Source organism: Solanum verrucosum, unplaced genomic scaffold (assembly GCF_900185275.1).
Source record: "Solanum verrucosum unplaced genomic scaffold, falcon-dt-bn FXZP01000102.1, whole genome shotgun sequence".
NCBI classification, from domain to species: Eukaryota; Viridiplantae; Streptophyta; class Magnoliopsida; order Solanales; family Solanaceae; genus Solanum; species Solanum verrucosum.
The window spans coordinates 5158094-5230182 of record NW_026019930.1 but is presented as its reverse complement, the minus strand read 5'-3'; the positions used below and the strand labels follow the sequence as shown (position 1 = coordinate 5230182).

The 72089-nt window shown below is 33.1% G+C and overlaps 5 protein-coding genes across 5 annotated transcripts; 3 read left to right on the top strand and 2 right to left on the bottom strand.

The window, feature by feature from the left end:
* The first annotated feature begins 14908 nt into the window (after positions 1 to 14908).
* On the top strand, positions 14909 to 21480 carry LOC125829765 (uncharacterized). The gene is made up of 7 exons (XM_049508968.1): positions 14909 to 15185; positions 16240 to 16387; positions 16495 to 16548; positions 17359 to 17450; positions 18776 to 19002; positions 20581 to 20757; positions 20887 to 21480. The coding sequence occupies exons 1-7, from the start codon at positions 15013 to 15015 to the stop codon at positions 20994 to 20996; spliced, it is 981 nt and encodes a 326-aa protein (XP_049364925.1). The 5' UTR covers positions 14909 to 15012; the 3' UTR covers positions 20997 to 21480.
* A 1867-nt stretch (positions 21481 to 23347) lies between these two features.
* Positions 23348 to 25690, top strand: LOC125831079 (probable pectinesterase/pectinesterase inhibitor 51). Its single transcript, XM_049510274.1, has 3 exons — positions 23348 to 23974; positions 24057 to 24358; positions 25005 to 25690. The coding sequence occupies exons 1-3, from the start codon at positions 23355 to 23357 to the stop codon at positions 25688 to 25690; spliced, it is 1608 nt and encodes a 535-aa protein (XP_049366231.1). The 5' UTR covers positions 23348 to 23354.
* A 7308-nt stretch (positions 25691 to 32998) lies between these two features.
* Positions 32999 to 34929, bottom strand: LOC125831036 (probable pectinesterase/pectinesterase inhibitor 51). Its single transcript, XM_049510229.1, has 2 exons — positions 33942 to 34929; positions 32999 to 33833 (listed from the first exon to the last, which is right to left on the bottom strand). Exons 1-2 carry the CDS (start codon positions 34927 to 34929, stop codon positions 33148 to 33150), a joined length of 1674 nt encoding a protein of 557 aa, XP_049366186.1. The 3' UTR covers positions 32999 to 33147.
* Positions 34930 to 37986: 3057 nt separating this feature from the next.
* On the top strand, positions 37987 to 38913 carry LOC125829023 (uncharacterized). Its single transcript, XM_049508306.1, has one exon. It carries the CDS (start codon positions 37987 to 37989, stop codon positions 38911 to 38913), a length of 927 nt encoding a protein of 308 aa, XP_049364263.1.
* An 11486-nt stretch (positions 38914 to 50399) lies between these two features.
* Positions 50400 to 66495, bottom strand: LOC125831027 (NAC domain-containing protein 82-like). Its single transcript, XM_049510219.1, has 5 exons — positions 66257 to 66495; positions 65393 to 65670; positions 55743 to 56192; positions 50910 to 51308; positions 50400 to 50569 (listed from the first exon to the last, which is right to left on the bottom strand). The coding sequence occupies exons 1-5, from the start codon at positions 66405 to 66407 to the stop codon at positions 50435 to 50437; spliced, it is 1413 nt and encodes a 470-aa protein (XP_049366176.1). The 5' UTR covers positions 66408 to 66495; the 3' UTR covers positions 50400 to 50434.
* Positions 66496 to 72089: the final 5594 nt, after the last annotated feature.

Here is a 72089-nt window from a genome sequence, read left to right as displayed (position 1 = left end):
ATGCATGTAAATTCGATTCAAAGATTAAGCATATAATTTTGAGAAATAATGCTTAGCACCGAGTGGATATGAAATAAGAGGTAGAGGCCCTTTCGTCAATTCAAAAGGTCGGGTTCTCTAAAGATAATCTCATGAGATGGAAGCTCCCCCGTCAATACAATAGGTTTGGGGTTTCTAGAAGCAATCTCCGTATCTCATAACTATGTGCCCACATAGGTCTTTAGCTAGTGAATCCACCTAAAAGCTAATACATTTAGTTCTACCTTAGGCAAGTAGGACATCTCTTTTCGGTGTGGGACATGACACCGGATTCCATGTAGCTCACATGGTCTATGTCGGTTAAGGCTATTTTCCCTACATGACAAGAATATGGATATGACAGGAACATGAACATGAACTATACTTAAGACTTCTCAAAGAGTTCTACTTAGTGTGAGCGGGGTTATGGGACTTCACTTATGAATTGCACAAGTAGGCTTTGGAAAGTGGTTATGTTGTGGTTTTCTTATGCTATGAAGGTATATGAATTTATGCATGTAGGATATGGATTGTTACTATGAGTGGCTTTCCTTGTTATAAGTTAATGAACAAGAATATTTCCTTGTTTATGAGCATTGGCTATGAATGAGGATAAGGTATGATATGTATGATTATGGTGGCCTAAAAGTGATACTTAGTATTAGATAGGATTATGAGATCTTGTCTATGCTTTGCACAAGTAAAGCTTAGGGTTGCTTATGAATTGGTTTGACTTATGTATTTACACTATTGTGCATAATGACTCTTAAACTTGATAAAATACGTAGTTTTAACTAAATGTCCTTTTTGGCATGTTTTCAAGGATTTTATGCATGTCTATCATACTTAGTGCAATTTTGTACTAACCTATATTTTCTACATTTTTCTATAAGTGTAGGTCCCGGTTATTGAGGTGTGCTCTCTTCTTGATCAAAGCTTGGATTGACTATTCTCCACGCTTTTGGTAAGTCATCATGGTTCGAGGACGAAAGTTGTTCATTTCTAGTTTCTTCTACTTTTCCTTTGAAACTATGTTGTAAAAGGATTAGACCCTTATTGATATTCGATTGTAATAAATGGCTTTTTGAGATAATGTCTAGACTTCCATATGGTTTTATTAAAAGACTTTGATTGTAAAAAGTTTTAATTCTGCATCATTTCTATGACTTTATGTTTATGATATGCTAATGGCTTGTATGAAATCTCTTCGGGGTTGAGTACGCCGTGTTATATCTAGGGGGTACCCCTAGATCGTGACAAACTTGGTAATCAAAGCACAAGGTTTAGAATGATTTTAGGATGATGTCTCATGTGCCACGTCTAGTAGAGTCTTATTTATGAGTGTGAAATGCGCCACATTTATAAATGAGAGGCTATAATATGTTTAGGAAATCTCACTTCTTTCATTACTCTTTAGTCGTGCCTTAGAGTTTTAACTCTATGAAGTCCTTTTCCTAACCCTTCTCTTGTGTCTTTAGGATATGAATACAAGAAGGGTGAACGCAAAAAGGATAGAATAGAAGAATGTGAATGAGAGTGTTCCTCCCCAAGATCCTCAAGATCATATTGATGTGGAGGCTATGACAAATGTCGAAATAAGGTCAGCTCTCCAAATATTGACTCAAGCCGTGACAACTCAAGCCCAAGCCATGAAGGCCCAAGCTAATAGAGAAGTGGTTGCTCCGTCTAATCTAAATGTGAATACAGTCGCTTCAAGGATTAGGGACTTCGCTAGGATGAATCCCCCTGAGTTTCATGGTTCCAAAGGGGGAAATGATCCTCATGAGTTTGTGGAAGAAGTTTTCAAGATACTTGACTTCATGGGAGTGACTTCGGTAGAAAAAGCAGAATTGGCCGCTTATCAATTGAAGGGGATTGCTCAAACATGGTATAAGCAATGGAAAGACAATAGGCCGGTAGGAATGGGTCCCATAGAATGGTAAGTGTTGAAATCCACATTTCTTGCTAGATACTTTCCCCGAGAGTTGAGGGAAGCTAAGGTTGAAGAGTTCATCAACGTCCGTCAAGGGAACATGAGTGTGAAAGACTACTTCCTAAAATTCACTCAATTGTCCAAGTATTCTCCATCTTTGGTGTCAAATCCGAGGGATGAGATGAGTAGGTTTTTGACGGGTGTGTCTGACTTGATTGAAGAAGAATGTCGTGCGGCAATGCTCCATGATAATATGGATATCTCACGTTCAATGGTGTATGCTCAACAAGTTGAAGAGTCAAGGCTTAAGAAGAAGAATAGAGAAGAGAAGAGAGCAAGGTCCGATGATGGAAATTTTTCCAAGGGTAAATTCGAGGGTCAAGGTAGACCAAGGTTTCAAGAAAAGGTTCTCTAACCAAGGCTCCTCTAGTGCTCCAAGGGTCAACAAAGATTGGGTGCCTAACCCTAAGCCTCAATGAGGCAATAGTGGTGGATCTTCCATGGTGAGACCTACTTGTGCTAAATGCGATAAGAAACATGATGGTAAATGTCTTGTCGGCATGGGTGTTTGCTATGCTTGTGGTAAGAGTGGTCATCAATTGAAGAATTACCCAACACTTGCGGCCAAGGGGAGAGAAGATAACCAAACTCCTCCTAGCGGTTCAAATTCCGATGCTCCCAAGAAAAACCACTTTTATGCTCTTCAATCCCGAGGTGACCAAGAGAGCTCCCTGGATGTGGTGATCGGTATGTTACAAGTCTTTTCTATTGATGTGTATGCATTATTAGATCTTGTTGCCACTTTGTCCTTTGTGACACCTTTTGTGGCTATGAAATTTGAAATACTCCCTGAAATGTTAGTCGAGCCTTTTTCGGTTTCTACCCCAGTTGGTGACTCGGTAGTAGCAAAAAAATCCTATAGGAGTTGTCCTATTTCCTTGTCCCATGAAGTTACCTTGGTGGATTTGGTGGAGTTAGACATGTTAGATTTTGATGTGATTTTGTGTATGGATTGGTTGCAAGCATGTTATGCCTCTATTGATTGTAGGACTCGGGTAGTACAATTTCAATTTCCAAATAAGTCTATTTTAGAATGGAAGGGGGGAAATTCTATCCCTAGAGGTCAATTTGTCTCATACCTAAAAGCTAGGAAAATGATCTCCAAATGGTGTATTTACCATTTTGTTAAGGTTATGGATGTTGAGTCTGAAACCCCTTCTCTAGAGTCGTTTCCAGTAGTGAATGAGTTTCTGGATGTTTTTCCCGATATTCCTCCCGAGTGGGAAATATACTTTGGCATTGATCTTTTACCGGATACGCAACCTGTCCCTATTCCTCCTTATAGAATGGCTCCGGCTGAGTTGAAAGAGCAACTAAAGGATTTGCTAGACAAGGGTTTTATTCAACCGAGTATCTCTCCATGGGGTGCTCCGGTGTTGTTTGTTAGAAAGAAGGATGGGTCTCTTAGAATGTGTAGCGACTATCTTCAATTGAACAAAGTGACCATAAAGAATAAATATCCCCTTTCGAGAATAAATGACTTGTTTGATCAACTCCAATGGGCTAGTTACTTTTCAAAAATTGACCTTCGTTCGGGATATCACCAACTAAGGGTGAGAGGGGTTGACATACCCAAGACGGCTTTTCGAACTAGGTATGAGCACTATGAATTCTTTGTGATGTCATTTGGCCTAACTAATTCTCCGACAATATTCATGGATCTAATAAATAGAGTGTTTAGACACTACCTTGATATGTTTGTGATCATGTTTATTGATGATATTTTGATCTATTCAAGGAGTGAAAATGAACATATGGACCATTTGAAGATTGTATTGCAAGTCCTAAAAGACCACCAATTATATGCAAAGTTTAGTAAACGTGAGTTTTGGCTAACGTGCATAGCCTCCATTGGTCATATTGTGTCGAGTAAGGGTATTGAGGTAGATCCTAAGAAGACGGATGCAGTCAAGAGTTGGCCTAGACCTCTAACTCTTTCCGATATTAGAAGCTTTTTGGGTTTGGCTGGTTACTATAGGAAGTTTGTTGAGGGTTTTTCATCCATTGCTTCTCCGTTGACGGCTTTGACTTAAAAGAAAGCTAAGTTTGTGTGGTCAGAGGCTTGTGAGAAAAGCTTCTAAGAGTTAAAAGATAGGCTTACTTCCGCTCTGGTGTTGACCTTACCGAAGGGTACCGATGACTTTGTTGTACATTATGACACTTCTAGAGTGGGGTTGAGATGTGTGCTTATGCAATATGGTAATGTGATTGTATGCTTCAAGGCAACTCAAGGTCCGTGAAAAGAATTATCCAACCCATGATCTCGAATTAGTGGCGGTAGTATTTGCTTTGAAAATATAGAGGCATTATCTATATGGGGTTCATGTTGATGTGTTCACCGATCATAAGAGTCTTCAATACGTTTTTAGTCAAAAAGATTTGAATCTCCGCCAAAGAAGGTGGTTAGAACTTTTAAAGGACTATGACATGAGCGTCCTCTATCACCCCGAAAAATCTAATGTGGTAGCGGATGCCCTTAGTCGACTATCATTGGGGAGTCTGACTCACATTGAAAATGGGAAAAAAGATTTAGTTCGTGATGTACATAGGTTGGCTCGGTTAGGTGTCCAACTAGTGGATTCCCCTAAGGGTGGTGTCACGGTCCACAATGGTTCTGAATCATTCTTTGTGATGGATGTTAAGGCAAAGCAAGACCTTGATCCCATAATTGTTGAATTGAAAGAATCGGTGCTCAAAAAGTCCGTTGAGGCTTTCTCCCAAGAGGGAGATGGGGTGCTTAGGTACCAAGGTCGGTTATGTGTTCCGGATGTTGATGGTTTGAAAGAGCAAATTCTAGAAGAGGCTCATGGTTCTAGGTATTCTATTCATCTGGGAGCCACCAAGATGTATCGTGATCTCTGGGAAGTCTACTAGTGGAATGGTATGAAGAAGGATATAACGGGTTTTATGACCAAGTATCCGAATTGTCAACAAGTTAAAGCCGAGCACCAAAGACCCAGAGGCTTATCCCAAGATATAGATATCCCCACTTGGAAGTGAGAGGATGTGAATATGGATTTTGTTGTGGGTTTGCCTCGTACTCGAAGGCAACATAATTCTATTTGGGTCATTGTGGATAGAATGACAAAACCAACCCACTGTATTCCCTTCAAGGTTTCCTTTTCGGTGGAAGACTATGTCAAATTGTACATCAAGGAGATAGTTAAGTTGCATGGGGTTTCTTTGTCTATTATTTCGGATCGGGGTACCCAATTTACTTCACACTTTTGGAAGTCATTCCAAAAATGGATTGGTACTAAGGTTAAGCTTAGCATCGCTATTAATCCCCAAATCGATGGTCAAGCGGAACGTACCATCCAAACCTTAGAGGATATGTTGAGAGCATGTGTTATTGACTTCAAGGGTAATTCGGATGATCATCTACCATTATTAGAGTTTGCCTACAACAATAGTTACCACTCAAGCATTATCATGGCTCCTTTTGAAGCTTTGTATGGTAGGAGATGTAGATCTCCAATTAGTTGGTTTGAAGTAGGTGAAATTGCTTTAATTGGTCCCTAGCTAGTTTATAAGGCTATTGAAAAAGTTTGACTCATTAGAGAGAAGTTAAAGATGGCCCAAAGTCAGCAAAAGTCTTATGCCAATGTTAGAAGAAGAGATCTAGAATTTGAAGTTAATGATTGGGTCTACTTGAAAATCTCACCTATGAAATATGTGATGAGGTTTGGCAAAAAGGGGAAGCTTAGTCCTCGGTATGTGGGCCCATATCAAATCTTGAAATGTGTTGGGAAAGTTGCCTATGAGTTAGACTTGCCTAATGAATTGGCTCCGGTTCACCTGGTATTTCATGTTTCTATGCTTAAGAAATGCATTGGTGATCTGGCATCCATCATTCCTTTAGAGGGTTTAGGAGTTGATGAGAGTCTTTCTTATGAAGAGATTCCGGTAGAGATCTTAGACGGACAAGTAAAAATGTTGAGAAATGAGGAAATAGCTTTCGTAAAAGTTTTATGGAGGAATCATCTAGTTGAGGGTGCTACATGAGAGGCCGAGGCCGATATGAAGTCCCGTTATCCTTACCTTATTCCTTCTACTCCTATTCAAGCTTGACGTAAGTAATTCCTCTTGAGTTCCTAGTGTTGGGAGTCATGTGTGATGTATGTGTTTTCCATGATTTCCTTATGATTATGCATGTTCTTGAGAAAATTCATGTTTAGTAATAAAATGAGTTTTCATGAATTGTGTTCTTCATGTTGTTGTGCATTTTAGTATGATGTTGCATATTTGACTTCATGAGGTAAATTGATGAACATGCTTTATATGTTTTATGGCATATTGTCTCCATATTGTTGTGTTGAGTGTGCTTTTGTTGGAGAAGGTAGTTCCTCCTATGAACATGAAGAATTTTTCAATTTCATGCATATTGGGTTGATAGATGTAGTTCCTACTTCCTTTTGTTGCATTGATCATGTTAAGATGGAATTAAAGTTTCCTTCTTTAAGGGTTGCATTATTTTGATATTTCATGCATGATGGGCTACTAGTCTTGAGTCTTTAAATTCTGTAAGGTGTCTAGATCGTCATTAGAGGAGGAATGTTTCCAAAGGGGAGATAATGTAACACCTGGAAAATTAATAGGTGAAACTAGAGCCTTACGTAAGAGTTTTAGAATTTTATGTGTGGTTTAGAGTTGTAAAATAACTCCCCATACTTAGAATAAATGGTTTTAGGGGATAAACGTCAAGGTACGACCCCCTCAAAGACCAACCAAGGGTCCTTAAGGAGGACCCTAAATTAGCCCCCAAAATTTGACTAAGTATAAGTTCAAGGAAAGTGAAAGGCATCATTGCCCGTACAAGCACTTTTGAACTTTGCGTTAGCCGTGTGCGCAAAAGGCATTGTTCACGTGAGGCTTCACGGAGCGTGAAGGCCTTCACTGCCCTTGGAAGCCCCCGTGAACACTGCCTTAGCCATTTGTGGGCAAGGAGGCAGTTCACTTGAAGGTTCACGGAAGGTGGAAGACTCCACTGCACGTGACGCCCCTCTCGTGAACACCACCTTAGCCATTTTGGGCAAGAGGCAGTCCATGCTAGGGTCCACGGCACGTGGAAGCTTCCACGGCTCGTGGAGCCCTCGTGGACAAATACCTTAGCTTCAAAAGCCAAAGGCACAAGTCCACGTGAGGGACCACGGCACGTGGAGCAGTCTACTGCCCGTGAAGCCCCTCGTGGACTTTGCCTTAGGTGTGGGGAAATCCACTTGGTTGAGAGGCGATTTTGTAATTTTTAATTTTTTTAGTCCAATTAAAATGGGTATATTTTATATTATTTTTAAATAAGTATATAAGATATTTTAAGTCATTAAACACCCAAAATTAAATCATTCTCTCAAAGACCCAAATCAAAATCAAAAGTTCATCCTCCTTGCAATATTTCTCTTTCAAAAAATCCAAGAAGAAGAGTAAAATTGAAGCTTGGGCCTGAAGAAATCAAGAGGTTTTAATCAAATTCTTTGAAGATTCATCATCAAGGTATGATAGTTTTCATCCATGGGTAGATTCCACCCATAGAGCCCCTTCAAAACTTGATTTCAAATATTACAATTTCCCCAAAAAATAGGGTTTTAATTCGAGTACCATGGGTTCCCTTTAAAATTATTTTTAATGGTTTAATTATGTTGGGTTATGATTGAATTGATGTTTTATGGTTGAATTATGGTGAAATTCCTTCAAGAACCCATGGATTCCCTATATTGCAAAACTTTGATCTTAATGTGGGTGATTGATTTTAGAAGCATGTAAATGGGTCTTGTTTAGATTAATTGAATTGATTGAATAGTATTATTATCCATATCTAACGTAGAAATTTTTGATGTTGGGTTGAATGTGATTTATGATCCTTGAAGGGTGAATTATGAGAATTATACATGAATGTGAGAATTATGTATGTGCTTCAAGGTTTAATTTGAGAATGAAGATTCTATGATTATGGTGTAATTGTGGTATTGATTGAAAGGTCATTCTCCCCTATACCCTTACACATTATTATGCATGAATTATTATGACTATGATAATATTGTTGTGTTGATTGAAAGGCTATTCTCATGATCACAATATGAATATAATGTGAAAGTTCTCCTCACACATTAATGATGGTTCTAAGGTTGAAAGTCCATTCTCACCTATTGAATCTATGAGCTAGTTTATGGGTTGTGTTGGATGGAGGGTAATATACTCCTTCATGCATGTAAATTTGATTCAAAGATTAAACATATAATTTTGGGAAATAATGTTTAGCACCGAGTGGATATGGAATATGAGGTAGAGGCCCTCATGTCAATTCAATAGGTCGGGTTCTCTAAAGATAATCTCATGAGATGGAAGCTCCCCCGTCAATACAATAGGTTTGGGGTTTCTAGAATCAATCTCCCTATCCCATAACTATGTGCCCACATAGGTCTTTAGCTAGTGGATCCACCTAAAAGCTAATACATTTAGTTCTACCTTAGCCAAGTAGGACATCTCTTTTCGGTGTGGGACATGACACCGGATTCCATGTAGCTCACATGGTCTATGTCGGTTAAGGCTATTTTCCCTACATGACAAGAATATGGATATGACAGGAACATGAACATGAACTATACTTATGACTTCTCAAGGAGTTCTACTTAATGTGAGTGGGGGTATGGGACTTCACTTATGCATTGCACAAGTAGGCTTTGGAAAATGGTTATGGTGTGGTTTTATTATGCTATGAAGGTATATGAATTTATGCATGTATGATATGGATTGTTGCTATGAGTGACTTTCCTTGTTATAAGTTAATGAACATGAATGTTTCCTTGTTTATGAGCATTGGCTATGAATGAGGACAAGGTATGATATGTATGATTATGGTGGCCTAAAAGTGATACTTAGTATTAGATAGGATTATGAGATCTTGTCTATGTATTGCACAAGTAAAGTTTCGGGTTGCTTATGAATTGATTTGACTTATGTATTTACACTATTGTGCATAATGACTCTTAAACTTGATAAAATGCATGGTTTTAACTAAATGTCCCTTTTTGGCATGTTTTCAAGGATTTTATGCATGACTATCATACTTAGTGCAATTTTGTACTAACCCATATTTTCTACATTTTTCTATAAGTGTAGGTCCCGATTGTTGAGGTGTGCTTTCTTCTTGATCAAAGATTGGATTGAATATTCTCCACGCTTTTGGTGAGTCCTCATGGTTCGAGGACGAAAGTTGTTCATTTCTAGTTTCTTCTACTTTTCCTTTGAGACTATGTTGTAAAGGGCTTAGACCCTTATTAATATTCAATTGTAATAGATGGCTTTTTGAGATAATGTCTAGACTTCCATATGGTTTTATGAACAGACTTCGACTATAAAAAGTTTTAATTATGCATCATATCTATGACTTTATGTTTATGATATGCTAAGGGCTTGTATGAAACCCCTCCGGGATTGAGTACGCCGTGTTACATCTAAGGGGTACCCCTTGGTCATGACATTGGTTCAATATTTTGGAGATCTCAACATCTTATCAATAGACTTTTCAATAAAATTACACCTTAAAATATTGAGAAATTACTTCTAAAAAAACAATCAATATTTCATAGTCAAAACTAATCAATTACTATTTTCTTTAGCTTGAGTTTTAAATTATTCAATGTTGCGTTAGAAAATTTTATAAAGAACAAGAAAGAATATTGAGGGATTTAGACTTAAGGTTTTAATAGTTGGGCTAAAATTTAAGTGTTGGGCTTCATAAAATAGTAAAATTAAAGACTTAGGTTGATTAAAATTTATCAAAATACTTATATTTTATTTATAAATAATTGTAAAATTTATATATATAACTTCTTGGTTAGGTTTGGTTATTTTTGCGGTTAAGTTTTTGTAAAACCAAAGTCAAACCAAATAATATCGGTTTTTCAAAATTTAAAACCTAACCTAACAAAATCATACCAAATATTAGTTTTTTTAATCGGTTTGGTTGGGATTGCGGTTCGGTTTGGTTTTATAACTATAACCATGAACAACCCTAATCATACTATATTTAAATATTCTCATATCTATACTATCCAAATATATTATAATTAACAAATTTGATACGTCATGGGCCACCTAAATCATTATAGACTGAGAGATATGGTCGTTTGAAGTTGACCTTAGTTTAAACTTAAGCTCGAAACTGAATCGATAAGGATACTCTCAACTTACTTGATAGGGACATTGACCTTACTTCATAACTAATGCGCTCATGTATCCTAACCCTATGACGAATGAGATTAGTATACCGTTACCACATATATTTTCAATAACACCGGAATAAATCATTACAACTTCAAGCAATAAAATAGATCGATTGGCCATTTTAAGTAAGTAACTCTAAATCACAAAAAAAATTCACTTGAAATGGTCTTTCCTAGTCATTAGTGGAGGTAATGTTTTTGGTGGATCCTCTTGACTAGAAGACATCAGACTAAATTATTCCATGTTCATCAAATGTCAATCAAAACTTTTTCTTTTCAATCGTATGTCATGATTAAATCAGTATAACACTACTACGAGCTCCTTGATGGCAATCTTATCCAGTTGTTTCATAGATGCTCAGTTGTTCTAGCAATGTGGCAAGTTGCAATAATTGTTGGTGGAAGTAATATTTTTCGTGGATCCTCATGGACAGGAAGTAGTGGACTGGATCGTTTATCTGCTTATATTGGGTATGTTTGCTATTGTTTTTCTGTTGATTTCAACTTTAAAAAAATTAGTTTCAAATTCTTTCAAAAGTTAAATCTCAATCTTTTATCCTTTAAATTTTGGGTTAATATGACACTTTCTCTTGCTCGAAGAGAACTTTCTACAGTTAGTCATCTTTCATGTAACCGTGTATTTTACTGTCAATTCAAGGATGTAATGGACTTTTTATCTTATAAAGAAAAAGATGGTGTAATGTACTTTTAAGTACTTTGTAATGTACTTAAAAAATTAGTGGCTCTGATATCATGAGAAGTTATAATAATAAGAAGAAGAGATACAGTGAATTGAATTGGTTGATCATTCTCCCAAGTTGATGGTAATAAATAGTTGTTACACATAATGTAAATAAGGAAAGAAGATAATAAAATATTACACAATCTCCTAACTGTCTAATTAAAGGGATTAGGGAATATTCTCATATCTAAACTATTTAATCATACTATATTTAAATATTCTCATATGTATACTATCCAAATATACTATAATTAACAAATTTGATACGTCATGGACCACCTAAATCATTATATGTTGAGAGATATGATCGTTTGGAGTTGACCTTGATTTAAACTTAAGCTCGGAATTAAATGGATAAGGATACTCTCATGCCTCATTTGTTTCACGTCTGAATCTGAATATACATCTGAATATTAGGATATGCATTAAGATCTAGATGTATAAATCTGAATACACATATGAATATTAAGATGATGTCTCTGAATCTGAACACTGAATTATTAGGACAGTTTGTTTTTAATATCTAAATGTGCATATGTAATTAAACGCTCAATAAAATATTATAAAAACCTCATTTTAGTAAAATCATTTTTTTTTATATAAAAAATAATATTTTGAATATTTTTATTGTAACAAGGTAATATGATTTATCTTTTAAGAATTTAACATTAAGTTATATCATTCATATGACTATTCTTTGAACTCAAAAACTTTGAGAATCTAATATATTGTTTATGAAAATATTTTATTTTATAATAGACATTTGTTATTGTTATCGATCAAAGAATATACTTTCTTATTTTCTGGAACCGTGCTAAATATTGTACTATGAGAGTGCTTATCAATTCAAATATATTGATTAATTTATGAAAGTAAAAGGTGTATATTAAGTTAATAAGAATAAAGAAAATTATAACGGTAATCATGTACTTAACATTAATTAAAGAAGAAAACAACGTGACTTTTATGACTTGTTGTGATGTAGTTGAATTAAGATAGAAGTTTTATTTTTGAGTCTGAATGGTGTTATGACTGTGTTACAGATCTGATTCATTCATATCTATTCAGACCCATTAAGAGGCTTATAAGGAAATAAAACAAACAAATGTAATGAATTGAATCTAAATAATTAAGATTCAGTCCTAAAAAACAAACACACTTAATGAGGCGAATCTGAATGATTAAAATTCAGACCCCCACTAAGCGCAAACAAATGTGACCTCAACTTACTTTGTGATAGGGGCAATTGTACAACCTTAATGCATAACTAGTGCACTCATGTATCCTAACCCTATGTCGAATGAAATTCGTATATTGCTACCACATATATTTTCAATAATAACAGAATAGATCGTTACAACTTCAAGCAATATAATAATATATTTTTGCCAGTTTAAGTAATAAATAATTATTAGATTATTTTAGGTTATAAATTTTGACCCAATTGATATTTTATCTAATTTTTTCCATTTTCAAATTACGAATTTGAAATAATCATTTAATTGTGAAAATTCTCACTTTAAACTATTCACAAAAAATAAAAAGCAAGTAACTCTAATTATATTGATGACCAAATAAAATTGTAATTTTCAAATATCATTTTCACTTTAAAAATAAAACTTATCTTTTCAAATTTCACTGTCAAGGCCAAACACTCATAAAAAACAATTTCGATTTTTAAACATCATTTTTCACTTTAAAACAAATCATGTACTTTTTTCAAATTTCAAAAATGCCGATAAAAATTTAAGAGTCAATTCCCTAAATGATCACCCAAGTTTAGGGAATTGCCTTAAAATATCATTTACGTTTCATTTAGGACCAAAATATCACTCAACTATCACCATTTTCCTCCAAATATACTTGACACTTCAAAAGTCTCATTCTCTCCTAGTTGACATGACATGTCATTAAAGTCTTTTTTTTTTAAAAAAATAGACTAATTTGATTCATTAAACCCATTTAACTAAAATAATGATCATATTAGTTTTCTTTTAAAAAAATATTAGTTTATTAAGAATAAATCTTCATACTTAAGAATCTTTTATTATAATTTTTTTTATGTTATGAAGAATAAGTTTTTAAAACGTACTATAATATCATCAATTTTGAATACTTATAAACATATACATTCAAAAAAATATCAATATACAAATCACTCATGAATGCTAACTTATATCAATTAATCATAAATTTTATAATGAATCAATAATATTAAATGTCAATTAACTATTACAAAAATTAATTGTGTATTTTGAAATTCATGCTTATATTTTTTTCTTGAAAAAAATAGAAAGTGAATAATATTATTACTATTTTTTATCCAAAAAAAATAAATACTAAATATCTCAAAAGTCTCATTCTATTCGAGTTGATATGTCATATTATTAAATCATCATTTAAAAATATAATACACCTATTTAATTCATCAAACTTATGTCTCTACAAAACAAATATATAAATTACATGAGAGTTTATGAAGATTATAAAAAAAAATTAAAAACTAATTCCTTTATAATTTTTACCAAACAAAATTCAATGAAAAAAGGTTTGTGTGCAATTAGTACTTGGTAATTTTCAAAATCCCTAAGTAAATTATTTGAAAATTTTAAGCAATTTTTTTTCATAAAAGCATTCAAATAAATTTGTAACGTTGACAAAAAAGTTGGTAAGAAAGAGAAAATTATTATTTATTTTTTTTAGTTTTTATTCTTTTATTGCTATATTATATTATATTATATTTTAATTTATCGTACAATTAAACACCGATATATATATATATATATTCTTATCTCATCCCAAATTCATGAAATACAAGTAATAATTAATTGAATTGCCTATTTTAATTCAATAATATACATATTATATGAGATTAATATATTAATAAATAAATATCAAAATTTTATTTTCTAATATAAATATTATTCACTTTCTATTTTCTTTTCAAAAAAAGATATTGTAAGTATAGATTTTAAAGTACCCAATTAATTATTTTTTAACAGGAAAAAGGACGATTATGCCCCCGAACTATCATAAATGGTATGTAGATACCATCCGTCATACTTTTGAAGCATTCGTGCCCTTGCCATCCAAAAATTAGAGCATATATGCTCTTCACTCTAACGGAAGACTAAATAGGGACACATGACACAATTTTATCCGTCAATTCAATATTTAATAAATATTGGGTCGGTAGATAAGATTATGACACGTGTATGTCCGTTAGTATAAAGGGTATATACGCTCTAATTTTTGGACGACAGGGGCACTAATGTCCCAAAAGTATGATGGAGGGTATATGCATACCATTTACGATAGTTCGGGGTATCTTTGTCATTTTTCCCCTTTTTAATAATTAATCGACCTTTAATATTATTGATCCATTGTATAATATATGATTAATTGATGAAAGTTGACATTCATGAGTGATTTATATATCAATATTTTTTTTTGAATATCTGTGTTTATAAGTATTCAAAATTGATGACATTATAGTAAGTTTTAAAAAATTATTCTTCATCGCATAAAAAAAATAAAAAATTAATTATGATAAAAGATTCTTAAGCATGAAAATTTCTTCTTAATAAACTAATATATGTATACTTTTTAGAAAATAATAAGATCATTATTTTAGTTAAATGAGTTTGATAAATTAAATAAGTCTATTTTTTAAAAAAAAAGGTTTCAATAACATGGTATGCCAACTACGAGAGAGTGAAACTTTTGAAGTGTTCAGTATATTTGGAGAAAAATAATGATAGTTAAGTTATATTTTGATTCTAAATGAAACATAAATGATATTTCAAGACAATTTTTTAAACTTGAGTGACCATTTAGGGAATTGACTCAAATTTTAATGCAACTCAAACCTTTTTTTTTTAACCCTTTTCGGTCGTTAGCAATGCAGCAAGTGATATTTTCGTCGGGAGTCGAGATATGTTTCAAAACCCCAAACATTTAACATTATCCAGATAGAACAGTGCCGTCTTGTAGAACAAGGGAAAGAAGAAGAAGTGGAATTATAGTTTCCCTTTTCCATGGCTATCTCTACATCCTTTTGCCGCCCCATTTCCTCTTTCAATGCTATCAGTTCACCGTCTCTCTGTTACTTCAAACCCTTGTACCACCACTTGAAACTTGATCCTTCTTTGGCCCTAGTCAAGTGTTGCTCCTCTCACATTGGACAATCTCCAGAACACATGAACGGCAGGTATTTTTCTCTTACAGTCGAGACCTAGGCTTACTGTTCTCTTACAATTGTGTAGATTCCCCTAATTGAAATTAAGATTTAGTTGATTGTGGTGAAAGTAGCTTTAGATTCTACAAAATCTTTTGGCTGTTTGTACAACTCAATTATTGTGACAGGACTGTTGTATGTTGATAATGAATGTTAAGTTACATTTACTTGAGCAAGTCAGTAGTGTCGGAAAGGTTTTGTCTTCAGTTTAGCTGATGATGGTCATATGGTGTGTGATGAAATGTATTAGTTGTATGGAATTGAATTTTATTTTAAGCAATTCAACTTGTACAAATTGAGAGGTGGAATACCGTCCTTGAGTATTCAAAATGCATTGATAAATTTGCACTCTTAATTCTACTAACTTATAGTGAAAAGGTTATTCGTTAATACTTTTGTGGGTTCGTCAACCTGAGGTGAGACGAACAGATTGAACTGGGGAGAGGTGTGAGTTGTTGAACATTAGCACAACAGTTTTTGCATCTGATTTAGAAGGACTTGACAAACCTTTTACTTAATACTTGAAAGTAAGAGTAAAATTTCATAAATTTAGCAGCCTAAGTGCAACAGATGGGAGTCATTAATTCTATTCAGTCAGCTAATAAGCTTAGATGTTATATACTTTTCGCCGAATAGGCTAGTTATTTGACCTTTCTTTTTTCATTCACGGAGTAAATGTTTCACTGGTTGCAACAAGTGGAGTTTATCCTATTTACCTTGGATTGACTGCTTTAGTAGCAATACCAAAAATGTTTTACGTCCTTCCACTTTTAGTTATTTTATCTTGTCATGCTATTGATATTTTTTAGTAAGACCTTGATTTTCTTAAAAATATTAACTTCCATTCTAACTAATGTGTGTCATGCCGTGTCGCTTTAGATATAACTTAAAAGTCCCTAACAATAACCTGTTATAACATACTATTAAACCACTTATCTCTGTTGGCATTTAGTTATTTGTGCTTGCTTTGCATGAAGTTGTGTGTTCCTAATATCAGCTTCCTTGTGTTGTCTGCGTTCTGTGATAGGCAACCTGATTTATCTCCCATAGCTCCTTTTGGTGTCACGATGACAAATAATGGAACATCTAAACCATCATATAGATGGCGTAGGGTACTGCTTAAAGTTAGTGGTGAGGCACTAGCAGGAGATCAAGCACAAAACATTGATCCAAAGGTCAGAATAGTAGAACTGCTCACATATGTCCATGCCCGCTGTGTTGTTCTGTTTTTCTTTCTTTCTAGATTTCTGATCTTTTTTAAAGCTTTCATGTTGTTATACAGATCACAATGGCCATTGCGAGGGAGGTGGCAGCTGTCACTCGACTTGGCATTGAGGTAAATTTTTTAATAAATCAAATACTTCTTTCCTAAAGATCCTATTCTTATATTATATGAAGGTGGTGCATCATCTGAAGGGTTTGGCTTTGTTTTATAAACTTTTTCTTTATTATCTATCTTTCTGATCCCTATTTTGAAGGATACTTAGACCTTCGATTTATTATTATTTTCTCTATAATTCATGGTCTGGTTGGAGCATTAACCTTGGGATTCTTATTGCAATAATTTGTACATTTTCATTTCTTGTGCTATCTGAAGTCAATATTTACCCAAATTTCCTACTTGGCAGTGCTCAAGATTGTTTTGGGGAAATTGAACTAAAATTATTGTAGTCATTTCGTTAAAATTTTATAGCAATGAATCTTTCTCGTGTCCAACAGAATTTGCAAATTGTTTATGTGATTCAACATATGAACCATTTGTTGATCTTCATATTTATTATTTGCTATTCTAACTTCTTGTTTCCAATCTTATGTCATGATTTAATCAGTAAATACTGCTATGAGCTCATTGATGGCAATCTGGGTATGTTTTTTCATAGATTTCTCAATTCTTCTAGCAACTGTGTAGGTCTCATAGTTGTTAGTGGATGTAATATTTTTGGTGGATCCTATTGGGCAGGAGGTAGTAGACTAGATTATTCCCTGTTCATTTGATGTTCCATTGTTAATTTTCATATTTATCATTCAAACTTCTTTTCAATCGTATGTCATGATTAAATCAGTATAATACTACTAAGAGCTCCTCCTTGATGACGATCTTATCCAGTTTTTTCATAGATTCTCAGTTGTACTAGCAATGTGGCAGGTTGCAATAGTTGTTGGTGGAGGTAATATTTTTCGTGGATCCTCCTGGGCAGGAAGTAGTGGACTGGAACGTTCTTCTGCTGATTATATTGGGTATGTTTGCTATTGTATTTCTGTGTTGCGCAGGAAGTAGTGGACTGGGTAATATTTTGTAGTGTTGTTTGTGCAATTTAGCATGCTTTAGACAAGCATGCCTCGAACTTAAAGATGTGATTAGGTACACATTCTTTGATAGCTTTCAGAAAATGTACTTGAGGAAGCAAAGGGTGGTAGGAAGAGTTTTGATGGGTTCCTATTTCCTATTTCGGTATTTCCATAAAAGATGTTGATGTTGGACAGACTTGGTTGTTTTTCTCCTACATCAACTAGTGGTTAAACAAATCAGAATGGGGTTTCTAGGACCCCTTTTCCTTTTTAAGGCTTTGGTGTTGGTGACTAAAATTATGAAAAGGTGCTGAAAGGAATTAAGCACGTACCTGAATAGATGAAGATTTGGAGATCAAAGATGCTAAGAAAGAAATGTTTGGCAGCTTTTAACAGTGATTGTGTATCAAATACTTACTACGTGCAGAGGCTTCAAAGTTGTTGGCCAAATTCCAAAGAGGATTTTGATGGTTTTTGAAAGCTGAAGTTATGTAAAGACAGGACAAGATAACCCTTGAATTAACTGTATCACACAAGTCATATTCTTTTCTTATTTTACTTCAATATGATCTATACAAACTACAAAGTCCTAGTTACTTGGACATTTACTTGCAACTGAATGCTATTAAAAGTTAAAACTGGGGAGCTAAGCTGTACTCTAAACTATCTGAGCTGTATAGGATGCCCCTAGTGCGGATATCTGGCAATCGTTTTAGAATTATATCTCTTAGCCAAGATTAAATTCATATTATAGTGAGGACAGGTAGCATTAGAACTGATTAGAACATAAAACAAGATCAATTTATGTTTTTATAGATGTCAGTTTCAATCTAAGTAGGTTATGCCTGATATAAGCAGAATCTATATTTTGTCAAATGCATTTTGTTTTTTCTTGATATCTAATGGGATACAAATGCTTTTTTTAAAATTATATGAGCCTGAGATTCTGCAGAACCTGGTGGTACAAATCTTGTTTTCAATCCAAATGTTTTCCTTGTAATTTAATTCAAACCAATATTTGCATTGCTAGGGCCTGCAGACCTCCAGGCCGATATACTTGAAAACAAAGCTTTTGTTTAATACAGCTCTTCTGGAATGACAAGATCAGTTCTTTAAGTTGGTCAGATTGAAACCCTCATCTTTGCCTGAGTTTGAATGATGGTATCACATGTTGTTTAATCTGTCCTTTGATTTATCAGCGTGTGCTGAAGATGCATGGGAGAGAGATCACTTTGGGACTACTACTAATTAAAGTTTTATCACTTAACTTTCAGGATGTTGGCAACTGTAATGAATGCAATATTCTTACAAGCTACAATGGAGAGCATTGGAATCCCCACAAGAGTCCAAACTGCATTTAGAATGTCAGAAGTTGCTGAACCATATATCCGTAGAAGGGCTGTTAGGCATCTTGAGAAAGGGAGAGTAGTAATTTTTGCAGCAGGAACTGGAAATCCCTTCTTCACGACAGACACTGCTGCAGCTCTGCGTTGTGCAGAGAGTGAGTTCTACTTCTTCCTGATTCAGATGCTCTACATGCATGGAACTTTGACATACTTGCAAATTAAAGTGGATTCTGCAAAATATCTTTCTTCCTTCCTAAATTGGATTAAAGAGAAAACAAAACTAAGAAGAAAATGTTACAAGGTCACTATACGCCTTAAACTGTCCTATATTTTAGAAGTACATAATGGAGTGGATAATGACTAAAGTTCCTTCAGAGGTGGGTTGGTAATTTTCTTAAAATCATTCATGGATCATGTTGAAAGGAAGAAGTATTACCCAGGGTGTTATGTAATAGAAGAATGCCTACCAAAGTGAAAGGTAAGTTCTACGGAACAGTTATATGTCCGACAATGTTTATGGCAGTGAATGCTGGGCCTCTAAAGTCCAACATATCCAAAAGACGAGTATTAGAGAGTTGCAGATGCTAAAGATGGATGTGCATCCATACAAGATTAGATAAGATTAAAAATGACCACATTAAATAGAAGGTGCAAGTAGCACGCATTAGGATAAACTGAGATAGTTGCTTGAGATGGTTCAGTCATGTCCTGCATAGACCTACTGATGCACCTCTTTGTAGGTGTGAAAGTATGGTGGGTGATGGTGTTAAAAGGATATGAAGTAAACCTAAAATTACATGGAAGAAAGTTGTCTCAAACGACCTACAATTTCTTGAAATCAATGCAGACTTGGGGAAAGATAAAGCACAACGGAAGAAAAAGATCCATATAGGTAGTATCTACCCATTGAGAATAGGTTTTAGTCTTGTTAGTACTTTGATTTTGAATTTATTGCTGTCGCAGGAGTATTTTGATCTTATTATAGATTTAGATGCCGATAAAAATATAGAGAACTTTTAATATTATTGTTATTACCATTATTTAATATATATTTAACTTAGTTTTTTTCACTTTATTTTTATTTGGTGGCATGATGAAATAAATGAGTTGAGTGTAAATAGAGAAATATGATCGGTGAGGTTCATATGGTCGATCCCAACTTGTTTGGGACTGAAGGGTAGTTGTTTATGTTGAAATTCTTCATTGCTCGTGTGAAGCTATTTGGCTAAGAATATACCAAGTTTATTGAATGCACACTTCAACACTTATGTTTACTAACTCCCTCCGTTTCAAAAAGAGTGACCTAGTTTGACTTGACACGAAGTTCAAGAAAATAAAGAAGACTTTTGAATGTTTTGGTCCTAAATTAAAGTTATGTCAAATGTACAAAATTGCCCTTTAATCTTGTGGCCTTAAACATGCCACGTGGAAAGCTGAAATTAAAATGTTATCAAAAAAAAGAAAGAGGTCATTCTTTTTGAAACAGATTACAGACTAAAAAGGAAAGGGGGTCATTCTTGTTGAAACAGAGGGAGTAATATATATCTCCATTAAATGAAACATGTCACGCACAAACATTGGAACATGATTGAATTGTTTGTCCCCAAATGATTCTCATCCAAGTGATGATTTGGTCTTTGAGACAAATGGCGCTCTGCTACTGAAACATATATGAGAGTGCACGTCTCTTTCTTTTTTTGTTTCTCACCAATCAAATTTTGAATGCATTGCAGTTAATGCTGAGGTGGTGTTGAAGGCAACAAACGTTGATGGAGTCTATGATGATAACCCTAAGCATAATCCTGATGCTCGTCTTCAGGATAACCTGACTTACCATGATGTAATTTCAAAAGAGCTCTCAGTGATGGACCTTACTGCAATTACTTTGTGCCAAGAGAATAACATTCCAGGTACGAGGCTTTCAGCCTTTGGATTCCTTTTATCATTTTCAGGATGACTCTGGAGGTGTCATTGGCGAGCCTTTCCCTTTTAAATCAACTTACAAATTGACTCATCCAATCTTATTTTTCATTTTGCAGTTGTCGTTTTTAATCTCAATAAAACAGGTAACATTGCTAAAGCCATTAAAGGAGAGAGGGTTGGCACATTGATTGGTGACACATGGAATACAGAAGCAGTAGTATCTTAAGAGGACAAAAAGTTGGTTTCAGCAGATGGAAGTTGGATTACTGTTTGTAGCATTTCAACACACTCAGAGAGCTCATTTTGGCAGATTGTTCCAAGAAGTTGGCACTCAAAGTATTGAGTAAATTATGTGCCGTTTGCCCTTTGAAAACTATGGATTCGAAAGTACTGGAGATAAGCATATAATCTCCCGGAATTTTTAACATAAATGCTGATACTGGATACTACTCCCTTGGAATTTTCAGAGCTTTTCTTGAAGTGCAAAACTAGGCAGCCAAGAGTTTCATTCTTTGACATGTAATGCTACTTTATATCTACATTTCTATTCTTGCCCCTAACATATCCATTCACTTAGGGGTTGTTTTGGTTTGAATATGATCTATCTCTAAGAATTATGCATTACTTATATATGGTTTGATGTATAACAAAATTTACTGCGTATGTAAAATTGCGTACTACTTATATAGCGTTTGTTTTTTGATACAAAATGCTGCATGTCAGTTATATCTATGCATAACTAATATTCCATTTGTTTTATTTTATGTGTATTGATTAGTTTGACTCAAAATAAATAACAATGAATCAATTAACAATATAAAAATAATTAATTGGGCTTAGTCTGTTCTCCGGTGTGGCTATTCAACGATACCATAAAAGTAAGAAGCAAAGTGATTTGAGAGTTGGTTACACAGCTTCATAAAAACAGTCATCTGAATGTTCCCGGCCTTGTAACTCTGAAATCGAACCAATAGGGATTGCAACTTCAGATCTTCAGGGAATATGTGGCGGATCTAGGTTTTTAAAATTATGGGTGCTCTCTTAGCTTAGTAAAAAAAAAAACGTGTTAAGAGTGAGACTCAAATTCAGGCTCACTTAAGCATCACATGAGCCATTAAATCGTGTCTGTGGATCCGCCCGGTCGCCCCTACCTTTGCCGCCGTATCATGTCTGATCTCTTCAATCTTCGCATGTCATCATTTAATACGTAGTTTATATATATATATAAAAGAAGAAAATCCTTGAAGCATTGTTAGATAGTCAAGGAAAAAACTTAAGAAAATCCTTCCCTTGGTAAGATCTCATTTATTACTACCGACACCTAAAAAAAAAAGAAGAAAAAAAAGATGTGGAAAGTCTAGTGAGTTGTGACTATCGTACTCAATTCCGTGATACTCTTTCCAAGTCTTGCGGCGCCCCACTCTCCAATTGATTTCATTTTTCACGTATATAGTAGTAGTAGTCTTATTCATTGCTTATAATTTACTCCCGCTCACTTTTACGTCATATTTGAATTTGACACACTCATTAATAAAATAATAATTGACATAATTTTATTTATTTTATCACATTATTCTTATTAATTGATATTTATTATTATGTTTTGGAGAATAAGTGAATTAATGCTAAAGATAAAATGTGATTTTTTAAAAATCTTTTTTTGATATGTTAAAAGTGACAACTAAAATGAAAATCTATTTTTAAAATAATGAATAAATAGAAATGAAGAAAGAAAGTATTAGGAAGATCACAAAAATATTTCTTCATTAAATTAATTTAAGTTTACTTCTTTTTGTGGTTAGAATAGTCAACCAACTGACTTGATTCCCAAATTTTACTTGTAAAACTAGTAAAGTGTAAAATTGAGGGGTCGTTTGGTAGAGTGTATAAGAATAATGCTAAATAAAGTGTATTAGTATTATTTGCATTAGCAATGTATGTATTAGTTATGCTTGCATTAATTATACATAGATTATTTTAATGCATTGTTTGGTTTGATGCATTAAAAATAGTATGTATTGCATTAAAAATATTATTTACAAAGATACCCTCCATTTTTATGTGAAAAAGGTGTAAAAAAAACTTTTGAGGGGCAATTGGATCTTTTATTATGTTAATTCATGCATTAAAATCATTGCATTGTTAATACCTAAAAATCCATGATATTAACAATGCAGACTTTAATACACAATAGAGAGTGTATAACTAATGCAAACATTAGTTTACATAAGTTGAAAAAGAGTACCAAACAAGGTACTAGTAATACACAAAACTAATACATGCAATATTTTTCTTAATACACTCTACCAAACGACCCCTTAAAGTTATAGTAAAATATATTTATTAATTTGACATTACTTTTACTGTAAGAAATAAATATAATTAAGCTATTTTAGTATGACAAAGAAATTGAATGATCTCTCTACCACTGCACCCCAAAACCTCATTCCTCACATTTCTCACCATTGATCACCCGAAGCCCCTCCCTTTCACACTGGTCAGACACTTCTTTTTCAACCATTCATCCATATATATATATATATATATAACAACTTCAACAAACCAAATTAGCTAATGCAATTCAATGGCATCTGGTAATTTCTCTCTGGCAATCCTCTTCTTATTCTTCTCCCTCTCTCACGCCATTGATGATCATCACCACCATTTGCCGCCTGAAATTCGAGAAGCTTGTAAAGTCTCACATGATCCATCAAAATGCGAGGCTTCCTTCCATTATCACTTTCCTTCAAATCTCTCAACCCTTCAAATAATCTATTCAGCATTAGCTCGCTCCTCGCATAAACTCACCAAGGCCCAGGCCTTGGTGAAGGATATACAAAAAGCTTCTGCTGGAAACGTGAATGTTACCGTTGCCGCGGTAAATTGTGTGGAGGGACTCGCTTTTTCAGAATACAGATTTAAGCAGACGGCTAATGATGCATTGCCAAGAGGCGAAATTAAGGACGCTCGCGCATGGATGAGCGCAGCCTTAGGGTATCAACATGGCTGCTCCGCGGGTTTACAGAAGGTGAATGACACCTCACGAGTTATACAAACTATAGTGTTAATGGAGTCATTGATTGGGTTTACCAGCAATACTTTGGGGATGATAATCAATTTTGATATTCATGGGAATCAAATCGGATCATGGAGTCCGCCTAAAACTGAACGTCAAGGATTTTGGGAAGGTGTTACAGGAACCAGGTATTGAAAATTTGTACTCAACTGCTTCAATTTATTTGTCTAGTTTTGACTTGATACGAAATTTATATTTGGACATTATCAGAATGGATGTGAAGGGAGGAGTTCCATCGAATTTGAAGCCGAATGTGATGGTTTGCAAGGCAGGAAATTGTGAGTATAGGACGGTGCAGGATGCGGTGAATGCAGCGCCTAACAACTTGGTTTCTGAGAGATTTGTGATATGGATCAAGGCGGGGTTGTATGATGAGATTGTTAGGGTTCCTATGGCGAAGAGGAATTTGGTGTTTTTAGGAGATGGAATGGGACAAACTGTTATTACAGGATCATTGAATGTTGGTAACATGGCCAACAGTGGCGTCACTACTTTTGAATCTGCTACTGTCGGTAAGTGGTTTATTTTCTCTTTTGGAAAGTCTTTTATCACTTCAAATTTGGTATTCACTACTTTTGAATCTGCTACTGTCGGTAAGTGGTTTATTTTCTCTTTTTCGAAAGTCTTTTATCACTTAAATTTGGTATTCGATACTCGCATTGAAGTCCAATCTCCTTCTTACCAAAATTGTTTCTATATTCAAAATTTGAATCCGAACCTCTAGTTAAAAAAGGAACAGTCTAATCTGTTGCACCACATGTGTGGTTGTTATTTTCTACTAGTACTATGTAGCCCAGTATTTAATGCTCATAATATGCATTGGCATCCAAAAGTCGCACTTCTTGCCAAATTGTTGGATAAAACATCCCCATCCTATAATTAATAATTCTAAGTTAGTAGGTGCAAGAGGAGAATATTTTCAAATACGATCAATGAATAATTCCCGCAATATCATATTTTTTCACATTAAAATAATTATTTTTTACCATTATTATAATAACAAAGTTAGTTAACTTTGCATATTACTTCCTTTGTCCTATTTTAATTGTCGCTTTAACTCAAAAAAAATAATATTCTAAAGTGTACATCTACACTTGATAGTTTTTAGGTGCTTTGGGCCGTTTTGATCATGTTTTATTGTTTTGTTTTAAAAAACAGGAGTACTTGGAGATGGATTCATGGCCAGGGATCTAACGATCCAAAACACAGCAGGTGCTGGTGCTCAACAAGCAGTAGCTTTTCGATCCAGCAGTGATCGTTCTGTGATAGAAAATTGTGAATTTCTGGGTAACCAAGACACACTTTATGTCAATTCTTTGCGCCAATATTACAAGTCATGTCGAATACAAGGTAATGTAGATTTCATCTTTGGAAACGCGGCTGCCTTCTTCCAAGACTGTGACATCTTAGTTTCCCCTCGAATAGTAAATCCAGAGAATGGTGAAACCAATGCTATCACTGCTCACGGTAGAATAGAGCCAGGTCAATCAACCGGTTTCGTCTTCCACAATTGTTCCATCAATGGAACTCCAGAATATATGAAGTTGTATAACAGTAATCCTAGTGTACACAAAACTTACCTTGGAAGGCCGTGGAAGGAATATTCGAGGACAGTTTATATACAATGTCAATTTGGGGATCTTATTAATCCTGATGGATGGATGCCTTGGAGTGGTGAATTTGCTTTGAATACACTTTACTATGGAGAATTCGGAAATACTGGAGCTGGAGCTAATGCAAAAGAACGAGTGCTGTGGAGTAGCCAAATTCCAGCTCAACATCTGTATTCATACTCTGTTCAGAATTTCATTCAAGGCGATCGATGGATTCCTTCATGTTCATGATTTATAGAGAACAGTACTATTAACCCATTATTTATTTGACAATACAATTTTATCTGCTGAATTGCAGATAACGAAATCTGTATAGATCATCGAACGGAGTTTGAACATTTTGTCTTGCTACGTCTAAAATTGTGATCAAAACTCATCTTCTTTTTCATGAAATTCGTGATGCAGCAACAAAATGTAGCCATTAATGTTGCTTATTTTGTAATACATACTTTTTTTTTTTTTTTTTGCAATAGAAAGGATGACGTTGATTACTTACAATGTGTTGATCTTGTTTCATAGTCACTCAATTGATGATCAAACTAATTCCATAAGGTGTTGGATGTGTAGTAGCCTTAGGCTAGGCGGTCCCAGTCGTATCAAGGCACTGACATAACATTGATATTTTGTGCACTCCTATTTCTTCTATGAAACAAGTTAAAGTTACGTGTTTCATCTTTGCCTAACCGGAAAAGTAAAGCATCGGAGAAATAATGAATTACATAGGAGTAATATTTTTACCCCTATGTAATATTAGTATTCGTAACTCACACCTCTACATTTTTCTCACTTCTTTCACTTAATTAGTACTCCACTTTTATTAGATATATATATTGGGTTGTTCAAAAGTTAATTTGATTAGTTTTTAAAGCTAAATTGGATTACATTAATTTAATTTTTTTAAAAAAAATTTAGATATTCAAAAACTATATGAAAAGTGCTATAAATTGCAATTTTTTTACATATCAATATGATAAAAAATTACATCGTAAAATGTTAGTCAAAGTTCTTATAATTTGACGCCAAAGAAGAAAATTATGTCAATTAAAAGTGGACGGAGGAAGTATTAGTATTCATAATGTTTTTGAAATGCAATTTTTTTTTGTTATTTTTTCACGACTTAGATTAGTTTCAATCAACATATAGCATAACTTGTGAATTAATTTATTTTGGTACGTGATTATTTGTCAGCAATATCTAATTATTATGCAATTACCTTTACCAGAGTTCGATGTACAGGGAATTGAGTTGGGTTATTTAATGAAAAATTCACTTAATCGTTATACTAGGGAATCAGTGATATGTGGTCAAAGATGTTTGCTAACAAATCTGGAGCTGGAGGTAATTGATCTTATTTATAGTTTTTTCTTCATCAAATATTTGCTAATATGTGTTATGGCGCGAATAAATTCACTATATATATATATATAAAGGAGAAACATAGAGGAGGTGATGTGGCACCTCTCTATGGCCTCCATTCACATTTATTTTATTTTTTTTGGATTTTTTCTCTCTCTTTCTCTATATAAAAATTGATTAACAAAAGTCGTAAATATTTGGACAATAAATCTCATGTAATTATATTGAGTCAGCCCACGCTGTAGCAGTAACCTAAGATGTTCTTATCATAAAAATTTATTACACGTACATTCAATCTCTTTTATGGAGAATAACAGATTCATTAGGAAGTTTAAAAGTGGCATCAATTTTATTGTCCAACAAATATATATAAGAGGAGAAACTCATCTTTGTTTCCTACTACTAAGCCATGAAATGGGACTGCAGCTTCTTCTCAATTTGTCAAGTTTGAACTTTGATCTGAGGTGCTATTAACACAGCAATATACTTTCTTTGGTATGTCAAATTTATTCTTCTATTACATTCTTTTCCCCCTTTTCTTATGCTTCAATTTTTATTATCACATAGTAGCCAAAGCCTATGAACAATTTAAAGGTTCCTTTTATTTTTTAAATTATAGTTTACGATTTTACGTTATTCATTATCAATTGAGATGCAATAATCTTTTTTAAAGTATCGTCATTTTTCTTTGGTCTAATGGATAAACTTTGTTTAGATCTTCATATTTTTCCATGCTTAACTGATAGTATATCTATGACATTCTCGACCTTGTAAAATATTCTGAATCTCAATTTTACAATAGTTTATAATTAAGTGCAACTGATGAGGTCTTGAAAAATATAAAAAAATAATTTCGACAAAAATCAAATAGCAAAAATATTAGATTGAAAATACGGAATTGGATACAAATATGCTTAGAACTTAGAAGAAAGGGAGACGATTTACCGAAACAAGAATAGTAATATAGAGGAGACATTGAGTAGAGAACAAAGGGGAAAGGGAGAAAAGATGGCAAAAAAGAATCGAATGGATGAAATTATAAGGAAGAAGAAAATATATTTTTTGTTTGCATCAGAATGAAATTGCATGTATCATGTATTTTGTTGTCCTTTTCAAGCAATCAAAAACTTAAAAAATGATTAATTTATTCAAAATAATTTAGTATTTAGAGAATATCATATCAATTCATCATTTTTAGGTTGTGATATGATTCCAAAGAATAAATTGGATATGAACAATTTCAATAAAATTTTATTCTTGAACAAAAAATTATTTCATGTATTTTATGATGGAAATTCTATTAATAACCGAATTGGATCTGATGTAGGGATTTGCCGATGACGCTAATATGGAGAAAAGTATTGTGTAATCTGTCGTTGTGACTCAGTATCTCATACGACAACAATCTATGATGATTATGTTTATTTTCCTACATTTTCTAAATATATTTAATTATGTTTATGCATATAAAGATCAAGCATAATATTTAAATTTTGTATATGTGTATATATAATGAAATAGTTATATATATTTGATATTTTTCTTAATTTTTCTATTTATATAATTTATTATTAGAAAATCTAAAGTTATTCTTAATTACTTTCTTTTAAGTATTCCTCTCTTTTTTAGTTTAGAAAAACTCAAGAGTGATTATCATTAATTTGGCAATTTAATGACTACTTACTGTACAATAAAATAACAAACACGTATATTATTTAGCTAAGGATCTCCTTCTTTTTTCTTTTCTTTCTTTTGACTTCTTTTGTTCCATTATTCTCTATGTAACAATTTTTTATTTCTAATGGAATTGAATAACTAATACATATTTGTGAGACTTTTTCATTTTCTTAATCCGTTTTTCATTTCTTTCGTGTTTATAGATGATCAACAATTAATTAATCTCATTTAAGTTTAATTAACAATTAATACATATTAATATTCATGCATTTAATCTTCTCCCATATTGCTTATGTTTTCTCAAATTCTTCATTCAAATATATAGCATGTAGTACTTCAGTTTTGCAGTTGTAAGCTTGTCTAAAAGTCTAATTTTCATATATTTTGTTTTTAATTTTTTTTTAATAATGGTGTGACCTTTAGATCAGCTTGCGTGTGCATTTTAATTAATATCATGAGATAAATGTCACCTCTCATCAACAATAGATACCATGTCATTATTTAATTTGTTTCAATTATTTTATGTTAGATAAGTAGGAAGACAATGAAGAGAAAGAAAGAATGTAGATCTTCACTTGACATATTCACTATTTTATATGTTTAAAACTTTGTTAAATCAAAATTATCTTGTGAGATTCATATTATTTTGATTTGGTTGAATTTATTTGTACGAGCAATTAAAAAGACCAATAATAAGAGATTATATAAAAATTGAAAAACATAGAAACAACTACTAACATGAAGAAGAATTTGCTTACATATACATTTGTGATAAAAAAGAAAAAATATTAGAATAATTTATATTATTATGTTGGTTCTTCAGCAATATTCTTAGTTATTTGTTCTCCGGTTAAGATTATTGCTCCCAAGTCCTAAGCCCCATCTCCTAACTGATTGAATATTTTTCATATTTTTTAATTAAATTGAATAAATATTGTGTTATACAATTATACAAATATTTATGATTCTTCATATTACTACATAGTATGCTTTGCTTGGGAGAGTTATTTCAATATCTTTCATATATAATTTACAAGGCACAATAATAAATATTATCATAAGAAAAAAATAAGACAGTTAGATAAAATTAATAGGAGACTAGAGATAACGAATTTGAAGAGAAAAGGAAAGATAGATTTGATTTATAATATTATTCTTTTTCTATTTCTTTTCAATTTTATAAATGAAGGTGAATGAAAATGTAAAGATTAAAGAAGAGTGGTGAGTAGGAAACAAGTCATGGAAAGGAAGAGAAAAAAAAGAACAAAGTAAATATATTTTTTTATACAAAGATAGAAAACATGGTAGCATGCAAATGAGACTGTTAGACAAGTTCTGTTTATATAGTAGCCACGTTTTTAGATTTAAATTTAAAATATAGTATATAAACATACTAAATATTAAATTTTCCATGAAAGGAAATAGAGTTGAATACGTTTTTTAAAAATGTACAAAGGAAAATTATGTTTCCAATTTGTTACTCATGTACGTTAAGAGATCAATTTTATCATTCTCATGTTATGAATAAATTGTTCAAAAACTTATTACCGCGCGAAGCGCGGCTCAATTTACTAGTTTTATATATAATAGTGAATTATTGAAAAACTTGTTAGAGGAGCATTTTAAATAAAATAATAATTTTTACTTGCAAAATTTATAAAAAGTTCAAATATACGTATGTTTGAATTTTCAATTAGTTTTTTTTTTTCAAATTGAAATTGAAATTGAAATAGTGGTTTTATTAACTTTATAACTAAACGCCTAGAAAAGTATTTCCCCAAGTTTGAGATGTTGGATGACGACAGACACAAAAAGCCAAAGAAGTATGGATGGATACATAGGATAAGCATTAACCACAAAACGCATTATTGACAAACCTTACTCCTATGAAACTTCCTAAATGCCTACACCTCACACACCATTTTGTAATACACTATCTTTCGTTTCTGGATCGTTACTTTGACTAATTATTAAAGTTAAATTAATTACTCATCAACTTAATATTTGTAATATAAATATTTAAATATTATACAAAAAATACTATAAGTTATAATTATTTTCATGTCAATTTGATTAAAAAAATATGATAAAAATGTCAGACAATTTTTTATTATCATATGAATTTCAAAAAAATATCATATAATTTGAGACATTAAAAGGAATATATGGTACTCTATTTAGTTTGTCGAAAAAGTACGTACTACTTATATATAACTTTTCAATTTTCTTCTAAAGACAACTTGAGAAAGTCGAGAGAAATTTCATCCTGTGTTTAAGATCACAGTTTAGTGTATTTTTTTTTTTCAAGTGCTAAAAGTTTTTTGATATTTTAAACGGAAAAGGGTCAAAATTACCCCTGAACTATGCGAAATAGACCACTTATACCCTCTATTACATTTTGGGATCAAAAATACCCCCGCAGTTATCCCAAGAGACCACAAATACCCTCAAGAGTTAACACCCCAATTTTTTAGTGACGTGGCAAGCCACATGGGACTAATCCCTCCACCTAAGCATTGCCAACTAAGATTCACTACAAAAGAACTTGACTTTTAGTGGCGACAAAGTCACCACAAAATCCCAAAATATTGCCACTAAAGGTTATGAGTGATTTTTAGTGGCGACTGAGGCTCCAACAACCATTCGCTAGTAAAACCTATTTTTTCAATAGAAAAATATGATAATTAATTTTCGATTGCGGCCTAATTTTCTAAAATAAATAACTTACAATATCCATATTAAAAACATCCAATATTATTACGAAAAATAATCAAAATTACTTCTCAATTCAAATCTCCTACTATATATATATAATGCATCATTGTACATTTTATACATTTACATATGACATAAAAATAAAACATATAGTGTCTTCAAACTCCTACTTAATCGATATCATATTTGGTTTTTTTAAAATAATGAAGAAAAAAACACAAAATTAGAATTTAATGTTAAAAACTTTTAGTGACGATTTTCTGGGCTTTTGTGGCGACTGTTGTTGCCGCTAAAGGTCTAGTTCTTTTGTAGTGAATCCTAGTTGGCAACGCTTAGGTGGAAGGATTAGTCCCACGTGGCTTGCCACATCAACAAAAATTTGGGGTGTTAACTCTTGAGGGTATTTGTGGTCTCTTAGGATAACAATAGGAACATTTTTTATCCCAAAATGTAACGAAGGGTATAAATGATCTATTTCATATAGTTCGGGGGCAATTTTACCCTTTCCGTATTTTAAAAGTTGTAAGATTATTTCCTTTATGTGCCAAAAATAGTTCATTCTTTTTCAAATTTCATATCACCATCACCATATATAAAATTAAAAATCGAAGAGTACATATACTCCTTTCGTCCCTTTTAACTTGACATACATATTTATAAATTACAAAACAATACGATATAGTCAAATCAAACAATAAAAATACTATTAAAAGAGAACAAGCAATGCAGTCTAACCAAATATTGTATCTACCATACAATACAATACAATACAAAAACAATTGATACAATGATCCAAACATAGTGTAACTGATATAGCGAGTTTATTATTTTACCTCTATTAATTGATAGTCTTAAAACATATTTACTCACTACATTTTTCAAAGAGATTAACTCAATGCTAATAAATTGAGGATATAATAGGAGAAAAAAAATTGTTCTTGCTTGATTTGTCAAAAAATGACAAGTAAAAAAAAAATTTAATTAGAAAATATTGACAAGTAAACAGATACGGAGGGAGTATAAATAATTCACGACAAACACGAACATACGCATTTCAGATGCACTATAGTCGTGCAAATTAATACCGAAAGACCAGAAAAATGACAGACATATTTCCTCCAAGTCTTCACCTTTCCAGAAATGGCACTTTATTACCATCACGTATTAGTTAGGAAGAGAATGAGGCTAACAGATTCTACAATTGAAAAATGAGAGTGGGCAAGGCTTGATCCATAACTCATTCTACCTCATCAAATGAAACCTTCAAGAAATAACAATTAAGGAGTCCGGCCTCAAAACCAGTTGTTGTTGATACCTTCTTCTCGGTTCCATCTTCCATAACCAGAGCTCAGAGAAGGATGAGATAAGAGGGCTCTATGGAGAATGTGGTCAGAAACATAATAGAGTCTGACCACAACAATCAATGTTAAGTCTGACTATGCACGCAACTGACTACTTATGAAAGATCGAACAGGAAATGAAAAGTCGTACTACAACAACTGTTAATAAACATTCCATCCCTGCTCTTTGATCAACTTGCCCACATCGACGGCCATTTTTTGAAAAGGGGAACTCTCTCTAAACAGACTAAAACAAACACTTCGCTCGGTGAATTGTGGCAAACAAATTTAACTCCGTTAGTCACCCCAAAACCCAAAAAAATATCACACAAATTTTAAAGATAGTTTGCCCACAAATGGGCGAACTATGATTCTTTTTATCAACTTCTTACATGAAGTGCTTCAGTAACAAGAGCTTGTATAACTACTAAACAGGATTGACACTGCGAAAGAAATTGAAGCTTTAGGAAAGATCTCATATTTAAAAATTTCATAAATCTTCCCGCAATGATACAAGAGGTTAATATATTTGTAATTCATAAGACAGCGCGATCACGAACATGACTTTTAGCTAACTACTTCAGATTACAGTACTATTCATCAGCAAGATGGAGGAATCCATTGATCGCCCTGAATGAAATTTTGTACAGAGTATGAGCCAACATGTTCAGCTGGGATTTGGCTACTCCATGGCACCCGTCCTGTTGTATTTGCTCCAGGACCAGTACTTTCGAGTTCTCCATAGTAAAGAGTACTCAGAGCAAAATTTCCATTCCAAGGCATCCATCCATCAGTACTAACAAGAGCTTCCAATGTACAATGTATAAAGACTGTCCTAGAATACTCCTTCCATGGCCTTCCGAGGAAATTTTTATGTACTTTAGGCTTGCTGTAGTATAAGGTCATGTAATCTGCAGTTCCATTTATTAAACAGTTTTGGAAGACGAAGCCAGTTGATTGCGCTGGGTCTATCCTTCCATGAGCTGTAACAGCATTGTTCTCTCCCTTCTCTGGATTTAGTTGCCGAGGAGCAACAAGGATGTCACATTCTTGGAAGACGGTAGCTGAGTTCCCGAAAATGAAGTCTACATTGCCTTGGATGCGGCATGACTTGTAGTATTGGCGCATAGAGTGGGCGTACAGGGTGTCCTGATTGCCAAGAAATTCGCAATTCTCAATGATGGAAAGGTCACTATCGGATCGGAATGCTACAGCTTGGTGAGCATCTGGACCTGCTGTATTTTGGATTGTGATACCACTGGCCATGAATCCATCACCAACAACTCCTATCGTTAGAAATATGAACATCAGAACTCTAACAAACTAATGTAGCAGCCATAAGAAGAGAGAAATACACAAAAATGAAAGAATTAAGTATGCAGTAATTCACTCACCAACAGTTGCAGAATCATAAGTGGAAACGCCCAACTGTCCAACATTCCTGGATCCGGTAATGACGGTTTTCCCCATACCATCACCCAGAAAGACCAAATTCCTCTTCTCCAATGGCACCCGAACTATCTCCTCATACAATCCAGCTTTGATCCATATCACAAACCGCCTCGCTACCCCATTTTCCGGCGCCGAATTCACTGCCTGCTGCACCGTCTCATAATCACAACCACCAGCGGCAGCCTTGCACACTGTCACATCTGGTTTCAGTCCTCTAGGTACCCCACCGTTGAATTCCTGCCCAGTAGACCCACCAGCACCTAATTCCCAGAACCCGTCTCGTTCCGTCTTGGGCGGGCTCCAAGACCCAGTTTCTTTCCTCAAATTGTCGTAATTCACCATCATCCCCAGTGCATTACTGCTATACCCGATCAAGGAGTTGAGAAACGCCATCGTTTCATTCACCTGATATGTTTCATTTACGTACTTCAAAGCAGACCAGCAGTCGTACTGGTATACCATGGCAGCGCTCATCCAGGCACGAGCATCTTTGATCGCGCCACGTGGCAAGGCCTCAGCCGTGAGATTCAATCTATAGTCAGAAAAGCAGAGCACCTCAATACAAACTTTTGCTGCGTTTGTACGGTTTAGATTCCCTGTGGAAGCATCGAGGATATTCTTCACCATTGACTGAGCCTGGTTAAGGTTCTGGGAAGAGACCTCCAAGGCTGATTGAATGATTTGGGGTGTCGTCAAGTGTTTTGGCTGGACCAATACCAATACAGCCTGGCATGTTGGAGGGTCACGTGAGGCCTTGCAAGCTTCTTGAATCTCAACTGGAATGGATGATGATGAGAAGGAATTATGAGTTTTCGGCTTCGAAATAGGTGAATGGCTGTAGTGGTTACTGGCGACGGCGGTAGTGAATAAGAAGAGGAAACCAAGGAAGGAGAGCTGGAGTGGTACTATTAGAGAGTATAAGGACGCCATGAAAATGAAGAGAATACAAAATGTGTGAGGTTGAATAATTATGAAGAATAGATTTTGCAGGCGGAGAGTTATTAAGGACGTGTAATTACAAATATGATAATGGTGTTTAGTGTGGAAGGCTTCACGGGTTTTATTTTGGAATTATTAGTGAGTGGGTTTAAATTTTTTATTACTTTCTCCGTCCATTTTCGAAAATCTATACGAAAAATACTATTCCCTCCGTCCATTGTTAATTGTCATAATTTCTTTTCTTAGAATCAAACGATAAGAACTTTGACCAAAATTTTAGGATGTATTTATCCTAATCATATTGATATGCAAAAAATTACAATTTATAGTATTTTTCGTATAGTTTTCAAATATTTAATTTTTTGTTTAAAAGATCGAATTAATGTAATCTAGTTTCACTTTGAAAATTAGTCAAATTAATTTTCGAAAAGTGCAACAATTAAAAATGGACAGATGGAGTATAAATTACAATTTTTTGCATATCAATATGATGAAAAAATACATCATAAAATGTTAGTCAGTTTTTATAGATTGACTCTAAAAAGGAAATAAAATGTTAGTCAAAATTTTTATAGGTGGACTCTAAAAGGAAACTATGATAATTAAAAGTGAATGTAAGTAGTATGTGATAGTAACAATTTTGATTAAATATTTTTTATATGTTTTAAAAATATTTTAAGTTGTTAGTTATTGTAAGTTATAACATATTTTTACGTAATTTTTAAATATATAAATTTATTTCATAAAATTAACGTTTCTGAAGTTCTATAGTTTAAAGTTTGAATTTAGAAATTTCAATTATGCCGCGTAAATTAAGGCCTAACACAACTGATTTTACTGATGTTGTTTATTCGTTACTAAGTTTTTAGAAATAAATTTTAATTTTTTTGTGGTTTAAAACAAACAATTAATATTTGTGCTTCTTTGATCAGTATTTGTATTTTTCTTTTTTCTTTTTTTTTGACATTTTAATTATCATCCATTCTCATATAATATTAACACAATATTAATCTGACTAGCTAATTTAATTAATAAAAGCCTCACCCACGTTGCGCTCATAATTTATCCGTTTGTCTTAACCATTCGTTTCTCAACCCGCGCATTACAATTACTCTTTACTGATAAATGACATTAAATCAGCCCAACGCTTCTTTTCCTTTAAAAAATAATTGTTCCTTCTTTCCCTTTTAACTTCTTTCAATCCACCATCTTCCTCATTTTTTTTCCTATCCTGGAAAATCCTCTTTTCTTATTTCACCCTTTACCTCTCAACTTCTTTCTACTATTCAACAACAATTACAACATATTCACAAGCAGGGGCGGATGTACACTGTTTGCAGGGAGGTCATCCGATCCTCCTCGATAAAAAAATTACACTATATATATAAGATTGATTTTTTTATATACATGTATATATTTAAAATTGAACCACCTAAATATATAACAAAGGAGTAGCCCAATGATTGAGGGGGTTCAAGATTTCGCTTAAGTGAGTTTTGGGTCACGGGATCGATTCAAGGCAACAACATTTTTTTTTTGTTGTAATTTTTAGCAATTTTGCAGGTTTTTTTTTTTTTTTTAAGTTAAAGATAGGCCAAACCCATTTTTATTAAACAAAAGGGGCAAAAAACACCCAGATCAGCCCATGTCCACTAAAGGACAACAAAGCCTAAAGCCCTAAATCATTCTTTCTAATTACAAAATAGGAAACTATCCTAGCAAAGAAAATCAGCAAAACAGAGAAATTTTCAACCATTGAAAATTAGAGACATTGAAAACCAAGCCTGTTGTTGCTGCTGCCTGCTGCTTGCTGCCGCTGGTGGAGGAGTGGTGGTACTCCGTGGATTAATTTCATTCTCTCCTTCAGGCTCTATTTGTGATGGCAACCTCTGTAAGTTTTCTTTTTTGTTTTTTTTTTTAAAAAAAATTTCAGAATTCTATGCTTTGATTTTGGTATTTGTTGATGTGCTATTTTATTTAACTGATTGAACTCAGATATTCACTTCTCTTAACAATTTTTTATTTTTCATATGAAAATTTCAATTCTATTCACTGATTATGAAAGTTATAATTTTATTTGTTTGGGCTTATTTGTTGATTTTATATGTTTATTATGGACATTCAACATTTGTTCAGTGGATATTAACTTTTATTTATGAGATTCAATCTTTTGTTCATTGTCTATAATTTTGTTTTGGTCCTTATTGCATATTTAATTTTTGTAAGTTCTGACTAAATTTTTATTTTACGATTCAGTCTCAATATTCAGTGAAAAAGTATTTTACACAAGTACCGAAATTAACTTTAGCCTCTCAAAGTCATAGTCAATCTAATCAAAAAGAAAATACTAATCATTCAGAAGTGTCATTAGATTCTTCTCAAGAATTTGATTTGAATTCTTTAAAGTTTGATCCTGGTGAAAGAACATCAATATTGAACTATCATCCAAACCATCGTGATGTTATTAGAAGAGCATACCTTTTGAATGGTCCTTGTCAACCTCGTTTGGCGGTGCAAGAGTATCCTCAAATAGATATTTTTGGATCAATGCATCGTTTTAATCATGAATGGTTTGATAATATATATCATGATTGGTTGGAGTATAGTGTTAGTAAAGATGCAGTCTATTGTTTGTATTGCTATCTTTTTAAAGATCATAACACTAATCAAGGAGGAGGGGAGACATTTTCAACTATAGGATTTAAGAGTTGGAACAAAAAGGATGGTCTTGACAAACATATTGGTCTACCGAATAGCATACATAATCTATCAAAAAAGAAATGTCAAGATTTACTACAACAATGGCGGTCTATTCAATTTGCATTTGAGAGGCAATCTAATCAACTCAAGCATGGATATTATATGCGCTTAAGTGCATCGGTTGATGTAGTAAGACTTCTCATAAGTCAGAAATTTGCATTTTGAGGTCATGATAAATCTAAATCATCACTTAGTAGGGGTAACTTTCTTGAAATTCTCTCATGGTATGCAAAAAAATGTGATAAAATTCGTGATTATGTTTTGAAACATGCTCCTGTAAATGATCAAATGACTTCTCCAATGATTCAAAAAGATATTGTGAGTGCATGTAAGATAGAGACCGTTAAAGCTATTCTTGAGGAATTAAATGGTGACTACTTTGCTTTACTAGTTGATGAATCCTTTGATGTGTCACGCAAGGAGCAAATGACTATCGTATTTCGTTATATTGATAGAATGAGATTTGTAATGGAGCGACTTATTGACATTGTTCATGTTGAAGATACTAGTGCTTCATCTTTAAAGGAGGCAATTTTTAATTTACTTGCTCAACATTCTTTGAGTCCATCAAGTGTGCGTGGACAATGTTACGATGGGGCGAGTAATATGCAAGGTGAGATCAATGGCCTTAAAATGTTGATTAGACGAGAAAGTAAATCGGCTCATTCAATCCACTGTTTTGCTCATCAACTTCAACTAACTCTTGTTGGGGTCTCTAAAAAGTGTGTTGAAGTGGGAAAACTTGTAGTATTGATCTCAAATATTTTTCATGTATTGGGATCTTCTTTTAAGCGTATGGATAATTTACGAGATTCTCAAAAATCAACAATTCAAGTGGCATTAGATATGGGTGAACTTACAACCGGTAGGGGCTTGAATCAACAACTTGATCTTTCAAGAGCTTGTGATACTCGTTGGGGATCTCATCGTAAATCCTTTAACAATTTTATTATTATGTTTGGCTCTATTCTTGAGGTTCTTGAATCACTTGCTCTTGATGCAAGGAGTATGGATGAAAGAGCCAAGGCAATGGAACATCTTGAACCTTGTCAAACATTTGAGATTGCGTTTATGTTGCATTTGAAGGGAGATGTCTTAGCACTCACAAATGAGCTTAATAAATGCTTACAAAAAAAAGAGCAAGATATTGCAAATGCCATGCTACTTGTTGAAGTAGCAAAGAGAAGGTTGCAAGTCTTAAGAGATGATGAATGAGATTCTCTTATTGCCAAGGTATCTACATTTTGTATCAAACATGATGTTTTGATACCTAACTTTGAGGAGTCATATGTTAGCTCTTTAAGATCACGGCGAAAACTTGCTAACTATGCAATCTTACATCATTATCGTGTTGAAGTGTTTTGCAATATCATTGATTGGCAACTTCAAGAACTTAATGATCATTTTGATGATGAGGTGACTACCGATTTGCTCCATGGAATTGTTTGCTTGAATCCAATTAACTATTTTCAAGTTTTGACATAAGAAAAGTAATGAGAATGGCTGAATTATATCCAGATGACTTTGATGAATCCAATATGCGTATTCTTGAGAATCAACTTGCAAGTTACATTGTTGATGTTCGTGATGTTGATGAAAGGTTCTCCGATCTAAATGGGCTTTGTGATCTTTCCAAAAGATTAGTTCAGACAAAGAAACATTCAAATTATCCTCTTGTATTTCGCTTGGTAAAACTTGCTCTACTTTTACCAGTTGCCACTGCCTCCGTTGAAAGAGTTTTTTCGTCAATGAAGTTTATCAAGAATGACTTGCAGAGTCAAATGAGTGATGATTTTTTTAGTGGTTGTTTGATGCCTTATTTAAAAAAAGATGTACTTGATAAGATTTCTAATGATGTTATTATTAAGACATTTCAAGATATAAAATCTCGTAGAATACAATTGTAAAAATGTATGTAGTTGTCTTTTTAAATGTAAAACTATGTTTTGATAGGTTTATCCTCATGTTTGGTTTCTTAACCTCCCTTCAAGGCTGTGTAGTTTTGAAATGTAATGAAGTCATTTTATGCCAAAAAGATTTTTTGTGAAGAAATAGTATTTTCGCTTTGATTTGTGTTTTTTGTTAGTCTTTCTAATGTTAAATTTGTGTTTCCTCTCCATTTGCACTTTCAGGAGCCGAAGAGAATTCTAAAGGAATTGAAGAACTTGTAGAACTTTTTGAATGAATTGTGCTACTTTATTATCATTTTATAGATATGTACTTTAAATTTGTTTCTTAAGATAAGTTGTAATTGTAAGAAATTATTTGAACTAAGGATTTTTTTTTGTCAACCCGTTTGTTAATCAATCCGTTCATATCTGACCCGACCTGTTTATTTATGGATAATATTAGCGTGTTTAATATTTTTTTTGAACCCCCTTGATAGAATTCCTGCCTCTGCCACTGTTCACAAGTGAATGCGAACCTTTGTTTTGGTAAAATCAGGGGCAAGTGTTGTATTGCAGATCCATGTCTATTAACAATAGTATGTTTAGTACGAAGAAAAACAGGGCCTCTAAAATTTGCTATATTAATGATATTGTTCTTGAACTTTTCAAGCATTATGGGGCAAAGACTCTCAGCTTTTGAAAGTAATTAAACTTTGTTTTGATTATTTTAGTACATGGTAAATTTTTTGAATATTCATTTTTGGTACCATTGTCGCGCTATGTTTCTGTTAGCAGATAGTGTCATAAGGAGAAGTCCTTCAGTATTTTGATTTTCGTTTGTTGATGTTTCATTAAAATTTAATCTACTTATAAAAGGCATTTTGCAATAGATTGTTTTTCTGTTATTGGAGAAATTTTGTTGTTTTATTTTGCAGAAACGAGACATTCCATCTGGACTGCAACTCAGCCGGACTAAATTCCATAAATTTTGATCGACTTATATATCCCGATGCCAGAAAGGCCAATAGAATCACATCAAAGTGGTTTATCTATTTAGTTGCCAACACTTCCATAACTCTACTTTATATGGAGTCATGTTGATATACGTATGTTTGTACAATAATAATACACGTAGTTTTCCCAACTCTTAAGAGAGCACCATCAAGGATGAGCGTACTCCAGATCTCTTATGAGCAAGTTGGAGGATGATGATGAACTTACAGTAGAGTTTATCATTTTTATGAAACGCGCCGTAGAATTGATGAGTTATTAATTTCCCATTTCACTTTTAACAGTTCCTTCAATTAATTAATTATATTTATATTCCCTACATATTGCCTAAACAATGAATCTTTTTTAACAAAGAGCTAAGCAACTTTTACTAACACAACAAACTTTATAGTTTTTCAATTAATTTTAATTCTTTCACACCAGATGAATTATGGCTATTGACTACAAAACAAACTTCTTATATTCACATTCCAGTGTCTCTCAAGCTCACCTAAGTTGCAATGGTGAAGAGAGGGTCCGTAGGAACAAGCTCACTATTTTTTCATTTTTGTAGTCAGTACTCTGTCAAAGAGTGGATACGAAATGGATACAGTTGCCTGGCATAGTGTTGAATAAATAAACATTTGAGGTTCTTAATGGTTGGAGGTTGATGTAATTGCTACCTATCTTAAAAATGAATTATTGCATATGAAACACACTAACAATCATATATAATTGTAATCTTAATTATTGAAGTCATAAAAAAAAATTCCTTCAAGTATATATCTTATCCTGAAGTTTGGAATTTGACTTGATCTTGATCATATTTATAAAAAAAAAAAAAAAAAATTCATAAATTTCTTCATGTTTTTTATAATCGCGCGAAGCGCAGATAGATTCACTAGTATATATATAAAGCTAGATAAAAAAGAAGTGATGTGGCACCTCTCAATGGCCAAGGATCTTATTTATCTTTTTTGACATTTTTTCTAATTTTGCTCAATTATTTTATTTTATAAAATCATCTTCTAAATTCATACCTCTTCAATTTCATAAATTTAAATTTTAATTAATTTAGTAATATCTATAACTCCTAACCTTTCATATTCATAACCTTCATATTATTTAATATACAAATTTATAACTCCTTAAAATGACACTTATAAAAACTTATCTTGAGACATGTATGATGATTATTTTATTTCCATTTTTTTTATTCTTCATCTTCTGTTTCTTTGGTTGGTCATTTTTTGTCTTCTTTGATCTTATTTTGCAGGAGAGATATGTATAATGAAGAATGTTTTACATAGTTGAATTTTACGAGGTAAAATGTTTGGACATGCATAGTATAATATCACTTTTTTTCTACTGTAATTATATATTTAATTTTTTTTTTATTCTTGATTATACGAACCATGAGGTCTTTTTGGAAAAAAATAATTTATTTTTTTCCTCTTTGTCATTTCTAGAGAATATTAATGTTAGACATCCTTGCATAGTTTGGTTTTAACATGTCTAATATTTATAATTATCACTTTTTTCTATTGTAATTATATATTTAATATTATTTTTTTTGAATTCTAGATGATACAAATCATGGTTTATTTAACTCTCTTATTGATTAAGAAAAAAATTAAATTTCGTCATATAGTTCTCTTAATAACAAATTTGTGTTTAAAGTGTTAAAGAAAGTCATATATAAATTAATCTTCTTTGTGTGGATTACATATAAACATTTCTATTATTATTACGTAATAATTAAAAATGACCAGCTCCAAAAATTGTATTATATAAACAATTAAAAGAATATAGTTGATACCTCAATGAAAAATATGGAAGAAAAAGAAAGAAAAAGAGAAATCTAATATTATATGCTATTGCACTTTTCATCCAAACAAACTATATGCATATAATTTATACAAAGTGTAAGCATATACTTTAATTTATTAGAAATGATGAACATTTATTTTCTAATCGGTTAACAAAGAGAGTGGATGTTTCACCTTTCAGGTTTTATTGAAATAATAAAGCAAGACTAATGTGAAATTAATATATAGTACATAAACTAATAAATAAAAAAGAAAAAAATTAAACACAATAACGATAAAAGCCAAAAACAGGACAATATATATATATATATAAGTGATGTGGCACCTCTCAATGACCAAAGATCTATTTATCTTTCTTTTCTTTTTTTGACAATTTTTCAATTATTTTATTTTATAAAATCATCTTCTTAATTCATACCTCTTCAATTACATAAATTTAAATCTTAATTAATTTAGTAATGTCTATAACTCCTAACCTATCATATCCATAACCTTCAAATATTTAATATACAAATTTACAACTCCTTGAAATGACACTTATAAAAATCTATTTTGAGACATGTATAATAATTACCACAGTAATATTGTAATAATAGGAACAATTGTATTAGTGTTGTAAAAAATTATTCAACTGTTGGTACTTTTTCTACATCTTCGTCGTTGCATACCGTATTCTTTTTTAAAAATTATTTCTTCTCACTAGTGATAATCTCTATACGATAAATTATGTGATTTATTTTATTTTATTTTTATTGTAAAAGTACAACCTCAACGACAGTGTTTCACTATAGCAACTTGATTTTCTCTTCTCACAATGCATACTATAAGAACGAAAGTTCAAATATATATTTTTAATATTAATGGATCTTATGTGAGACAAATATGTAGTAAATGAATGCCAGTATGAGATTCAAATATCAAAAAAAAATTCTCTAACTTTTGAATCTCGGGAATAAATATGTTCGAATGTAATTCAAGTATTTTTTTTTTCTCACCATGATTTAGCACAAATATATTTTGATTTGTTTATTTTTTATTATAGAGTCATTTATACAAAAAAAAAAAAAAGTCATGTAATTTATGATCGAGTAGATTTAATGTTGTTGGTTGAACCAATAATATTACTATAAGAATCATTGAATTTAGTATGAAACTATGATAAGATTATTACTTAACTGAAGCTTTTCATATCAATTTTTATGTTTTCATCTTTTTTATCAGCAATTTTAAATTGAAAATGCAGCATGAGATTTTTTAGCAATTTTTCTGAATAAATAATATCAGAATCGTAACTTAATTTGTATTTCTCTCTTTTAATATATCATTTATTAATTATTTTAAAATTTATTTAATATCTTTTTATATCCGCGCAAAGCGCGGACAAATGCACTAATTATCTTAATACTTAAAAAAATGGCATTCTCCTTGAAATAAATAAGTATAAATAGTATGAAACACAAATTAAGACCGAAAGAGTATCTAATAACGTCATTTAGCGAAAGACGATGCACAAGCTTCTTCATCTTATTCTTTTTTTCGGGAAAAATTACATGTAGTAAGGTAAAAATGTATTATGTATTTTAAATGAATCACAAATGTAGTTTAAATGAATCACAGTATATAGTTGTACTACTTAAAATTTTATAGCAAAGCTCTCCTCTCTCAAACTCTCGCTCGTCTCTCTCTTCTCTCCTCTTTCCTCACTAGCTCTCTCCCCTTGTCTCGCTCACCTCTCTCCCCCATTGCTCCTCTCTCTCCCTTTCTTGTCCCCTGCATCTCTATCTCTCCAGAGATTTGTATCAGGCAAGGAGAACTCTCGTCTTTCTTTTTTAGTCTTTGATTTTATATTCAAACTCTCAGTATGTTTGATAGAATGTACAATACATGATATAAATGTATAATACACAATATAAATGTATATACTTAATATAGTTGTATTCTACTATTATCCTAATCATCGTGATTGACACCCATACCAAATTCTCTATGGGCAAACAAAAACATAACACCTAACTGACGCAATAACTAAGTCAACTACCATAGTTTAAGAAGCTCCACATAATTAAATAAGCCTCCAACTAAATAAATGAGAAGTGTGGAAGTCTAAACAAACATTCTCATAATTCGAAAGTCAGCGAACTAAACCTTTAAATAAAATTGTCTAAGAATGGAAACTAATGAATAGTAAATAAGGTATCTCAATGTCAGGAAGAAAGACATAAAAAACGAGAAAGAGTGGCAACTTGAATAGAAGAAACTCATCCTCAGATCTACAAGTAAATTCGGCTAAATACAGGGACACATGAACATATATGGATCACAGTCTACACTCAAAAGAAAGTGCGAGAGTAGCATCAGTACGAATACCATGCACTAGTAGGCATCATATGTCAGTTAAGATTAGTAACAAACATCTAATGACAATTAGGGGGTACATAGGTCTGTTTGGTTTGGTTTTTCATTAAAAAAAACTTAAACCAATTATATCGGTTTATATTAAATCTAAAAACCAAATCAAACCACAAAAAGTTGGATTTTTCGGTTTCGACTTTAGTCGGTTCTTTCGATTTTTTATTTTTTCGGTTTTTTTACAACTATACGGTGTTTGAAAAAGAGATCAAATATATTTTCACTTACATGTGTGATAAGCTAAACTTTAAAAAAATGTTAAATGAAATGAAATATTCAGAAAGACGGTAAATTCACATGAGTACAAAGTACTTTTATTGAAATATCAACATTCATTATGTTAAATTAATAAGATTAAAGGTTATAGTCAAACTGAATACAAAACAAAATATTTACAAAGTAAATTGTTAACTTCGAATTTGAAAAACTATAACAATATAATTGTAACTTTCGATCTTAATACAAAATAAAATATTTACAAAATTTAACAAGCCCAAATTTGAAATAATATATCTAAACATAAAACTATAAACTAACTAAAAATATATTAACAAAGTAGATTATAAATAATATTTTTTTATCTATTAATAAAATAAAATTATAATATATATATATATATATATATATATATATATATATGTTAACAAAATGGTTTATACAGTATGATGTATTAATAGAAAAACGCTAACCATGTTGCTCTATAAAATGGTTGTAACTATTAAGATAATATAAAATTTGGTTGTTATTTTGATATATGAAATACACCAATTTTAACTAATCACCAATTTAAACAAAATTATTATTTTAAACTTTCAATATATATACCTCAATTCAATCAAAAACCACATACGGATTGAAACTTTTGTTATATAGTGATTATTAAAGTGCTTATTTTATATACTTATGTTTTTTGCCCTTAATTATACGTCAAATATAAAGGATTGACATTGACTTGTAACATTTTAGTCATCTATAAAAAATATTCACACGGCTACAAAAAGTTGATAAAATTGATATGACAAGTGACAACACTGTTTCGAACTCTTTTAAATTAAAAATTTGACGTTGTAAAAGATTAAACCATGAACCAACAAAAATAAACTAAGAAATTGAAATAAATAAATAAATAATCAGTCTTTATTTTTCAATATGTCCACTACTAGTCAAGTATCAGTACCACACCCTGCATAAAGTTGTTAAAATCATGAGCAGCATAATTTATTTGAAAAGACAACAGAGATTGGATGAAATTGATGCTAATAGAAATAAAGAAGGGATTGTTGTTCTTGAAGTGGAAGTACCTTAAGCTCAATAGGTTTCAAGTAGTTGTTAAAGTGATTATGTGTTTTTATCATGTTTAGTTCTGTTAAGTTAATACTCTAAGTCTAAGTAATATCTAATTCAGTCCTTACTGTGTATTATAATTAGCATATTTAGTCCTTGGCAGTCCTTGCCAATTCTATTAGGAATGTACTCTCTCCGTTCACTTTTGATTGTCATGATTTGGTTTCCTTTTTTAGAGTTAAACTATAAGAACTTCGACTAACATTTTATGATATATTTTTCATCATATTGATACACAAGAAATTGCAATTTATAGTACTTTTCGTATAGTTTTTGAAAATCTAATTTTTTTTGTTTAAAATATTAAATTGATGTAATCTAATTTAACTTTAAAAATTAGTCAAATTGACTTCCGAAAAACATAACATAACAAATAAAAGTGGCAAGCTCCTTGAATGCACTCAATGATGTAACTAGGTTTCACACTTTATGGATCATTAGTTATACAAATAAGGAACCAGTGAGTGTGCTTATTAGTATTGGGAGTACTCAGTTTCATAGACACTGCCTTAAGTAAGACTTGAGAGGTTTGGCTATGTAACTTAGGAAGTGACACTTCAGTCAGTTAGTGTGGCTGATGGAAGCATTGTGCAAGCTATTGAGGCATACAAAACTCTCACATGGTTGCTACAAGGGACTACCTTCTAGGTTGCCTTTTTACTGCTCAACTTAGAGACTTGTGATATGGTCCTTAGGGTGCAATGACTGCTAATTTTGAGGGACATTTTGATGAATTTCAAGAACTTGACCATTAAGTTTGCCTACAATAACAAGAAACACTTATTGTATGGGAGAACACCTAGAATAGAGACTATACATGCCAAGTCTTTAGATAAAATAGACAAGGGAGATGCACAGTTATTCATGATCAGAATTGTGAATCCAAAAGATACCAATAGTGAGGCTATGTTGCACAATGTGGAGTCTAAACCTGCATTTGTGAATCTAATTCAGGAGTTGCTTGCTGATCCAAAAGGATTACCACCTCAAAGGGACCAATTTGACTACAAAATTTCCTTGACAAATAGTAGTAATCCTGTCAACATGAGAACTTATAGGCAACCCTTTTCACAGAAGGATATCATTGATGAATTGATGTAAAAGATGTGAGATCAAGGGATGGTGCAGCCTAGTTCTAGTCCATATGCGTCTCCAATGGTTTTAGTGGGAAAGAAAGATAGCTCATGAAGACTCTGTGTTGATTGTGGAGCTTTGAACAAGGCTATCACGGACAAGTTTCCAATCCCAATCATAAAAGAGCTGTTGGAGGAATTGGGTAGGTCCAGGGTGTACTCTAAATTGGACCTAAGATCTGGGTATCACCAAATTAGAATGCACCCTACTGATGTTGACAAAACTACTTATAAAACTCATGTTGACCATTATGAATATTTAGTAATGCCTTTTGGCCTTACTAGTGTTAAATCTAGCTTTCAGAGGTTGATGAACCATGTATTTCAATAACGCTTCAGGAAGTTTATTCTTGAATTTTTGATGATATATTAACTTTTAGCAAGAATATGGAAGAACACATGCATCATTTGAGAAACATCTTTGAAGTGTTAAGGAAACATTAGCTCTTCACATCAGGAAGTCTAAGAATTGAGTATTTAGGAAACATTTGCTTGTGATATAATTGAGTATTTAGGACACTTCATTTCCACTGAAAGTGTGGCCACTGATCCAAAGAAAATTTCAACAGCACAAGATTGGCCTATTCCCATGAACCTCAAACAGCTAAGGGGGTATTTTGGGACTTTGTGGGTATTACAAGAGATTCATCCAGAGCTATGGGACAATCAACAAATCCTTAACTAATTTTCTGAAAAAGTACTGCAGCTATTCAAGAATGCAGTTTAACTTTGATATTGAATATAAAAAGGGAAAGGAAAATAATGTTGCACACTCACTGTCTAGACTACCTATGGGTAAAGTATCTGCAGTTCATGTGAACAGTACCGGTGAAGCCTTGTATAAATCTATAGAGAAGTCCTGTAAAAAGAAGCACTTTTACATAAATTGACCAAGACAATGTAGTCTCAAGGGGGTGAGCACCACCAGTATACCTTCTTCAATCAACAGTTCCAAAGAAATGATAGGTTGGTGTTGGTGAGGATGTTGAACTGACATAATCAACTTAGTGGAGGGCATTCTAAAATCAACAACACCTACATGAAGGTATCCTGATTATTCTATTGGAAAGGTTTGAAGGATGACATAACTACTTATGTTAAACAGTGTGATGAATGTCAGAGGAGCAAGTATGATTCTTCTCCTTATCTACGGTTGCTACAGCCCTTGGCAATACTTAATACATCTTGGTCTAGTATCACTATGAACTTCATAGAGGGATAGCCCAAGTCAAAAGGGAAAACAGTGATATGGATGGTGGTAGACAGATTGACTAAGTATGCTTATTTTATTAGGGTATCACACCCATATTCAGCTGCTAATATAGCTCAATTATTCTCGGACAACATCTACAAGTTACATATAATACCTAAAACCATTATGTGTGATAGGGATCCTATGTTTGTGAGTAAGATTTGACAGGAATTGTTATCTGCTCATGGAGTTACCCTGAGAAGTTCAACAACATACCATCCTCAATCAGATAGACAAACTGAGGTGCTTAATAGGATCTTGGAGACCTATTTAAGATGTTATTGTATTGATTTCCCTCAAGACTGATACCATTTTCTTTCCACTAGCTGAATGGTGGTACAACAACACTCATCACTCTGCAATACTGACTTCTCCATATGAGGCGCTATATGGACAGCCTCCTCCCATTTCATCTATCATATTTACCTGGTAGTGTTGATGATGAACAGGTCAATAAAAGCTTGCTAACTAAAGAATTGAAAACTCAATTATTGAAGTTCCATCTAACTAATGCCCAACAAAGAATGGTCTCCTTAGCTAACAACCACAAATCTGATAAGGTATTTTCTGCAGGTGATTGCTGTACTTGAAAATACAGTCCTACACACAAGTTTCACTCTCATCTATCCACTTTAACAAACTAACAACCAAATACTAAGGCACCTACCAAGTGTTACAAAAGATTGGCTCTCTAGCCTATAAATAAGTTTTACCACCACCAAGTGTACATACATCCAACTTTCCATATATCTCTTCTTAAACCTTGCTGCAAATTACCTGAAACATTTAATTACACAACTTTTCAGGTAATTTGTACTCGTCATCGATATTGAAATCATTCAACTTTGGATTACTAGCAAGTTTTTCCCTTTTTCTCTTCCATTTTCCATTTTCTTCTTCTTGTTAGCAGGAGTATATGCATCAGAAATCCCATTAGCACAGAGGGAAAAAGAAAAAAAAGCCAAACTCAAAGTTAACTAAACTAAGTATGCGCAGATTCCAAAAGCATAAGAAGGTTGACTTGAGCACACTGAACTAGAAGTACATCTTTAAAGCAGGAGAACGCTTCAAAATCCAACTTACTAGATGTTAAAACCAAGATAACTAAACACTAAAATTTATTTGAAGCTGTCTCAATAAAAAGGTTGTACTGCTAAAGTCAACTCCAAAAAGGAATTGTCCAACAAATTTCAAGCGAGAAACAAAAAAGAAAGCTAAACTAATAGCAATGCAGAAGGAAGTTGTAAAGTCATAGCAATATTTACACACTTCCTTATCTGACTTACTAACAGCCGACTGGCAGGTAAGACCAGTACTAGAATCTACCAAAACAGCTAACAAGGCGTCGTCAGTGCATCCATCAACCCATAGAATCACCTCAGCCTTGGCATGTATGGAGAAGCCAGCACAAAGAGAATCTGAAGCAGAATGAGCAAACATGCAAGAGAAAAACTCTCTTTGCTGCTCACCTGAGGACAAGAGGACAAAAAAATTAAGAAAAAATGATATCACACAGAGCAATATAGCACACATCAAATACTGCAGCAAGTATCTGCAGCCTCCACCAATCATATAATAGAGGTTAATGCAACCTCATCATAAATACTGCACTACTCATGGTCGATCAAACCACCCAAAGACAACAATACAAAGTAACTTAACTGTTTTCTAAGCCTGGTCATTTTAATCTGAGTGATAGCTAGCTACTTTGACCATAGATGTTCAAAGTATACCAGATTAAATGGAACTTATTTATGTCCGACACTGGATTCTCTGATTTGCATAAATGAACATTGTAAACAAAGAATTTTCAGTATCTCATACTTATTGTCTGCATTCACACTAGCGAGACAAATGAATAGCACGCGACTGCTGGAACACGAACTGTCATCAGAAATGGTAAGATCTACCTCTTTCCGGGTTTTGAGCAGTGTATCTACTACCCTCTGGTTGCTTGTGAGAACTAAAATCAGTCGTGTATGCAGCATTGTATGCCTGATTCACATTAGCTGCATCAGAATTTACCTGCATATTCACAAACCCATTAAGAGCCCGTTTGGATTGGCTGGAAAAAAGTAACTTTCAAATCAAAAAATAAAAAGTTGGGGGAGACCTACTTTTGGTTTTAACTTATTTTAAGTCATTTAAAACTTATTTTAAGTTATTTTTAACTTTGTCAAACACTCCCTAACTTATTTCAAGTCATTTTTGACTTATTTTAAGTTATTTTTATATTTGCCAAACACTTCCAGAAGTCAAAAGACTGATTTAAAAGTAGGTTTCACCAACTTTTAATCCAATCCAAACACCATCTAAGTACACATGAAACGAAGGACAAAATTAACAGAGAAGAAATTTTCCCTACCAAATCAGACCCAATAACTTGCTGGATGTGATGTTCAGGGAGCACATGGATCTGATTTTGGCCTGCAACTTGCTGACTTCTGGCTGAAGAATTGCTTCCAAAACAGAACTGTCGCATGTCAACATCAGAACTATGTGGAACACAGAAATCGCCCATCAATACTGGCGCCGTTTCAATGGCTTCAGCAGAGTGACTCAGAGGGATTTTAAGATCGTTGAGCTCCAAATAGGGAACATCTTGGAAAAATATGGAGTCATGACTATAGTCAGTTCCCTGGAATACAGAAAGATCAAATGTTGTTTGATCTAGTTCTACATAGTTGTCAAGGTTTCCAAGACTGTTGTGCATAGCATTCCCATTAGTGAAAGATGCAACTTCAACATTCATATCGTTAGTACCCTGCAGACAAATGAAAAACAATCTAATCTTAATATGGTTGATCAAAACATATAGAATTGACGTGGATTTTCAGGGATTCTAGAGGCTAAAGAGTTGTTACAAACAGGAGTGGAACATTGTAGACAGAGACATATGAAACAAGCCCAAGTTTCATATTTCTGAATTTTGCAACTCAACAGTTTCACAGGTAAATAAAAAAGAAGTAAAAAACAAATACATAGTACCTAGAGTATAATTTATACAAGTATTGGAACCCGTGCAATGCGCGGACAGTACTGTGATCCAACTGTTGGAGCATATTAGATCATATCACCTAAATAGAATTCAGCTGACGTCTTATCTCTTTTTCTATCTTAGTAAAACAGAAATTATACGAATATACTTCTAAAGGCATTTAGATACCTTGGTCTTTGTAGGAACATATTCCTTTTACAATCACTGGAAAAAGATTATAAAGCATAAGATGGTGAAATAAAATATAAAATATAATATGAAATTATTGAACAAATCCAGATTGTAAGTGTCATGCTTGTCAAGTTGTCAGCAACCTTATTCTCTTTATTGTATGTGTTTAATTTTTGTATTACCATCTTCAAGCAACATTAACTTGCATCCATCAGCACTGAGTTAAGTGTGCTGGTCTGCTTTCGAAGTTACTCATTCAACAAATTTGAAATTTTTGCTATGATTGTCGCAGTGTTTGGACTTCTATTTTCATTTTCAAATATAATACTGTCATTTTATTTCTCAGTAACAAAAGTCAAATAACAAAATATTTCTACGGAATATAAGGCAACGAGCCATATAGTTATTGTAGCCTTTTTGTTTGTTTTTTCATAACCGTATTGTACGGACCAGCTTTCACACATCTCGATTAATTTCGCAGATACCTTCCATCTCCCACCAACAAGAAGTATAAAGTAACTCAGTTCACCAAAGCTAGAACAGATCGAAAGAAATCACCTAGTGTTTTGTCTCTAAGAATTGAACTTGAGACCCACGTCATTGACCACTAAAGTCATACCCTTGAGTGTAACCTTCTTGTAATTGAACTATCTTTATTACATTATCCACTTTTTAGTATTATTAAGTAATCTATAATATAAAAGCAAGAAAGTTTGTTTTGTCATTAAGCAAAGTGCAAGCTACTAAAATGTCACTTGCAAATTTTAGGATAATATATCTATTTTTTTTATTTTTTTTTATGACCGTGGAGTCCGAGCCAGCTTTAGTGCACCTCCACTACTTCCACGGAATACCTACCACCTACCACCAGCAACAACTACCAAGTAACTCTGTCCACCAGTGCTAGGACAAATGAAAGAATCACTTACTGTTTTATGTCTTTGCTGAGTTTTGAACTTGAGACCCCGGGGTTCTCAACCACTTTATTAACCACTAGGCCACACACTTGGGTGCAGGATAATATATCAATATAAAAACAAGAAAATTTGTTTTGTCATTTAGCTAAGTGGAAAGGTATTGCACTGCCACTTAGCAACTTTACGGCAATGAGTATAGTTATTCATGAGATTAAGCCAAGTGGCAAGCTACTATAATGCCACTTGACAATTTTTATAAATAAAAATGCAAGTTTGCTTTTTCATTTAGCAAAGTGGGTACATACTACATTGCCACTTGGCAACTTCAAGACTATGAAAATTTGCTAAGTGGCTTTATAATAGCTTGACACATGGCTTAATCTCATGAATATTATTGTCCTAAGGTTGTCACTGCTTGGTTAAATGACAAATCAAATTTTCTTGTTTTCATATATATAGATAGTTCGGTAGTTATTGTAACCACTTTGTTCCTCATTTATCTTAATTTATCCACTATTTAATATTATTACATAAATAATATAGTTTTTTATTAGCTTTGTCAATTAGTTTAATTCCTCATCAATTACTCTCGTTTTAATATATACTTTTCTTACCAATGAATTTTTATTTTTATTTTTACTATTAGATATCCACATTCTTCAATTGTCTAATTATGAATATATATTTTTTTGAATGGTAAATTTATGAATAATACTTTTGTAAGATTTCGTCATCGTAGGGAAAAATAATTATTAATTTTAATCATTGAAATCATCATCATCATGCTTTAATATTTTGTTTTTCAATTTAAATGAGATATTGTTGTTATTATTATAAATGTAATCCTAAAATTTGTCAAATGGCTTTGTAAGTACTTGTCACTTGACTTAATCTCATGAATTATTATATTTTTTGTTCTTGCCAATGAAATATTTTTATTATTCTATGAGTAGCAATTCATTTATTTTCATACCGACCCATTTACTTTATTGACTAATCCTTTATATTGGAATGGACTTTTCATTATCCATATTCTTCAATTGTCTATACTCATGAATAATACTTTTGTACATTATTTGTACACTTTATTTTATTTTTAAAATAAATTTTTTTATATAGTAGGATTTAGTCATTGTAAGTGAAAAAATTGTTTTAAATTTTAATTATTGAAATCATTTGCATGATTAAATATTTTATGTCAACTTAAATGAGATGTAATTATTATTACAAATGTTGTCCTAAAATTTGCCAAATGGCTTTGTAGTAACTTGCCACGCAACTTAATCTCACGAATAACTATATCATTGTCCTAGAATTGCCAGGTGGCAATGTAATAGCTTGTCACTTCAATAAATAACAAACCAAGCGTTCTTTTATATTAATATATAGATCATTGGTTCCACATTTATGGAGATGCTTAGAGGCTAGAGGTGTACTTGTGGTGTACACTAGGACGATCAAGGACATGTATGATAGAACCAAGACCAGGGAAAGGACAATGGGAGGAAACTCGAAGTACTTCTCAGCCATTACACCAAGGGTCAGCTCATAGCTTGTTTTTATTTTCTTTGGTGATGGATGACTTGACGTGACAAATCCAAGGTGAGGTTGCCATAGTGAATGCTATTTGTGGATGCCATAGTTCTGATTGACAAGACTCACAATGAAATTAACACTAAGCAGGAGGTTTGGAGACCTACCCTAGAATCTTAAAGGGTTCCATTGAGTAGAACAAAGATAGAATACTTGAAGTGCAAGTTCAATGATGTCGCAAATGAGGTTGGCTAGGAAGTGAGGCTTGATACCAAGTCATCAAAAAGAGGCGGAAGTTTCAAGTATCTTGAATCTATTATTCAAGTAAATAAGGAGATTGACAGTGATGTCACACATCCTATTGGTGCAAGGTGGAGAAATGAAGGCTCACATCCAGAGATGTCATAAGAAGGTGCCACCAACTTAAAGGAAAGTTCTACAGAGTGGTGATTAGACCAACTATGTTATATGGATAAGTGTTGGCCAATCTAGAACTCTCACATTCAGAAGATGAAAATTGCAGAAATGAGGGTGTTGTAATGGATGTGTGGCACACACTAGGAGAGATAAGATTAGAAATGAAAAATATTCGAGACAATGTGGGAGTGGCCGTTATAGAGGACAAGATGAAAGAAGCGAGGTTAAGATGGTTCGGACATGTGAAAAGAAGACGCACGGATGCCCTAGTGCAAAGGTGCGAGAGGTTGGCAGTAGATAGTTTCAGGGGAGACGGAGGTAAAAGCCGAAGATGTATTAGGAAGAGGTGACTAGATAGAACATGACGTGGTTTCCGCTTACCAAGGGCATGACATTAGATAGAAGGTTATGGAGGACACATATTAGGGCAGTAGGTCAATAAGTAGTTGAGTGTTGTCACGTTTATCCTTCTATACTAGTAGTCGTAGTATTACTCTGATCGTTTCTTGTCCTTTGATTTTTTGTTATTATTTGTGTTTCTTCACTTCTTATCCTTCATTGTATTATTTTGTGGTAGTTATTGCTCCATTTCTTCAAATTACTTTAAGTAGTATTTAGTCATGGCTTATTCACTTCTGTTAGTTTTTTCTTGAACTGCTTTGTTTTGCTTTTCCTTGAGCAGAAGGTCTATCGGAAACAACTGCTCTACCCCTCAGGGTAGGGTCAAGTCTGCATATATTCTACCTTCCCAAACCCCACTTGTGATATTACACTAGGTATGTGTTGTTCCACATTTACGCGTCAATTTCTCAAAGCCAAGCTCCAATATATTTCTTTTTTATGCATAAAACTAGTCTTTTAAAAGCTTTATTTCTCGTCACTTATATATCAAAACTGTCAATGCTTAGACTTGGACTTTTCAAATATGAAGAATGTGAAAGCCATGCTCAGAATACATGTTTACTATTTCTTACTCCAGCACTAAAAAATATAGAATAAAGAAAAAGGAAATTATTATTTTTTTGACATTAGTAACATTTAAAGAAAAAGGAAATTATTAACCAAAGAGATTGACAAATACCACTAATAAACATGCATGGTGCAACTAAATGTTACTAATATTTATGTCAATGAACTCAATAAACTAATGGAGAATACTCACCAGGTTATCCTCATTTCCAGCAAATAATATAGCAGGATCTTCAATGAAATTGTCAAAGAGCTGAATCATGTAATCCTCCTCTTCCTGAGACATCTTCTTACTGTATAGCTCAGCAGAAGATGGACCTGGTTCAGTTAAATGCCAAAGAGATATGTTTCCTGGGTCAACCATGGTGGTAATGACAGAGCAGCTTAGGTTGTCAGGCATTGCAGGTACAGAAGTTGCACCATATGAATTAGGTTCAGCAGGCATCTCATGTATGTAAGGCTGGGTCACAATTGAGCAGGTTTCATTGTCAGGCAGAGGTAAAGAAGGAATACTGGATTGATTATGTTCAGCAGGTGTCTCATTATCTTCCCAATCTTCCTCCTTAAATGGTGCTCCATACTGCGCTCCATTTTTGGGACCTGGTCCGCTTTTCTTAAATACTTTGCAAAGCACGTATGCATCCTATTAAAAGAAGTATATTGATGAGTAATAATTAAAAAACGGTGGCTTGAAAGTAATAAAAGCTAAGACTATATATTAAACATATACAAGTATTCAGAAAACAGTGAAAAGCTTGAATTGAAATTGTCTCTGTTTCAAACAATCAAGTTTAAAACTGTGTAACACAGCAAAATTTAAATGGTGCATCACAATAAACATACAATTTGGGAAACACGGCTTTTCTTTCAAAATATAGGTTGAGGAGTTGAATACAAATTAGAGAAGCATTTGACACCAGTCACTTGCATAGCTGTGTTATAACACTAGTGCCCCATGTAAAAGGTCCATCTATTTCATTAGATGCTTTAACTAAAAGGAAGGGTTTGGACGCACCAGCATCTAAATATTTGAAATGAAACAAACAAACTGAAGTAAAAATAAAAGGCCAGCAATGCTGGTTCCAGTGACAGAAGCTTATAGTGAGATGGGTTTTCCAAAGCTGCCAAGAAAAAGATAATGGGAACCTAGGTGTGTCAAATGGGCAGGGGTTGGGTTGAAATTGGAGATATTAAAATGGGTTGAAATAGAAATTGGGTTAGGTTCTGACCCGCCCAAGTTTAATTTGGGCTCAAACGGGTTGGGTTCAAATGGGCTTGAAAACGGGTTGGGTTCACATGGGCTGAAAACGGGTTGGGTTCAAATGGGCTGAAAACGGGTTGGGTTCAAAATGGGCTTAAAACGGGTTGGGTCTTGACCCGCCCAATTTGACCTGGTTAATCTCAATAATTTTAATATATTGTTATTTATGTTTTATAACCACATTTTAAATTCAATTCAAGAGAATTTTAAAAAAGAAGTTACAATTGGATAGATAAATCGTAAAAAATATAAAATAGATAGTAATTCATACCTTCAATATAGGAACATACATCACATCAATGCAAATAAAGAGCCTTAAAACGGGTTGAAATTGGAGATTAAATTGGGCGCAATTGAGGATTCTCTTAAAATGGAGACTTGAATGAGTTGAGATTGAACCCAATTCAAATTATCTTGAGCCCAACCCTTAATATTCTAGGCGGGTTACCTATAATTAGGCTCAATTTTGACACCCCTATGGGAATCCATATCGTTAACCAAAAAATTTGCAATAATGTGTAGCTTGAAGAATTGAGTGAATGGGTATTGGAAAGACAGGAACTATCACTTCTATCACTAAAACAATTTAAAGTTCATAAGTTCATGGAGAATTCATATCCAAATGTTATATTGTAAATTTAGATTATTGATACTTCGACGACACAATTGTTGGAAGCAAGATGAGAGTTGTTGGCAAAGAGTTCCATGTGTGATAACTCTTCCATAGTTCATTTTCAACTAGAGCATGTTTGAAGCTTGTTTTCTTGCATTAAAACAGCTGGACTAAAGTTGATTTATTTGCATGTAGATAGAGAATAAAGTGTATAAAAATACATATATGATATGATTTGAATGGGCTTTTTTAAGAACTTCCCTGTACTATTGGATTTGGTTCTTGACAATGAAAGAAAGTCCAAAGACAAATATATTGTGCTATAAAAAAAATGTTTAGGTATTGACTTTGCCGAATCTTCATTACTTAACATCAGGAGCATTAGGCCTGGTACACCTTGTGTGATATTTTGTACCCCACTAGTAGGAAAGAACTAGCACTGCCTACTTTTATTACACTTGTACTCTAGAAGGGAACCTAGCTAAAGGGGTCTAATGGCTATGGTGAATCCATAGCATCAGAAAGTATATTGGGTTAGCTTAAGAACATCCCACTATATAGAGAGATGATATAAAATTCAATTTTTTCCCTCAATATACAGTTTAATAAGCTCTACTGAGTACTGAGATAGGAGGATTACCCTAACTTGTAGGGAGAGTTTCAACTTTATTTCTTTTATGAATTAGATATGAGTTATGAAATATGATTTTAAGAAAAGTTAAATCAATGATGGTTTGACCAATTGATATTATAGTTTTCATACATGACGTGTTTTATTTCTTATAAATGAGATTATCGATGATTCTGAGCTCCTATGGACCTTTGCCTTCCCTCTTTTCCACAATAACAAGAAAAAGAAGATTTTTTCCAACTTGAACATGAATATGAACTACAACACAGTCAATCCTTAGACAGAAACATAAGACTGTTTTTGTGTACTATATCCTGATTCTGCTTAAAATATGATTTTCTTTATTATGCTTATCCTAAATAAAATGTTATAATTGATATTATTATCTTATTCAGTCGGGTGTGACTGACCCCTCTCCCTTCTTTTGCATAGATACTAGCTGAGGATGACACTTCGGTTCAGCAAGATTGACAGGTAAAGCTGAAGACGGATCCCAGATCCCTACACTTGCTTCACCTGGATCCTTATTTGCCCTAACTATAGACAATTTTGGCTTATTTTTGTAATTCAACTCTAATTTTATGCTCCTCTAGACGGTCTATATGTTTGTGGTTAATGTTTAGTACAAATGTAACTTGGAACTCATATAGTAGTTGTGGAGTCGTTGACTTGGTAAGTTCTACAGAGTGGTAGTTAGACCGGCCTTGTTGTATGGAGCGGAGTGTTGGCCAGTCAAGAACGCACATGTCCAAAAAATGCATGTTGCGGAGATGAGGATGTTGAGATGGACGTGTGGGCACACTAGGAGCGACAAGATTAGGAATGAGGTTATCCGGGAGAAGGTGGGAGTGGCCTCTGTGGTGGACAAGCTGAGGGAAGCGAGATTGAGATGGTTTGGACATGTGAAGAGACGGAGCGCAGACGCCCCAGTGAGGAGGTGCGAGGAAATGGTGGTAGAGGGTACGCAGAGGGGTAGAGGTAGGCCCAAGAAGTATTGGGAAGAGGTGATTAGACAAGACTTGGCTAGGCTTCACATTACCGAGGACATGACTCTAGATAGGAAGGAGAGGAGGTCGCGTATTAAGGTGGAAGGTTAGTAGGGTTAGCGTGTTGCCGTCCCTCGCGAGGGTATGGGTTGTTAGCGTTTGGAGTAGTCCTAGCAGTATTGTTGTTTACTGCGTTTCACTCCTCACATTACTTTCTTGATGTTATTGTATCATTTGTTGATTATACACTATCTTTTGGATTGGTTGTTATGTTTTATATATAGCTCTCCTGTCACTTAGATTTGATGTTCTTGAGCTGAGGGTCTCCCGGAAACAGCCTCTCTACCTCCACGAGGTAGTGGTAAGGTCTACGTACACTCTACCCTCCCCAGACCCCACCTAGTGGGATTTCACTGGGTATGTTGTTGTTGGAGTCGTTGACTTGGTATTTTTGATATTATTTAGCCTTGAAATTCAAAAACCCCTAGGCAATGTAAGATAGCCATTTTCTAGATGTTGCCTTAATCGTATTGTTTTTTGCAGTTCCAAATCTATTCTCCAAGCATAGCCACAATGTGCTACAATAAGAACTGACAAATCAATTGAAGACAACTGCAAGCATTAATTTTAAGACAGCAAGGCCTTATTATTTGCACTTAATGAAGGTCTAAATTTTAATTATTTAGGTCTTAGTTATTACGTGCATTTGTTTTTTAAATCGGAATCTTAATCATTCAAATCTCAATCACTAGGTATTTTGAATTTTTTCTATTACAGCCACTTAATGAGTCTGAACAGATTGGAACAATTAAGATCTACAACAAAATCTTATCTCTAAAAAGCTATGCACTCAAGGATTTATGTAGATGACATTTCACCATTACTTAATCCACTTTCACTGGTAATCATCGCCACAACCCACTGTTATCAACTAACACTACCCACAACCACCATCTTTAGCCGCCGCCACCACCACTACTAATCACCACAATCAATTGTAGCCACTACTAGCCACCTTTTACCATCATCACCACCAACCACCATTACCACAATAACCACCAATCACTACTAACAATCACATCCATCAAGCACCGCTATATATCGTCAATCACCACGATCATTCATCTCCACCACCATTAGAAATCATTATCAACCACACATCGGTCATCTCCACCACCATCAAGTACCACCATTAACCACTACTATTTGTCACCATCACCACTAGCTACTACATACTCACAAGTCACTACCACCACCATGACCCCTAGTAGACACCCAAAACCACCACGAACCCTAGTGGACACCCACAACAACCACCATTTGCCATTGTCATTGCCAACACCAACCCTCATGTAACATTTTAAAGATACTTTGTTGATATAGTTTTTAGATCATTTTGTATTTTATATAAAAAAAGAATTAATTTTTTTATGACAAGAGAAACCCGCAGCCGCTACCCTTTGGGTGCGCATAGGTAAAACCCCCACTCCTATGCAATAGCTCGCAAACCACGCCTGGTGCGACAAGCTCAACCCAGAAGGCAAACCCCTTGCTTTCAGCCTTTCACTGGCAAGGGGTTTCGAACTTGAGACCTCCAACATGGAAGTCCCAAGCTCAAACCACTGGTCCACCCCGAAGGGTATATAAATTTTATTTATATTATCAACTATTAGATAAAAACAAGTTTTATGCATTCAAATGTTGAGAAAACAATCTTTAATCATTTAGTATTTATATCTTAATATAACATTGTAGTATCCAAACATGCACTCAAATTCATACATCTTAATCTTAATACACATCTTAATAGTCAGATTTATATTCAAATTCAGTCATTTAATCTAAATCTATATAGTACATTAAAAACACGAACCTCAAAAAAGTTGAATTACATAAATGCTCTTTTCAGGAGACTTAAATATCGCATTTAAGGAAAATTAACATCTAATATGTTCACGCGAAAGGTTGTCTTTGTTTTATGGTTGATATAAAGTCTCTTGTGCTTTCTTCCATAACCGTAGTACAATCCAGTTTCGTATTTTACCTCATGTACTACTATTCTAGATATACTTTGGTTTTGTTTTAAAGTGTCTCCAGTTACGTTTCACTTCGTCAATGGAATCTGCGGTATTGAATTTTTTTGTTAGGTTTTCTTTCTTGTTTCTTTGTTTATCACTCTCTGGTGTTAGTTTTCTTGTTCTTTTGTGCTAAAATGTTGACTGATTTTCAACAACAAAAAGAGAACTGGACAAATTTAATTGTTTTGTGGAATGCTTCAGATCAGTGGTTTACATCATAGATGGGAATAAAAAATAATTTCTCAAAATTTAGGATTCTGCCACTTTGGTGCCATAATAGATAAATTGGCAAAGACTTCTGTTCATATTTGTATATACTGAAACAAAATTTTCTTTCCAATTTTGTTTTATGAAAATGAATCCCCTCACATCTTACTCAAAAAAAATTCTTTGATTCTATGGATTTCAAATGAAAATAGTTTAGTATAAAATCCACAATACTTGATAGTTGCAGTTCCATCTACAAGTTTTTCTAAAGTTTCCAATTGGCGGAGGGTTTTGGCAAGCTCAAGTTTGAATAGCCAAAGAGATTAAGTTCTTGTTTGGTCATAGATTTCGGGAGTAGATTTTCAAAAAAATTGAACACATTGTTTGTTCATGAAATTTGGTCAGGTTTTGAAAATTTATCTTCAAAAAAATTCACGTCCAGTCACAAAACTTCAAATATTTTGAAGTAAAAATGCACGTCCAAACACAATTTCAAGTTCCAAAAACAATATTTCAACACAACTTCAAAAACTCTTTTTTTCCAACTTTCAACTAAATCTATGGCCAAACGCTAGCCATGCCAAGTCTTGAGACATCTCAAACCACAAATGTTCCAAGTCAATAGAAGTTTATGGACACAAGGCCACTAAAATTTATGGACTCAGGTATATCTTTAATTACCGTCCCTTACCAAGTGAAGTTTTGAAAGTTAAGCCTATGATTTGAGGAAAACTTCCAAGTTTTGTGCAATTCCAGAGAAGAAAATTTTCCAAAAACGCAAGGTGAATGGTATCTGAAAGGCTCCTAGCTTTAAGTAGTGAGACAAATGCAAGTACCAAAGCCTTGTAAGAGTTCCTAGTCACTCGTGAACTGTTACCTGGTTCTTACAATTGCTCAAATTCAACTTTTTAAGATATGGCATTTGGCTAAAGTTTTGGAGTGATAACTTTAGCCATTTAGTTAAAGAGAGAAAGAAGATCTCCTTAGTGTGATAACACTAATGAAAAGAAAGGACCATGGTGTCCGGGGAAAGTATCAAGCTCTAAGATCATATTGAAAAATAAGAGATTTGAGTAATTTTGAATAGTGCATGGGCATGTTAGGCATTTACCCTGAATTTATTCTTACTTGACGACCTAATTTTCATTCAGTAGATAAAGGACTCGTATGCAATTCAACCTTCACAATCACTGGTGAGATTTGAACTCTCAACACTTAATGATATATAAATACTACTTAAAGGTGTATATGATGAAGCCAACGATTTTGCGCATGGAATGTAGATTAAATTAAACAAAAAAGGCAAAGCTTGAATAATTCAGGGAAGTGCAATCAAGTGAAGTGCCTCAAGGACAAGAATGGCGAAGTGTTGGTAGAAGAAGCAGACATTAGAGAAGAAGGCAAACATATTTCCATAAGCTCATGAATGAAGGAGACAAGGATATCTGTAAGAGCATTCTGAGAGTCGTAGAGATTTTGGATACTATAGGTGCATAAAGGGTGCGGAGGTTAAAAGGGCTATCCGCAAGATAAGGAGAAGAGCAACTGGGCCATAAGAGATCTCCGTGAAGTTTTCAAAGAACGCAAGCAAAAAAGGTATGGAGTGGTTGGCTGAGTTATTTAATGTCATTTTTAGGACAGCTAACAGAAGAATGGACGTAGAGTACAATGTTGTTGTACAAAAACAAGGGTGATATTCAGAATTGCAACAACTATAGGAGCATCAAGCTAATAGGTCATACTATGGAAGTTAGGGAAAGGGTGGTCCAAATGATGATGAGAAGGGGGGTGTATCTCCAAAAAACAATACAGATTCATGTCGGGGTGATCAACTGCAAAGATTGTCCATCTTGTAAGGAGATTGTTGGAGCAATATAAGGACAAGATGACAGACTTCCACATGGTGTTCATCGACCTAGAAAAAACATATGATAAAGTCCCTAGGAAGGTCCTTTAGAGATGTTAGCAGGCTAAAGGTGTAACTGTGACTTATATTAGGGCAATCAAGGACATGTACAATGGAGCAAAACTCGGTTTAGAATAGGGGAGGTGACTCAAAACATTTTTCAATCATGATGGGGATGCACCAAGAATCAACCCTTAAGTCATTAACCCAATCCTATTTGCCTTAGTGATGGACGAATTGACACAATGTATTCAAGGGTAGGTGTCATGATGTATGTTATTCACAGACGACATAGTATTGATTGACGATATGTATAGTGGAGTTAGCGGTAGACTAAAAATTTGAAGATAGACCCTAGAGTCTTAAGGTTCCGTGATAATTTGGACTAGATAAAGTACCAAAGTGCAAGTTTAGTGACATGACAACATGAGGCAGAGATGGAAGTGAAGATCCATGCACAAGTCATATCCAAGGGAGGAAGCTTCAAGTATCTTGGGTCCATAATATAAGGAGACTAAGAGATCGATGATGATATCACAAATTGTAATGGAGCAAGGTGGGTAAAATTGAGGTTTGCATCCGAAGTATTGTGCAAAAAGAATGTCGCCAAGGCTTGATGGTAAGTTCTACAAGTGGTGGTTAGACCAACATTAGTGTATAAGGTTAAGTGTTGGCTAGTAAAGAACGACAGGTTCAGAAGATGTGTAGCGGAGATAAAGATGCTCAAATGAATTTGTGAACATACTAGGAGAGATATGATTAGAAATGAATTTATACAGGGATGTGGGAGTGGCCTCTGTGGTGGGCAAGATGAGGGAAGCAAGTTTGAGATGGTTCAGACATGTGAAGAGAAGATGCGCTGGTAAGGAGGCGTGAAAGGTTAGTTGTAGTAGGAGTTAGAAAAGGTAAAGGTAGGCTGAAGAAGAACAAGGAAGTAATTAGACAAAATACAATACAACTTCAGCTTATTGAGGACATGACCATAAGAAGGTGTGGAGGTCAAAGATTATGGTAAAAGATTAGTAGGTAGCCGAGTGTTGCTGTCCTTTAGGAGGGATAGCCCCATCTCCTTGCAGACTTACTATTAGTAGTATTTAGTAATTGCATAGTTTCTTTTTCTTCAATGTGTTTTGTCATATCTGTTGTTTCATTTGTTTTATATGTTTGATATTTTGCTATCATAATTTTCTTGCAACTCTGCTTTAAATAACTTCTTTTTAAGATGAGGACCTATCGAAAACATCTCCAACTTGAAAATATGGGGTAAGATTTGCGTACATCTTACCTCCCCAGAGCCCCCACTTATTACATTGGGCATGTTATTAGTGTTGTTGCAATCAACCTTGAGAAGAATATTATGTCAAGGCGCAATTGATATTGTTATGGCAGAAGGATATTGAGAAAATAAAGAGGATGAACAAATGTTGTTTTCAGCATCGTATTAGAGCAATCAAATTTCAAAAGGGGACATACCACAGTCCAATCGACAGTGTGATAACTAGAAGAACAAAGACAAAGTTGGCCAGAGAGTAAGCCTCTTGACTTTATTCATCAATGGTCTTAATGGCGACAATATTGGCTTTTGGTATATTGAAATTTTAATTTATAACAAAATCAAATGTTTCTAGACAATGCATGCAAATTAACAGTTACTAACTATTTTGGTATATAAATTATATAAAAATCAGATGAAATACATGTGAAATGCATGTGCAGAGAAACTAGTCTTAATAACCAAATAACACTAAAAAGTTAACACAAAAAGGAGAGTACAGAAAACAAGGATGTAAACTACAAAAAGATTCAAATTTTGGACACTTCCCACAAAGGAAGAAAAACGTGTAATAACAAGAAGTACAGGGAGAAACCTGTAATATCAAGCAGTACAGCAAAAACTCATAATGTTAAGAAAAACAGGAAAAACACAGAACACGATACAGAATATATCAACTAGACCATATCGCTCTCACCAATCCAAGAATGCACAATTCCGATTATTGGGCATGATGTCCTAATTAAGGTTCTCAAAAATTTGAAATTGCATACGACTTCCCCAACTCACATGCACGCACAAAAATCAAAGAGGAAAGTAGCAGGGTATGTCGTTGGGATATCAGATATGCCAGTAAGAGTACAAATACACTGAGAGTTAAAAAGGTACCAGAGAAAATCCTGCAACTGCCATATCTTTATCTTCAAATCTATATTCGTGAATAACCCAATCAGTTCTCAGCCCTCGTGGTGCTTTACCTTGGTGAAAAACCAAAGTTTTAACAGATCCAACAAACTTTTCATCATAAAGAACACGTCTATCCCTGCCAGTAATTTTCCAGAATCCAGTTTCAGTAGTGCGATTCATCCTGAATCCACTTGCATACTTTCTCTCACTTGGGCAAAAGAAATACCATTCAAGATCTTTACTTTTGTAGCAACATTTGTCTGAAGAAATACACACATTATGAACAATTGAACAGGCACAGATGAGCAGAAATAAATCCATAGCAGAATAAAACACAAGAAGCCTTCATGATACAAAGAAGATATTGTATAGAAAGTCAAACAGGCTTAGAGCATTCTTTCACCATAAAGATGACAATTGTTTGAGTATTTGATCAGTAATAAGGAGAAAAAATGAATTTAATTTTTGGTTGTCTCAAATTCTTGGTTAATCTACAATGTAAAAGTGTTTGCTTTTGAGCAAGATGTAATTTGTGAACTCATATGTATGGTTCATTTGGTTTCTCACCTTGTTTCTAAGTGATTATTAATGATTTTTTTATGTCAAATCTTAACGGTTAAACCAATAACCGAATCGATAACGATCAATAACCGATAAGTCAATATCTTGATGGTTCTATAACAATTTAGCATGCCTACAAATTGATAACTAATAAATCAAACCGATAAATTTCAAAACCAAACCAATCGATACGCAGCCGTAGTTTTCTGTATAAAAACATACTTCATGTTAAGAACATACCATTTATATGCACATATCAAGACTACCAAAGAGCATGGCATATACCTGGAAGATCCGATGGGGAGAACTTATAAATGTTGAGTTCTGATATGGCTTCAAAAAGGATCTTTTTCCCCATGATCTTCCGCTTTAGATAGTACATTATCAGCTCAACATCAGTAGGGTGAAAGCGAAACCCTGGTGGAAGCTTCGCCATCGGAAATAGTAAAAAACCGCACAGCCAAATAAAATGAAAAGAACACAGCACTAGTAGGTCTCAGTGAAGCAAATTTTAACAAAAGAAAGTAACAGAGTATATAGACTAGTATACACCAGAGTCAAGTCCAATGCCTAAACAATATCTTCCCGGAGCACCAATGTCTTCTTCGATTCAACGCAGCCCAAACAAAATAGTGATGCTTCTGGTTGATGCTAACAGACATCTGGTGTGCAATACAAAACCTGTTCCATATCAAAAGCCTCAGAAATACCGGTTCAAAAAGAACTGCGCAAAAGGCAGAGGGAAATAACACAACACTAGAATTTGAAAGAGCTAAAAGAGTAACAAATCACGGTGACGGAACACTAGCGTGAACAATAAATACTTTTTTTTTCACAAACAAAATTAGAGAAAAAATGAGTAATTAATCAACAAGGAGAACCAAATCAAAATCAAGAAGAATTCAGAAGGAGAACAAGGAACGAACCGGAGATGGCAAACGAAGGAGAAGGCGGACGCGAAGACGACGATTAGATGGAGGAAGGAGGACTAAAATGATGGGGAAATAGGGTTTTATTGAACGCGTTTAGTTCAATGAAGTGAAGTTTCTTCAGTAACAAAATCCAAGGAGCGTGTGAGAAAAACCATTTAACAAACAAAAAAAATATTAGTTTATGGTTAATAGTTTAAAACAGTTTTGTAAAATGTTTTTATTAGGGTATTGATTCGATTTTTGATTTTATAATTTTGACTAATATAATGGTTAATTAAATAACCCAATAAGATTATTTTAAAATTATGTTTTCCTCCTTATTATATAAAACACTGATATTAACACTTTATAAAATTTATTTTTAAAATACTAGTATTACTTTCGACCGTATGCAACACAAAGTAGTCTTTATATTGCGATACCTTCTCTCTTCTCGATACAAACTAGTATTATCTTCTCTCTTCTCAATTTCAATCTAATTGTAACACAAAGTCGTCACAGAAAGACATTTAATGTTGTTTCCTCAATTTATCGCATGAGTATAACGAATTCAAACAATTTTCTTAAATAAAAGTGATCAATGAAGAAATTTGTGTTGGTCTATTATTGCTACCAATTCTATTTTTATGAACATCGTGTATATATAATCATATGAGCATTTTTTTATCGGTTAAACCAAAAATCGAATCATTAAGAATAAAAAGTCTATTAATCAAAAATTGATAATAAACATCTTGTTTGGTTATCGATTTAGCATGTTCACAAATCGAAAATCAATAAATTGAATCGCAAATGTATAAAATTAAATCGAATCGACCGATGTGCACCCCTAATTTAAGGGATCATTTGGTAGTTGGTTAGAATTATGTGAGTATTAATAATATATGAATTAGTTATGAGCAAATTATGCATAGATTAGTTATTCATGTATTTATTACTCCACCTTCTATTCTACATAAGATAATACATAGATTCTCTCATAACTTGTACATGTATTAGTTGTGGGGGTTCCTAAACTTGTCAATCAAACTTTGTATTAATTTTATAAGTGAATAACTTATGTCAATCAAACTTCGAATTAATTTTATAGGTGAAAAATTTATTTCCTATCTATCTACCAAACGTTGTACAAGTTACACGGAAAATAATATATGAATAACTTGAATTTTATCCCGCTACTAAACAACCCCTAAAGGTTTTCATTGACTTATAAAGTTCCGCAAATTTTAAATAGGCCTTTGGCCATCAATATTTTTGAGAAAATTGTAACAATATTTTAAAACTTATATTACAAGTAGGTGTGTTCACGGATTGGTTTGGATCGGTTATTGGTCAAAACCAAAACCAAACCAACTTAATCGGTTTTAAAATTATCAAAATCAAACCAAACCAAATATAATATACATTTATCGGTTTGGTGATTATCGGTTTCGGTTTGGTTTGGTTCAATTATTCGGTTATTAACCATACAAAAAAATAAAAGAAACAATTCATTTAAAATGTGAAAAAAGTGACAACAATCCATTCAAAACGAAAAATAGTTAGAATGACTTAAATTACTGAACTTTCGATCACTAAATTTACTATCAATAAAGCTTTAAAATTCACTATATTGGCCTAGAAGGAAGAGACAATAATATTTTCAGTCCCACAAAGAATTGTCATAGACACTCATATACATAAAATTAATAAGATAAATGTTTCATTTTGGGGCATTTTTGCTTTCAATAAGTAAATTATAAAGAAATTTTAATGAAAATATGTATAAGATCTTTAAAATTGTTTATAAAAACAATATATTAAGTATGTATATTAATAAAATATATGTATATAATTCATCGGTTCGGTTCGGTTATTTCTTCGGGTTTTTTTCCGAATAAAACCATAACCAAACCAAATACTATCGATTTTCAAATATCTAAAACCAAACCAAACCAAACCCAAATAAAATCGGCTTTATTTTATTGGTTTGGTTTGATTTTTCGGTTTGGATAAGTTTTTATCCAAACCGTGAACACCCCTAATTACAAGTCATAAATGTAACTTTTAAGAATTTTTTAAAATAAGATCTTAGTTGCAAGTTTTAACACATTAGAATTATTTTAAATTAAATTAATATTTATTTATTTTATCTTGTATTTATCATATTTTAGAAAGTAAAAAAAAGGGGTGTGCATTAGTTTTTCATTTCGAGAAAACCTATTACTAATACAACTAATTATCATCTTACTATATTTTCGGGAATTATTGAGAGCACATTTTTGAATTTTTCAAAAAGAAAAAAAAAAATCATAATTATCTCTACACACTTTTCGCTCAAAAATATGATACTCATCTCTATCTCTCCCCAATATATTCAATTTCTCTCTCTAGTTAATATTAGTTTAATTGTGTGTGTGTTTTTACTTCATTTTATGCGAATTCTTTCATCCACGACTTTCAATTACTGATTTTGTGCTTTTGGGGAGATTTCTTCAACAACAAAAATCTAGTTTTTTTCCTACGGTTTCAATTTGAAAATCATATTCTAAAAAATCAAAAAAATTAGGATTGTTGTATACTCAATCTATACCCTACATATTTTGGTCATTGATATTTAAATTTTTACTAATGTCTAGAAAATGTTTAACTTATAGTTTCATTAGCTTTAGTTTAGTATAGTCTTTTGAAACCAGCTTATATACACACATTAATTACCTACACTAAAAATTATACATGTTGGGTCCTTGATGCATGAACTACACATTAAATAGTTATATTCATGGGATTTTGATTTATTGAAGTCTATTTATATACCATTCTAAAAGCTATGCGGTCATTTGGTATCTGGATAGAGTTATGTAGGTATTGGTAATGTGAGTATTTGTTATATAGGTATAAGCTATATGTGTATTGATTATGCCGGGTCTAGTTATACATGCATTTATTATGTAGGTATTAGTTATGCATGTATTGATTATGCAGGGTCTAGTTATACATGTATTAGTTATGTAGGTATTAGTTATACATGCATTGACTATGCAGGGTCTAGTTATATATGCATTAGTTATGTAGGTATTATTTATGAAGGGTTTAGTTAGGTAGAGATTACAATATATTGATGAACTAATTTTTATTTTTTAATTTCAAAAATAAGTAGTGAGCTAATAAAAGACATAAAGTGACACATGAAGTTGTTCTGAATTTTTAAAAAGACGCCTTAACTATGCGGACGTCCTATACCTCCTAAACAATTTTAAAGTGATATTATTACATTAGTTTTTGGTCAATCTCAAATTTTAAAAAACAAGTGTTATCACACACCAATTATTATGTGATACGTATTAATTTAATTTAAAATATAATTTTTTTCATTTTAAATTTTTCTTTATCCTTTTTTTTCTCTCTCTTACTTTTTCACTTATTTTATTTTTATTACTTTTATTTTAATTTCATCTTACATTTCACTACACCTTCCATCTCACCCCACCCACCTACCCCAATTTCAAGCTAACCTCCTTTCTGTATTTTTTTGCTTTCTTTCTTCTTCTTTACCTCTCACCCTCATCCTTCCCCACCCACGTCAAATTGTGTCCCTCCCCATTTTTTTTCTTCTTCTTCAATCAAATTTCATTCTTCCAGTGATTTTTTCTTTAAAAAATTATATTATTTTCTAAACTTTGTTGAGTTAGTGATAACAGAACTAATTTTTTTTAAGAAAATTCAAAATTTTAAAAGTATCATCAATTAATTTATCTCCTTTTCATATAACTACAAAATTTAAAATAATAATTTTGAAAGAATCAATTAATTCCCCAAAAATTAAAGAGTTTGATTGAAATTCGGATAAAAAGGCTAAATGTTACTCCTAATCATCTTGAAATTTAATAGGTTTATCAAAATGTTCGAAATGTAAAAAAAAAAAAAAAGTAGATAAAGGTTTAGAATTGAAGAGACTTTAAACTAATAATAGTAAAAAAAAAAAAAAAAAAAAAAAAAGGGGTGGGGGGGGGGGGGGGCGGGGGGGCGAATTGTGGTAAAATTTGTCACATTGAAAGTGGGGAGTTTGCAACAAGAAGTCTGCATATGCAACAAAATTCCATGTTTGCATTGCATTGAGTCTGATTCTTCCATGCATAGTTTATTCAAACTCGCATTTGTCATTACTAATCCTAACAACAACAAAAAAAAATAATTATTTTAGGTTGCTCACGTTCTTTAAAGAGAGTGCATACACTCTCTATGTCAGGTGGACGAAAAATGATGTAATAATATAAGTTCAAGATTGTTTAGGGGGTAATAAGACGTCCACATATTTAAAGTGTCTTCTTGAAAATTCGAAAAAACATCAGGTGTCACTTTATGTTTTTTCTCTATTTATTATAACCATTAAAATAACCAACTATATAAATAATACCTTAAAATTAAATAAATACAAATAGCTAAAAACAATAAAGTTAATAACAAATAACTTAAGTCTTAAAGTAATTAAGTGATTTCTATTCAATATGATTAAGCAATTCAACAATAGGTAATTTAAATTAAAATAAGGAGAAAATGGTCAAATGCCCCTTGAGCTTTAATCGGATTTTCAACTACACACTCATTCTTCACGAAAGTCTTATTACCACTTTGAACCTTTACTTTATATATTAGTTAACCCTTATACACTGATGTGTCCTAGAACGCGAACCCACCTCATCTTGAGGCGTAAAAGCGAATTAACAGTACATGTGGAGTCCAAATAAGCAATTTTTAATTATTTTCTCAACCATATTTCCCAACGGTAACTAAAATAGAAATATCTAAGGTTTCTTCTCTTTCTGCTTGAACAAATATTTTCCGATTCATCTCTTACTCTTTTCCACCATTTTCAAAGCATGAAGCTTGAATTTAGTTGTCGTAATTGTATCTTTCGCTACAAAGCTTGAATTTAGGGTTCACAATCTTCTTCCCAATTTCATATTGAGGATTCGAAATTTTCTCCAATTTTATCTTCTCCTATTTTTTCATTTTTTTTTGTTGTTGTTAGGATTAGTAATGACAAATGCGAGTTTGAATAAACTATGCATGGAAGAATCAGACTCAATGCAATGCAAACATGGAATTTTGTTGCATATGCAGACTTCTTGATCGAAATCAAATTCCGAAACTGTTTTGATTTTTCAGTTTAAGAATTACAATTTTTTTATGGAGAGATCATGAAT

Excerpts from the sequence above, each read along its gene's own strand:
- LOC125829765 (XM_049508968.1), top strand. The coding sequence starts at position 15,013 with ATGGCTATCTCTACATCCTTTTGCCGCCCCATTTCCTCTTTCAATGCT. Across the intron at positions 17,451-18,775 it reads TCTTCTGCTGATTATATTGG|GATGTTGGCAACTGTAATGA; the intron begins GTATGTTTGCTA and ends CTTAACTTTCAG. Across the intron at positions 19,003-20,580 it reads AGCTCTGCGTTGTGCAGAGA|TTAATGCTGAGGTGGTGTTG; the intron begins GTGAGTTCTACT and ends AATGCATTGCAG.
- LOC125831079 (XM_049510274.1), top strand. The coding sequence starts at position 23,355 with ATGGCATCTGGTAATTTCTCTCTGGCAATCCTCTTCTTATTCTTCTCC. Across the intron at positions 23,975-24,056 it reads GAAGGTGTTACAGGAACCAG|AATGGATGTGAAGGGAGGAG; the intron begins GTATTGAAAATT and ends GGACATTATCAG. Across the intron at positions 24,359-25,004 it reads TTTTGAATCTGCTACTGTCG|GAGTACTTGGAGATGGATTC; the intron begins GTAAGTGGTTTA and ends TTTAAAAAACAG.
- LOC125831036 (XM_049510229.1), bottom strand. The coding sequence starts at position 34,929 with ATGGCGTCCTTATACTCTCTAATAGTACCACTCCAGCTCTCCTTCCTT. Across the intron at positions 33,834-33,941 it reads TTATGATTCTGCAACTGTTG|GAGTTGTTGGTGATGGATTC; the intron begins GTGAGTGAATTA and ends TTCTAACGATAG.
- LOC125829023 (XM_049508306.1), top strand. The coding sequence starts at position 37,987 with ATGACTTCTCCAATGATTCAAAAAGATATTGTGAGTGCATGTAAGATA.
- LOC125831027 (XM_049510219.1), bottom strand. The coding sequence starts at position 66,407 with ATGGCGAAGCTTCCACCAGGGTTTCGCTTTCACCCTACTGATGTTGAG. Across the intron at positions 65,671-66,256 it reads CTCCCCATCGGATCTTCCAG|ACAAATGTTGCTACAAAAGT; the intron begins GTATATGCCATG and ends GTATTTCTTCAG. Across the intron at positions 56,193-65,392 it reads CAGTTGCAGGATTTTCTCTG|GATGCATACGTGCTTTGCAA; the intron begins GTACCTTTTTAA and ends TTCTTTTAATAG.